We start from the raw sequence: 71,046 nt of genomic DNA on the forward strand, positions 1-71,046 counted from the left end.
ATTTTTGAAAAAATAATTAAATTCTAACCATGATTCATTAATTAATAAACATCAAACCTTTATCTTGAATACAAATACTTTTTACCATAATTTATTATTCACTTACTACACACTCCACCCTTAAATGCAACAATTATACAGACATACAAACCTAGTTGCAAAAAACTTTATAAACTACATTACAGACTTTAAACATTTTTTAATGTTTTAAATATAATTCCCAGAAATCAGATATCTAATATTTCCTACACAAATATAGTAAATAGTTATCATTGCTTTGTTTCAACACATATTCCACACAATGCAACAAATTTAACAAAATTTCTACTATTCTAGAGAGCATTTGTTGTCGTCAGGCAATATTGCAACATATTACACCAACAACAACAAGAATATAACAGCAAGACCAAGGACAGACAAAACAGTACCCAGTAGAGTAACAAACTGAGGTGTGGGGTGGTACATATAGGAAAAAATTAACAAACTGAAAAAGAAAATCGGGGCGGAGATGAAAATCAAGAAAAAGTAATTAATATTGAAGAGAAATTTAAAAAAAGCTATAGGGGATTTATGGCCAGCTTACCTTTAATGTTAAATAGATTTATAAAGTTCTTATAACTTTTAAGTAACTCAATTACTTTTAATTTCAATTCAATTATATGTTTTATATGTGAAAAACTAATTTAATTTTATATTTATTGTAATAATTTATAAAAAAGAAATGAAAACTACACAAGCAAAAAAATCTATTTTTTCTGCTGCTGGAAAAACACTTTACAAAAACAAATTGTCAAATAAAACGCAATTGGCAAAAAAGCAATAACAAAGAAACAACAACAAATTGACAATTCATAACACAGCTGTTGTTTGATTGTATTTAAAACAGGGTTGTATTAATTAAAACAGAGGATAACATTTAAAATAGAACGATTTTTACACCAATATAAAAGTTGCCATACTTTTAAGGAGTTTTAAAGTTAACGTTAAAAATTTAGATTCTTCTGAATAAAAATCATAAAAGATATGATTCGAAAAATGTATTTCGGTACAAATTTTTTATTTTAATACAAAATAGTTTAAAAAATCCTATTTTTATACAAAATTTCTGCTTTTTTATAGAAAATTTTCTAAAATATCTCCTTTTTAGAGAAGTTTTTTGATAAACTCTTTTTTTATATAAAATCACTTTTGAAATTTCTCTTCTTTTATATAAAAATTTTCGAAAACTTATATTCTATAAAAAATGTATATTTTTTTAAAGAAAGTTTTAGAAAATATATATTTTTATAAATATTTTTAAAAAATATCTATTTTTTAGAAAATATATGTATTTGAAAATATCTCCTTTATAGAAAATTTTTGTAAATTTTTATTATTAATAGAAAATTTCTAAAATTTCAAAATTTTATTTTTTAGAAAATTTTCAAAATTTCCTATTTTTATAGAAAATTTTCAAAATTTCCTATTTTTATAGAAAATTTTCAAAATTTCCTATTTTTATAGAAAATTTTCAAAATTTCCTATTTTATAGAATAGAAAATTTTCAAAATTTCCTATTTTTATAGAAAATTTTCGAAATTTCCTATTTTTATAAAAAATTTTCGAAATTTCCTATTTTTATAGAAAATTTTCGAAATTTCCTATTTTTATAGAAAATTTTCGAAATTTCCTATTTTTATAGAAAATTTTCGAAATTTCCTATTTTTATAGAAAATTTTCGAAATTTCCTATTTTTATAGAAAATTTTCGAAATTTCCTATTTTTATAGAAAATTTTCGAAATTTCCTATTTTTATAGAAAATTTTCGAAATTTCCTATTTTTATAGAAAATTTTCGAAATTTCCTATTTTTATAGAAAATTTTCGAAATTTCCTATTTTTATAGAAAATTTTCGAAATTTCCTATTTTTATAGAAAATTTTCGAAATTTCCTATTTTATAGAAAATTTTCGAAATTTCCTATTTTTATAGAAAATTTTCGAAATTTCCTATTTTTATAGAAAATTTTCGAAATTTCCTATTTTTATAGAAAATTTTCGAAATTTCCTATTTTTATAGAAAATTTTCGAAATTTCCTATTTTTATAGAAAATTTTCGAAATTTCCTATTTTTATAGAAAATTTTCGAAATTTCCTATTTTTATAGAAAATTTTCGAAATTTCCTATTTTTGTAGAAAATTTTCGAAATTTCCTATTTTTATAGAAAATTTTCGAAATTTCCTATTTTTATAGAAAATTTTCGAAATTTCCTATTTTTATAGCATATTTTCGAAATTTCCTATTTTTATAGCATATTTTCGAAATTTCCTATTTTTATAGCATATTTTCGAAATTTCCTATTTTTATAGCATATTTTCGAAATTTCCTATTTTTATAGCATATTTTCGAAATTTCCTATTTTTATAGCATATTTTCGAAATTTCCTATTTTTATAACATATTTTCGAAATTTCCTATTTTTATAGCATATTTTCGAAATTTCCTATTTTCATAGAAAATTTTCGAAATTTCCTATTTTTATAGAAAATTTTCGAAATTTCCTATTTTTATAGAAAATTTTCGAAATTTCCTATTTTTATAGAAAATTTTCGAAATTTCCTATTTTTATAGAAAATTTTCGAAATTTCCTATTTTTATAGAAAATTTTCGAAATTTCCTATTTTTATAGAAAATTTTCGAAATTTCCTATTTTTATAGAAAATTTTCGAAATTTCCTATTTTTATAGAAAATTTTCGAAATTTCCTATTTTTATAGAAAATTTTCGAAATTTCCTATTTTTATAGAAAATTTTCGAAATTTCCTATTTTATAGAAAATTTTCGAAATTTCCTATTTTTATAGAAAATTTTCGAAATTTCCTATTTTTATAGCATATTTTCGAAATTTCCTATTTTTATAGCATATTTTCGAAATTTCCTATTTTTATAACATATTTTCGAAATTTCCTATTTTTATAGCATATTTTCGAAATTTCCTATTTTCATAGAAAATTTTCGAAATTTCCTATTTTTATAGAAAATTTTCGAAATTTCCTATTTTTATAGAAAATTTTCGAAATTTCCTATTTTTATAGAAAATTTTCGAAATTTCCTATTTTTATAGAAAATTTTCGAAATTTCCTATTTTTATAGAAAATTTTCGAAATTTCCTATTTTTATAGAAAATTTTCGAAATTTCCTATTTTTATAGAAAATTTTCGAAATTTCCTATTTTTATAGAAAATTTTCGAAATTTCCTATTTTTATAGAAAATTTTCGAAATTTCCTATTTTTATAGAAAATTTTCGAAATTTCCTATTTTTATAGAAAATTTTCGAAATTTCCTATTTTTATAGCAAATTTTCGAAATTTCCTATTTTTATAGAAAATTTTCGAAATATCCTATTTTTATAGAAAATTTTCGAAATTTCCTATTTTTATAGCATATTTTCGAAATTTCCTATTTTATAGAAAATTTTCGAAATTTCCTGTTTTATAGAAAATTTCGAAATTTCCTATTTTTATAGAAAATTTTCGAAATTTCCTATTTTTATAGAAAATTTTCGAAATTTCCTATTTTTATAGAAAATTTTCGAAATTTCCTATTTTTATAGAAAATTTTCGAAATTTCCTATTTTTATAGAAAATTTTCGAAATTTCCTATTTTTATAGAAAATTTTCGAAATTTCCTATTTTTGTAGAAAATTTTCGAAATTTCCTATTTTTATAGAAAATTTTCGAAATTTCCTATTTTTATAGAAAATTTTCGAAATTTCCTATTTTTATAGAAAATTTTCGAAATTTCCTATTTTTATAGCATATTTTCGAAATTTCCTATTTTTATAGCATATTTTCGAAATTTCCTATTTTTATAGCATATTTTCGAAATTTCCTATTTTTATAGCATATTTTCGAAATTTCCTATTTTTATAGCATATTTTCGAAATTTCCTATTTTTATAGCATATTTTCGAAATTTCCTATTTTTATAACATATTTTCGAAATTTCCTATTTTTATAGCATATTTTCGAAATTTCCTATTTTCATAGAAAATTTTCGAAATTTCCTATTTTTATAGAAAATTTTCGAAATTTCCTATTTTTATAGAAAATTTTCGAAATTTCCTATTTTTATAGAAAATTTTCGAAATTTCCTATTTTTATAGAAAATTTTCGAAATTTCCTATTTTTATAGAAAATTTTCGAAATTTCCTATTTTTATAGAAAATTTTCGAAATTTCCTATTTTTATAGAAAATTTTCGAAATTTCCTATTTTTATAGAAAATTTTCGAAATTTCCTATTTTTATAGAAAATTTTCGAAATTTCCTATTTTTATAGAAAATTTTCGAAATTTCCTATTTTTATAGAAAATTTTCGAAATTTCCTATTTTTATAGAAAATTTTCGAAATTTCCTATTTTTATAGCATATTTTCGAAATTTCCTATTTTTATAGCATATTTTCGAAATTTCCTATTTTTATAACATATTTTCGAAATTTCCTATTTTTATAGCATATTTTCGAAATTTCCTATTTTCATAGAAAATTTTCGAAATTTCCTATTTTTATAGAAAATTTTCGAAATTTCCTATTTTTATAGAAAATTTTCGAAATTTCCTATTTTTATAGAAAATTTTCGAAATTTCCTATTTTTATAGAAAATTTTCGAAATTTCCTATTTTTATAGAAAATTTTCGAAATTTCCTATTTTTATAGAAAATTTTCGAAATTTCCTATTTTTATAGAAAATTTTCGAAATTTCCTATTTTTATAGAAAATTTTCGAAATTTCCTATTTTTATAGAAAATTTTCGAAATTTCCTATTTTTATAGAAAATTTTCGAAATTTCCTATTTTTATAGAAAATTTTCGAAATTTCCTATTTTTATAGAAAATTTTCGAAATTTCCTATTTTTATAGCAAATTTTCGAAATTTCCTATTTTTATAGCAAATTTTCGAAATTTCCTATTTTTATAGAAAATTTTCGAAATATCCTATTTTTATAGAAAATTTTCGAAATTTCCTATTTTTATAGCATATTTTCGAAATTTCCTATTTTATAGAAAATTTTCGAAATTTCCTGTTTTATAGAAAATTTTCGAAATTTCCTATTTTTATAGCATATTTTCGAAATTTCCTATTTTTATAGCATATTTTCGAAATTTCCTATTTTTATAGCATATTTTCGAAATTTCCTATTTTTATAGCACATTTTCGAAATTTCCTATTTTTATAGCACATTTTCGAAATTTCCTATTTTTATAGCATATTTTCGAAATTTCTTATTTTTATAGCATATTTTCGAAATTTCCTATTTTTATAGCATATTTTCGAAATTTCCTATTTTTATAGCACATTTTCGAAATTTCCTATTTTTATAGCACATTTTCGAAATTTCCTATTTTTATAGCATATTTTCGAAATTTCTTATTTTTATAGCATATTTTCGAAATTTCCTATTTTTATAGCATATTTTCGAAATTTCCTATTTTTATAGCATATTTTTGAAATTTCCTATTTTTATAGCATATTTTCGAAATTTCTTATTTTTTTAGCATATTTTCGAAATTTCCTATTTTTATAGCATATTTTCGAAATTTCCTATTTTTGTAGCATATTTTCAAAATTTCCTATTTTCATAGCATATTTTCGAAATTTCCTATTTTTATAGCATATTTTCGAAATTTCCTGTTTTTATAGCATATTTTCGAAATTTCCTATTTTTATAGCATATTTTCGAAATTTCCTATTTTTATAGCATATTTTCGAAATTTCCTATTTTTATAGCATGTTTTCAAAATTTCCTATTTTTATAAAATATTTTCGAAATTTCCTATTTTAATAGCATATATTCGAAATTTGCCATTTTTAGGCATAATTTCGATATTGCCCGACTTTTATAACATTTTCAAAATTTCCAATTTTTATAGCATATTTTCGAAATTTCCTATTTTTATAGCATATTTTGGAAATAGCCTATTTTTATAGAATGTTTTCGAAAATTCTTATTTTTAACAAAATTTCGTCAAATAACTACAAATCAATATATATTCGTCGTCGGCGTATTCGGAAAAACCGAGCTTATTTATTTTAATTTGTTTATATAGAGTTTGACAGTATGACTACACTTAAAAGTGCCAGCACGTTGTCAAACTACATGTAAAAAAGTCTGAAGTGTTTACAGAGTAAAGTATTAACAGAAAACAATCAGCTGTTCTGTTAACACTACCTTATAATGAATATACCTTGATTAATATTATCTTGTCAAAAAGTACGCGTGTTTTTGTAAGTTTGCTGTGACTTTTAACTAAAAATCATTTTATTTATAGTTTTTTGTTAATTTATTTGTGCTAAACATATATTTGATGGCTTTTCCTACACTAGGAGCACAACAAGGTAAAAAATTATTAAAATAAAATTGTTTATAACAAAATTTCACTGAAATATGTATTCTACCCTAGAAACAAATCGTAAAATTCTGGAAGATTTACAATTAAAACGACAACTTTTACAAAAAGGCGTTAATCCAGTGGCGGATATTAATCTAGGTACCGGTCTCTCTACACCTCTCAACCAGGTAAGATTATTTTGCTAATGCTGCCCCATTGAGAAATCAATAACAGACTCTACATATACTAGATGCCCACTACACAGTTGTTGGGTCAACCAACGGATTTTCCGCAGACCAGCAGTGCCATAACAGTGCCACGCTCAGTCTTTAATCCTACAAGTGCCACCACATTGGGCTATTTTATTAGCCAGGACTCGCATTACGGCAACTCCTTCATACCGGTCTTACCCCGTTTGGATCCCGTACCTGCCAATCATACCGCTAAATAGGGTTAACTGCAAAAAACATCTTTACAATTTTCTTCTAATTATTCTAAAGTAGTGTGTAAATTTTCAAAAATGGCTCGTATGAGGATGAAAAAATTGGAGGAATATTTGTCGGGAGTAGATGGTTTTGAGAAGCCCAAAATAAAATTGGAACAATATCCTACACCGCCACATATAGCTAGCTGTGTTTTATATAATATACAAGTAAGTTTTCTTGTTTTTAATTTAAGTATGGAAAAAATAAATTTGTATGTATTGCAGGCTCAATTTGAGGACTTGGAAGGTAAATTAGTGGGAGATCTTGGTGCTGGCTGTGGCATGTTAAGCATAGGTTCATTTCTTTTGGGTGCTCAACTGACGGTAGGCTTTGAATTGGATCCGGATGCTATAGATGTAAGTAGACCTTTTGATTTGTTTAATATCCATTCTATTTAAGTAATATTTCTTTAGGTTTTTCGTTATAATGTTTCGGAAATGGAACTGCCCGCTATAGATTGTGTACAGGCAAATGTTTTACAATTGCCCGGCACTAAATGGGAAAATTGTTTTGATACTGTTGTGACTAATCCACCATTTGGTACGAAAAATAATGTTGGCATGGATATGCGTTTCATAGAAACTGGCATGCATTTGGCCACTACGGCTGTATACTCATTACATAAAACTTCAACTAGGTAAGCTAAATGTTAAGAAGTCATCATTAGGAAAACTTGTAGGAAGATAACTGAGAGAAATGTTGTCCTAGAAAAGTAGGAACGATTTATGAAGATCAAAACTGTATGACGTAGCAAACAAACTTATAATAACCCCGTAAATATTGATCGGAATGATCCAAGGATGAAACTGTTCTAAGTGTTTTAATATTGTTTATTGTGGTAATAAAAGTCCCTTTGAATTTGTAAAAAATACTATGTGCCTGCGTAAGGACTATAGATATTACAAGCCTCTGTACTATCACTTCTAAAAACTCCTTAAGTATCGATCAGATTGCTTTTGATTGGAAGATCATTGCTGTTCAGCTCCAACAAGATTCCCAAGATTTTATATAAAAATAAAACAAATGTATATTTCAAATTTATTAGAGATGAAGATCTCTTTTTATTTAAACCAAAATATTACCTCGTAGAAGTAGATGGTTTTGTAAATGTAATTGCACGTAGTGCTTGTGTCGTAGACAAATCAAAAGTGTTTTATAATGTCAAACGAAACAAGCATAAATTTGGTGGCAAACAATATTTAAGCACCGTTAGCGGTTACTCGTTAGAATATTCCAACAAAGTTGCAAAAAAAGGGAAGCTTTATAGGATTCTAACGTTGTTATAAATAGTATTTCAAAAAGGTAGTTAAATCAATTTTAACTTAAACATTGCCGGCCACCTTGCAATACCTTAGGAATTGCAAACGATTTTAAAACAATGTAGATTTTTAAGAAGTCTCTCGACTTTCCCCACAGAACCTAAGTCCCGAAGGTGGATTTTTAAGAAGTCTCTCGACTTTCCCCACAGAACCGAAGTCCCGCAGGTGGATTTTTAAGAAGTCTCTCGACTTTCCCCACAGAACCGTAGTCCCGCAGGTGGATTTTTAAGAAGTCTCTCGACTTTCCCCACAGAACCGAAGTCCCGCAGGTGGATTTTTGGAAAGTCTCTCGACTTTTCCCACAGCACCGAAGTCCTGCAGGTGGATTATTATTTAATATAAGTAATATAATATATATAAAGATAATAAATAATAAGATAAAAACATAAATAAGGTAGTAGGAACATAAATATATTTCTGTGAGCATTTTAAAGTGATAATAAATTAAAGGTTAACAAGCGTTAGACCACGTAGAATACGTTAAATTGTCGATATATGTTTCAAAATGCCTAGGATTAGCTGGACCTGTCAGTATCCAGCCAAATATAGTTTTCTGTGCCAATAATGACCCTAATACGTTTTGTTGTATTTCCGGTAAAATAATGCGCGGATATAAATCTGCTCCGATAAGAATATCTACAGGCCTACTGGTAAAAAGATTCGAATCAGCCAAACAAAGATTTGGCAATAATTTTCCAATATCGACATTTACAGAAGTCGAAGGCAAATTTCCTGTTATTTCTGGTAAAACAAATGCGTTAGTTGATAGTTTTATTGAAGAATCTAAATCTGAACTAATTTCCAAAGGACAAAACTTTGAAACTCCAAAAACCACATTATTAACGCCAGAAACGTTAGAATTCGAAGAATGAGTGGGAAGTTTTAATCTTTTTCGTAAACGTTCAGAAATGAAAGAACATTCTGAACCCGAATCTATTAAAGCGCGGACCTGATACTTATGGCTGTTATGAATTATGTTTACCATTGCAGTCCCTAACAAAACGGACTGATTCTGTCTAGTATGAAATACTTGTGGATTAGAAGTAACATTATTGGACGTATGCGATTGTCGAGTGTGAGAGTTAGTGGGTCGTAGAACCTCACTGGAATTCTGTTCAGTAGAAACAGTAGGTCCTTCAACTATAGAATTATCTGTATGCTGCAGATGAAGCATAGAATGATGTCGATTATTGCAAATAAAACAGTTATTGTTGATTGTACAACTTCTGACTTTATGTGTCCTCGAAAGGCAATTAGTACAGCAGTTATAATCATTCACAGTAGAAATTCTGTCAGATACTGAAAGATTTTTAAATCGACGACAATTTCGCAAATAGTGTGACTGATTAGGGCATAAGATACATGAAGGTTTAGTAATAGTAGAACTATTTGAATGCACTGAAGAGTCGACGTCAGTCGAGTTCGTACCTTTAAGATCTTGAAGACATTGCAATGTCTGAATTCTTTCTGTCAGAAAGTTATCGAAATCTTTCCATGTAGACAAAACAGTTTTGTTTTTAACACCCTGTTCCCACAAAATAACTGTAGATCTAGGCAGACGTTGAATACACATAAAAATTATAATTGGATCCCAATTATCCGTAGGCACTTTATAAATAGAAAGAGCCGAAAGGCAACTATTAATTCCGCGTTGTAGTGTTTTGAGTGCTGTTATCGATTCCTTGTCAAGGAAAGGAAGGCCAAAAATAACTTTTAGTTGGTTATGTACCAACATACGAGGATTCTCATATGCTTCCTTCAAATCGCGCCAGGCTACTTCAAAACTTGCGTTAACAAGTGGATATTTAGAAACGATTTCTTTTGCTTCACCCTCGGTTTTTCTTATTAAATGGCAAAGCCGTTCTATATTGCTAAGCCGCGAGCTATTAATAAAAATTGCGGTAAATAAATCCCTAAAAGCGGGCCAAGAAACATAATCACCTCTGAATGAATCAATATCACAAGGAGGTAGTGCTAGATTATGATCTGTATTACCGGAGTTCGAATTTACCGTTGGAGATTCATTGCTTTTCAAAGCAGATTTGAATTCATCTATTTTTTCATGGATAGATCCTCCGCATTGGATATACGCTGTGTAGGTAGCTTTATATTTAGCCGCTGCCACATCAAATTCTTCGGCCTCTAAAGAGTTAAGACATTCATTATACGTCGTCTTAACTTTACCCCAAAGTGTTTTTAACTCTTGACTCTGAATCTCCAAAGTATAAACCGTATGAATTTCTTCGTCAAAATTACTAAACATAGCCCCGAATGCAATAAGAGCATCCGATGCTCTAATAAACGAGTTTAGTGGCGAAACCGACATTTTTTAATATTTGAAAAGTCGTTTAAAATAAATAAATTAATAATACTACTTGACTACAAAATGTATATAAACAAATGTGATAATAGTCAAACTGGCCGAGCGTAGGGTGACTAATATAAAGGTAGAAGAAGAATCAACCGTTTATGTATTTTATTGTTTTAATTTACAGATCTAAATCTGTAAACAAATAACGCACAAAAGAAAATGTAAAAACCACTGATTTTTGTAATAAAATTTTAATAAAATTTACTTTAATTTAATATATTGTCCGTAGGATCAAAAATAAATTAAAAAATTTTTAATATAAATTAGAGTTCGAATTAGTGAGATGTATCCACAAATTAAAAAAAAAATAAAACAAAAATTCACAAAAGAAATGTGTGTATATGTTCGCGAAACAAAACAAACGAATTTTATCACTTGCTCACAAATGAAATATATTTACGTACCTTATTTCGTAGAAATAAATAAATGATAAATATATCTCCGGTGGACTGTATTATAGGAATGGAGTTGAAGGTGCCAAAGAAGATCCGGTACTGATATAAAGATCCAAAAAATCCGATAAATGATCTAAGAAATCCGGTTCGCTAGGACCAAATGTTCAGCTCCAACAAGATTCCCAAGATTTTATATAAAAATAAAACAAATGTATATTTCAAATTTATTAGAGATGAAGATCTCTTTTTATTTAAACCAAAATATTACCTCGTAGAAGTAGATGGTTTTGTAAATGTAATTGCACGTAGTGCTTGTGTCGTAGACAAATCAAAAGTGTTTTATAATGTCAAACGAAACAAGCATAAATTTGGTGGCAAACAATATTTAAGCACCGTTAGCGGTTACTCGTTAGAATATTCCAACAAAGTTGCAAAAAAAGGGAAGCTTTATAGGATTCTAACGTTGTTATAAATAGTATTTCAAAAAGGTAGTTAAATCAATTTTAACTTAAACAATTGCAAAAGACAAACTTCGATTTCTCAGTACTGGCACTCTTGCAATCCTTACTTACTTCCACTGCAAATCTAGATAGGCAATGAACAGGAAAATTGCAGACAATGAATTGATAGACAATGAATTGAAAATTGAACTTAGAGGTTTCCAATACTTTAAAGGGATTTTAGAACAAAATGGAATTTAAGCTCCTAGAATAGGACTCTGGTATTTAGTATTAATAAAATACCAATTAACATTTGATGTGTATGATCTTAAGCTGCAAATTTTCTTTCATTCTCTCTCTCTTCCAGGGACTACATACTTAAAAAATCCAAAGAATGGAATGTCAAGGGACAAGTCGTTGCCGAACTTAAATATAACATTGAAGCCAGCTATAAATTTCATAAAAACAAATCTGTAGATATTGAAGTTGATTTTTGGCGTTTCGATGTAACCGATAAGGAAATCTAGCTGTAATTTTGTTATATAGAAAAAGTCTCTACAACTAAATATAATTCCAGAAAAAGAAAATTTATTTTAAAAATTTACAAAAAACATAAAAATTAAAAACCTATAAAGAATGCATTTAAAACAAAGCTAAATAAAATCTGTTTAAAACTTAAAACAAGAAAACCTTAAACTTATGAATTACTCTACATTGAAGACAACACCTTGGGCACAAGCCAATTCGCCGGAATGATTGACAGTGATGGTGGCTCTCTTGCAGTATTGTTTCCAGGCATCAGAGCCAGATTCGCGGCCACCGCCGGTATGTTTTTCACCGCCGAAAGCACCACCAATTTCAGCACCATTAGTAGTGGTATTAATGTTGACAATACCGCAGTCGGAACCCTGAGCACCAATCCATTTAAAGGCCTTGGACATGTTTTCGGTGAAAATGGCAGAGGAAAGACCCTGTTCAACTTCATTGTTCCATTGTATAGCCTCTTCAACTGACTTAGTTTTCAAGACATAAACAATAGGAGCGAAAGTTTCACGGTGTACAACGGGAGCATCATGAGCCAAACCAGTGATAATGGTGGGTTCTACAAAGAAACCTTCACGAGGTAAAACTTTACCACCAAAAGCCACCTTGCCACCCAATTTAACAGCCTCCTCAATGGTGTTTTTATAACCATCAATATTCTGTTGAGAATGTACTGGGCCCACCAAAGTGTTGGCATCCAATTGATGACCAATGCGGGATAAAACTTGTTGATATTTGCCGGTAAGTTCTTTAACAAAAGTATCATAAAGTTTCTCGTGCACAATAATACGTCTAGTGGTGGTGCAACGTTGACCCGAGGTACCAATGCAACCGAATAAAGCAGCATCTAAGGCCATTTTAAGGTTAGCATCTTCATTGATAACCAAGGCATTGTTGCCGCCCAATTCCAAAATAACTTTGCCGAAACGTTTTTGCACTTCAACACCCACATCACGGCCAGTTTGGCAACTTCCGGTAAAGGAAACCAATTTAACACGGTTGTCGGAGACTAATTTTTTGCCTACATCAGTGCCGCCCTGGCACAAAGTGGTAATGGGTGGCAAATTGTTGCGTTTCAAGACATCGGCTACAATTTTGGTGGTGGCCACAGATACCAAAGCAGTGCTGGGGGCTCCCTTCCATAAAACGCTGTTACCGCAGGTCTTTAAAGAAAAATAAAAATAAATATTTGCGGTAAATTTTATTATAAATACAAACTCACCAAAGCAATAGCTGCATTCCAGCCGAATACAGCATTGGGGAAGTTATAGGCAGAGATAACACCCACCAAACCCAAAGGACGCCAGGCCTCCAAAATAGTATGCTGAGCTCTTTCCGAATTGATCATTTGTCCAGCATAGATACGCGACAAACCCACAGCATAATCACAGATATCAATGAACTCTTGCACTTCACCTTGACCCTCACTGTAGATTTTACCCACTTCCAAACTTACTAATTTACCCAAAGGTTCCTTATATTTACGCAATTCATCACCTATCTGTCTGACGATTTCACCTCTAACTGGGGCGGGTACTTGACACCATTCCTTGTAGGCCTCAACACCAGCCTTAATGGATTCTTCCATTTCTTGGACGGTACCAGTGCGTACTGCGGCAATAGGTTTACCGGTACCGGGATCCACAGAGGTGACTACATCTCCTGAACCCTTCCAGGAACCAGTGAATACACCAGGATTTTCACGTTCCAAACCAATATCCTTTAAGAACGAATACTCGGGTGTATCAATCAAATAGTTGCTGGCTCTTACGGCGGAGCTAAGATGTAAGGCAGCAATTTTTTGAGTTTGTTGGAGGGGAAGATTCTTAAGAATACCAACAGCACGACAGAGTTGAGCCATTCTGTAAGTAATGGGAGCGAGAAGAGGATTGTTAGACAAATAAGGCAACTGTATTGAATCTATTTTTAGTGTAGACTATTATCGAAACTTGACTATAGACTAGACTATAGACTAGACGATAGACTAGACTATAGACTGGTCTATAGTCTACAGACTAGCCTATAGACTAGACTATAGACTAGCCTATAGACTAGACTATAGTCTATAGACTAGACTATATACTAGATTATAGACTAGATTATAGACTAGACTATAGACTAGACTAGACTAGACTACTATAGACTAGACTATAGACTAGACTATAGACTAGACTATAGACTAGACTATAGACTAGACTATAGACTAGACTGTAGACTAGACTATAGACTAGACTATAGACTAGACTATAGACTAGACTATTGACTAGACTATTGACTAGACTATAGACTAGACTATTGACTAGACTATAGACTAGACTATAGACTAGACTATAGACTTGACTATAAACTAGACTATAGACTAGACTATAGACTAAACTATAGACTAGACTATAGACTAGACTATAGACTAGACTATAGACTAGACTATAGACTAGTCTATAGACTAGACTATTGACTAGACTATTGACTAGACTATAGACTAGACTATAGACTAGACTATAGACTAGACTATAGACTAGACTATTGACTAAACTATAGACTAGACTATAGACTAGACTATTGACTAGACTATTGACTAGACTATTGACTAGACTATTGACTAGACTATAGACTAGACTATAGCCTAGACTACAGTAGACTAGACTAGACTATAGACTAGACTATAGACTAGACTATAGACTAGACTATAGACTAGACTATAGACTAGACTATAGACTAGACTATAGACTAGACTATAGACTAGACTATAGACTAGACTATAGACTAGACTATAGACTAGACTATAGACTAGACTATAGACTAGACTATAGACTAGACTATAGACTAGACTATAGACTAGACTATAGACTAGACTATTGACTAGACTATTGACTAGACTATAGACTAGACTATAGACTAGACTATAGACTAGACTATAGACTAGACTATAGACTAGACTATAGACTAGACTATAGACTATAGACTAGACTATGGACTAGACTATAGACTAAACTATAGACTAGACTATAGACTAGACTATAGACTAGACTATAGACTAGACTATAGACTAGACTATAGACTAAACTATAGACTAAACTATAGACTAGACTATAGACTAGACTATAGACTAGACTATAGACTAGACTATAGACTAGACTATAGACTAGACTATAGACTAGACTATAGACTAGACTATAGACTAGACTATAGACTAGACTATAGACTAGACTATAGACTAGACTATAGACTAGACTATAGACTAGACTATAGACTAGACTATAGACTAGACTATAGACTAGACTATAGACTAGACTATAGACTAGACTATAGACTAGACTATAGACTAGACTATAGACTAGACTATAGACTAGACTATAGACTAGACTATAGACTAGACTATAGACTAGACTATAGACTAGACTATAGACTAGACTATAGACTAGACTATAGACTAGACTATAGACTAGACTATAGACTAGACTATAGACTAGACTATAGACTAGACTATAGACTAGACTATAGACTAGACTATAGACTAGACTATAGACTAGACTATAGACTAGACTATAGACTAGACTATAGACTAGACTATAGACTAGACTATAGACTAGACTATAGACTAGACTATAGACTATAGACTAGACTAGACTAGACTAGACTAGACTGTAGACTAGACTATAGACTAGACTATAGACTAGACTATAGACTAGACTATAGACTAGACTATAGACTAGACTATAGATTAGACTATAGACTAGACTGTAGGTTAGCCTATAGTTAGACTATAGATTAGATTATAGATTCAACTGTAGACTAGACTATAGACTAAGCTATAGACTTAGCTATAGACTAAACTATACACAATAGACTAGACTGCAGCCTAGCTATATAATCTGGACCCAAATTACGGCATACGATATCGATCGAAATCTCAATAGAGTCTAAATGGAGATTTCGATCGATATCGTATGCCATAATTTGGGCCCTGAACTATATTCTAGGCTATACTAGTTCATTCAGAAAGTTATTGGAGAAAGCTAAATGGGTTATCCCATTTTACGACGTCTATAACACACCCATTTCCATAACACATGTTTATACACAAACTGACTCTGATAGTGCAAACATGAATATGATTATGGCAAGCGATAACACACTGAAAACCGATAACACCCCGGCTAACATGTTTACGAACTTATAAAATAAAATCTCTTCCATAGATTAGATGCGTTATTATTTTTTTTTTTTCACTATAAAAAAAAAAAAAAAACAATAACAAAATTTAAACAAATTTGTTTATTTAGCACTCGTATGGTTTCTATGGAATATTTTCGAAAATAGCAAAAATATCTCTTAATTGAAACGATAACAAGGGTATATAAAGCTGGGTAAACAATTTCAGACCATATCTGTGGAAGTGAAAATAATTAGAGATAATTTGGAAAAAAAGTGGCTGATATTAAAAAAATAGATTTGAAAACAATTAATATAGTTTATAGGCAAATATCGTGAAAGTTAAGGTGGGAAAGCAAATGTTTCTTGTGGAACGTGTTGCAGTTAAAAGCGCCCTATTTTAGGGAATTTTATTAATTGATTTTGATTAATTGTTTCTAAATTGCAATGTTTTTAAATAGAAAAGGATTAATATTGGAGAGTGAGCCCAATCCTTCTTTATTTTGGGACATTATCGTTTCAATTCTAATATCGGTCAAAAATATAAATATTTTTGTACAGTTTCTATCAAATTTTGTTAAATATAATCTTGTCACATTTACAGATTTAAAACCGTAATACTAATTGAATCTAAAGTTCTCTATAAATATATATAAACTAATAAAATCTTTTCAAATTTATATATATATATACATATATATATCTATTATTCGCAAAACTCAGAAATGTCATTTAAATTAAATAACAATGGGTACCACCATCACACTTTTAAAAATTATAAACCACTCACTTGTTTGTAATTGATAAGATTTAGTTGTACAAAAAAAAAAAACTTAGTTTCTTTTTCAAAAAATTCTTCCACTCAGCTCGAAGACCCGCTAACAACTAATAATTCAACTTTCGCTTTTCTGTACTAGGGGTATTTTCATGCCCCAACTAATACGAAGCATTCAGTCGTTTATTCTTATCATTTAACCGGCTTTTTCCATATTGTTATTGTTTATTTGAGTTTTTTTAGAAATATAAAAAAAAATCTGTCCATTTTTTTTACTGATAAGAAGTATTGAAATTGTTTGTTTGGTATTATTAGAGTTTTATTTGTGTAGACGTTTAAAATATTGCACTTTACTTATCTTAAGATTACACGAACTTATCAGTTTTCGAATTAGAGACAAGATAAGTAAGATTTTCTTAAAGAACAAAACTGGGATTTCAGGTTATGCGAGGATGGCTGAAAGAATTAAGGAAAAATTTGAAAGTTAATAGCAATTACTCTCTCAAAATCTTTCATAAAAAACTGTACGTTTGAAATTTCTAAAATTCTGATTTCTATCGAAACTCTATATCGGTCTATAACCTATTGCCACTAGATCTATCTAGACCTTTCTTTCTTTTTCCACAGTTTCTTATCAAACTTACACAAGTTTCGACCAAATATCTCCTTTATAAACATTTAAACACAAACGAGTTTTTCAATAATATCAGACATTAAAGTTTTGGGTACCATAACAACCCAACAACCCATTTTTTTTACTGATAAGAAGTATTGAAATTGTTTGTTTGGTATTATTAGAGTTTTATTTGTGTAGACGTTTAAAATATTGCACTTTACATATCTTGAGATTACACAAATTTATCAGTTATAGAATTAGAGACAAGATAAGTAAGATTTTCTTAAAGAACAAATCTGGGATTTCAGGTTATGCGAGGATGGTTGAAAGAATTAAGGAAAAATTTGAAAGTTAATATCAATTATTCTTTCAAAATCTTTCATAAAAAACTGTACGTTTGAAATTTCTAAAATTCTGATTTCTATCGAAACTCTATATCGATCTATAACCGATTACCACTAGATCAATCTAGATCTTTCTTTCTTTCTTTTTCCACAGTTTCTTATCAAAATTACAAAAGTTTCGAGCAGATATCTCCTTTATAAACATTTAAACACCAACGAGTTTTTCAATAATATCAGACAATAAAGTTTTGGCGACCATAACAACCCAACAGTCCTGTTAAATCGATAACTGAAACATTTCAGTTACAACTGCAACTTTAACATTACTCTCAACATAAAACTAACTTCTTTTCAAACTAAATAAAAACCTACAAAAAAAAAAATCTCTCATAATGGAGGTTATGGAAGAGGGTAATCTTATGGACCGTGTGCCCATTTACTGCAACGGGATTTACAATATTATCAGGTTTGTGTATCTTACAAAGTTTTTCTTTAAGGCGAAAGTAATTTAATTCTTACATAACTTAGACACATCAAAGAGTTCTGCAAGAACGTTTGTGTCCCGGCGTGGTGGGTGGAAAATTGGATTTTCCTCGTTATGCTTCTTTTGCGGCCATTAAAATTATTCTCTGGTGGGAGGATGAATACTTTGCTTCGTATAGAAAACATTCGGGTTTATTGCATACGGAACAGGAATTGAGTGAAGGAGATTTTGTGAGTACATATTTTAAGGAAACACTGTTTGGTTAGAATTAATGCTATAGACAAATCCTAGTCCAGACGATATGCTAGAATATTGACTAAACTATAATCCGCTCTTAACACTTCCCTATAGACTAGACTACAGTCTAAACTATAGTCTATTCTATAGTCTAGGCTATAGTCTATTCTATAGTCTACTCTATAGTCTATTCTATAGTCTATTCTATAGTCTAGTCTATAGTCTAGTCTATAGTCTGGTCTATAGTCTGGTCTATAGTCTGGTCTAGTCTAGTCTATAGTATAGACTATAGTATAGACTATGTATAGTCTATAGTCTAGCCAATAGTCTAGTCTATAGTCTAGCCTATAGTCTAGTCTATAGTCTAGTCTATAGTCTAGTCTATAGTCTAGTCTATAGTCTAGTCTATAGTCTAGTCCATAGTCTAGTCTATAGTCTAGTCTATAGTCTAGTCTATAGTCTAGTCTATAGTCTAGTCTATAGTCTAGTCTATAGTCTAGTCTATAGTCTAGTCTATAGTCTAGTCTATAGTCTAGTCTATAGTCTAGTCAACAGTCCTGTTAAATCGATAACTGAAACATTTCAGTTACAACTGCAACTTTAACATTACTCTCAACATAAAACTAACTTCTTTTCAAACTAAATAAAAACCTACAAAAAAAAAAATCTCTCATAATGGAGGTTATGGAAGAGGGTAATCTTATGGACCGTGTGCCCATTTTACTGCAACGGGATTTACAATATTATCAGGTTTGTGTATCTTACAAAGTTTTTCTTTAAGGCGAAAGTAATTTAATTCTTACATAACTTAGACACATCAAAGAGTTCTGCAAGAACGTTTGTGTCCCGGCGTGGTGGGTGGAAAATTGGATTTTCCTCGTTATGCTTCTTTTGCGGCCATTAAAATTATTCTCTGGTGGGAGGATGAATACTTTGCTTCGTATAGAAAACATTCGGGTTTATTGCATACGGAACAGGAATTGAGTGAAGGAGATTTTGTGAGTACATATTTTAAGGAAACACTGTTTGGTTAGAATTAATGCTATAGACAAATCCTAGTCCAGACGATATGCTAGAATATTGACTAAACTATAATCCGCTCTTAACACTTCCCTATAGACTAGACTACAGTCTAAACTATAGTCTATTCTATAGTCTAGGCTATAGTCTATTCTATAGTCTACTCTATAGTCTATTCTATAGTCTATTCTATAGTCTAGTCTATAGTCTAGTCTATAGTCTGGTCTATAGTCTGGTCTATAGTCTGGTCTAGTCTAGTCTATAGTATAGACTATAGTATAGACTATGTATAGTCTATAGTCTAGCCAATAGTCTAGTCTATAGTCTAGCCTATAGTCTAGTCTATAGTCTAGTCTATAGTCTAGTCTATAGTCTAGTCTATAGTCTAGTCTATAGTCTAGTCCATAGTCTAGTCTATAGTCTAGTCTATAGTCTAGTCTATAGTCTAGTCTATAGTCTAGTCTATAGTCTAGTCTATAGTCTAGTCTATAGTCTAGTCTATAGTCTAGTCTATAGTCTAGTCTATAGTCTAGTCTATAGTCTAGTCTATAGTCTAGTCTATAGTCTAGTCTATAGTCTAGTCTATAGTCTAGTCTATAGTCTAGTCTATAGTCTAGTCTATAGTCTAGTCTATAGTCTAGTCTATAGTCTAGTCTATAGTCTAGTCTATAGTCTAGTCTATAGTCTAGTCTATAGTCTAGTCTATAGTCTAGTCTATAGTCTAGTCTATAGTCTAGTCTATAGTCTAGTCTATAGTCTAGTCTATAGTCTAGTCTATAGTCTAGTCTATAGTCTAGTCTATAGTCTAGTCTATAGTCTAGTCTATAGTCTAGTCTATAGTCTAGTCTATAGTCTAGTCTATAGTCTAGTCTATAGTCTAGTCTATAGTCTAGTCTATAGTCTAGTCTATAGTCTAGTCTATAGTCTAGTCTATAGTCTAGTCTATAGTCTAGTCTATAGTCTAGTCTATAGTCTAGTCTATAGTCTAGTCTATAGTCTAGTCTATAGTCTAGTCTATAGTCTAGTCTATAGTCTAGTCTATAGTCTAGTCTATAGTCTAGTCTATAGTCTAGTCTATAGTCTAGTCTATAGTCTAGTCTATAGTCTAGTCTATAGTCTAGTCTATAGTCTAGTCTATAGTCTATAGTCTAGTCTATAGTCTAGTCTATAGTCTAGTCTATAGTCTAGTCTATAGTCTAGTCTATAGTCTAGTCTATAGTCTAGTCTATAGTCTAGTCTATAGTCTAGTCTATAGTCTAGTCTATAGTCTAGTCTATAGTCTAGTCTATAGTCTAGTCTATAGTCTAGTCTATAGTCTAGTCTATAGTCTAGTCTATAGTCTAGTCTATAGTCTAGTCTATAGTCTAGTCTATAGTCTAGTCTATAGTCTAGTCTATAGTCTAGTCTATAGTCTAGTCTATAGTCTAGTCTATAGTCTAGTCTATAGTCTAGTCTATAGTCTTGTCTATAGTCTAGTCTATAGTCTAGTCTATAGTCTAGTCTATAGTCTAGTCTATAGTCTAGTCTATAGTCTAGTCTATAGTCTAGTCTATAGTCTAGTCTATAGTCTAGTCTATAGTCTAGTCTATAGTCTAGTCTATAGTCTAGTCTATAGTCAAGTCTATAGTCTAGTCTATAGTCTAGTCTATAGTCTAGTCTATAGTCTAGTCTATAGTCTAGTCTATAGTCTAGTCTATAGTCTAGTCTATAGTCTAGTCTATAGTCAAGTCTATAGTCTAGTCTATAGTCTAGTCTATAGTCTAGTCTATAGTCTAGTCTATAGTCTAGTCTAGTCTATAGTCTAGTCTATAGTCTAGTCTATAGTCTAGTCTATAGTCTAGTCTAGTCTATAGTCTAGTCTATAGTCTAGTCTATAGTCTAGTCTATAGTCTAGTCTATAGTCTAGTCTATAGTCTAGTCTAGTCTATAGTCTAGTCTATAGTCTAGTCTATAGTATCTAGTATAGTCTAGTCTCTATAGTCTAGTCTATAGTCTAGTCTAGTCTATAGTCTAGTCTATAGTCAAGTCTATAGTCTAGTCTATAGTCTAGTCTATAGTCTAGTCTATAGTCTAGTCTATAGTCTAGTCTATAGTCTAGTCTATAGTCTAGTCTATAGTCTAGTCTATAGTCTAGTCTATAGTCTAGTCTATAGTCTAGTCTATAGTCTAGTCTATAGTCTAGTCTATAGTCTAGTCTAGTCTATAGTCTAGTCTATAGTCTAGTCTATAGTCTAGTCTATAGTCTAGTCTATAGTCTAGTCTAGTCTATAGTCTAGTCTATAGTCTAGTCTATAGTCTAGTCTATAGTCTAGTCTATAGTCTAGTCTATAGTCTAGTCTATAGTCTAGTCTAGTCTATAGTCTAGTCTATAGTCTAGTCTATAGTCTAGTCTATAGTCTAGTCTAGTCTATAGTCTAGTCTATAGTCTAGTCTAGTCTATAGTCTAGTCTATAGTCTAGTCTATAGTCTAGTCTATAGTCTAGTCTATAGTCTAGTCTATAGTCTAGTCTATAGTCTAGTCTAGTCTATAGTCTAGTCTAGTCTATAGTCTAGTCTAGTCTATAGTCTAGTCTATAGTCTAGTCTATAGTCTAGTCTATAGTCTAGTCTATAGTCTAGTCTATAGTCTAGTCTATAGTCTAGTCTATAGTCTAGTCTATAGTCTAGTCTATAGTCTAGTCTATAGTCTAGTCTAGTCTAGTCTATAGTCTAATCTATAGTCTAGTCTATAGTCTAGTCTATAGTCTAGTCTATAGTCTAGTCTATAGTCTAGTCTATAGTCTAGTCTATAGTCTAGTCTATAGTCTAGTCTATAGTCTAGTCTATAGTCTAGTCTATAGTCTAGTCTATAGTCTAGTCTATAGTCTAGTCTATAGTCTAGTCTATAGTCTAGTCTATAGTCTAGTCTATAGTCTAGTCTATAGTCTAGTCTATAGTCTAGTCTATAGTCTAGTCTATAGTCTAGTCTATAGTCTAGTCTATAGTCTAGTCTATAGTCTAGTATAGTCTAGTCTATAGTCTAGTCTATAGTCTAGTCTATAGTCTAGTCTATAGTCTAGTCTATAGTCTAGTCTATAGTCTAGTCTATAGTCTAGTCTATAGTCTAGTCTATAGTCTAGTCTATAGTCTAGTCTATAGTCTAGTCTATAGTCTAGTCTATAGTCTAGTCTATAGTCTAGTCTATAGTCTAGTCTATAGTCTAGTCTATAGTCTATAGTCTATAGTCTAGTCTAGTCTATAGTCTAGTCTATAGTCTAGTCTATAGTCTAGTCTATAGTCTAGTCTATAGTCTAGTCTATAGTCTAGTCTATAGTCTAGTCTATAGTCTAGTCTATAGTCTAGTCTATAGTCTAGTCTATAGTCTAGTCTATAGTCTAGTCTATAGTCTAGTCTATAGTCTAGTCTATAGTCTAGTCTATAGTCTAGTCTATAGTCTAGTCTAGTCTATAGTCTAGTCTATAGTCTAATCTATAGTCTAGTCTATAGTCTAGTCTATAGTCTAGTCTATAGTCTAGTCTATAGTCTAGTCTATAGTCTAGTCTATAGTCTAGTCTATAGTCTAGTCTATAGTCTAGTCTATAGTCTAGTCTATAGTCTAGTCTATAGTCTAGTCTATAGTCTAGTCTATAGTCTAGTCTATAGTCTAGTCTATAGTCTACTCTATAGTCTACTCTATAGTCTAGTCTATAGTCTAGTCTATAGTCTAGTCTATAGTCTAGTCTATAGTCTAGTCTATAGTCTAGTCTATAGTCTAGTCTATAGTCTAGTCTATAGTCTAGTCTATAGTCTAGTCTATAGTCTAGTCTATAGTCTAGTCTATAGTCTAGTCTATAGTCTAGTCTATAGTCTAGTCTATAGTCTAGTCTATAGTCTAGTCTATAGTCTAGTCTATAGTCTAGTCTATAGTCTAGTCTATAGTCTAGTCTATAGTCTAGTCTATAGTCTAGTCTATAGTCTAGTCTATAGTAGTCTATAGTCTCTATAGTCTAGTCTATAGTCTAGTCTATAGTCTAGTCTATAGTCTAGTCTATAGTCTAGTCTATAGTCTAGTCTATAGTCTAGTCTATAGTCTAGTCTATAGTCTAGTCTAGTCTATAGTCTAGTCTATAGTCTAGTCTATAGTCTAGTCTATAGTCTAGTCTATAGTCTAGTCTATAGTCTAGTATAGTCTAGTCTATAGTCTAGTCTATAGTCTAGTCTATAGTCTAGTCTATAGTCTAGTCTATAGTCTAGTCTATAGTCTAGTCTATAGTCTAGTCTATAGTCTAGTCTATAGTCTAGTCTATAGTCTAGTCTATAGTCTAGTCTAGTCTAGTTTATAGTCTAGTCTATAGTCTAGTCTATAGTCTAGTCTATAGTCAAGTCTGGACTACGGTCTTGTCTATTGTATAGTCATAGACTTGAAGAATAGCTTAGTGCATATTAGGGACTATAATTTAGCTTAGAGGCTGAAATCTAGTTTATAGTCTAGACTAAACAATATTACTCAAATGTCATTCCAGTCTTCCGTTGTGGTAAAAAGTTCTGATCCCGATAAATTCGTTAGTTTGGTAACCAAATCGGCCGATTTATTACTAGAACATTTGCATGTGCTCTCTCAAGAATCTCTCGATCATGCTGATCTCTCAGTACTTACAGCCACCATAGGAGCTGCGGCTCTAGTACGGAACTGCCTAAATGTTTATCTACAAGCGGCAACTACCAAAATTTGTCCACCCAAAGGAGATGAAAAGGGAGGAGCTTTGAAGCTATCACTTAAACAATATTCTCAATTATCGGAGGCTCTAGCAGAGCGTCTCTTAGATTTGCACTGTCGCCTACTATTGCTCTATATAGTCCAAGACGCCGATGCTTTACACTGGGAAGATACGGAACCATTTTTTGAATCCGAACGTGGTTCGTATTGCATACAAATGTGGTGGCTTTATATGTATGGTACCAAGGACGATTTATGGAATTCGGTACCACCCAAAATGGCTCAACGCATATTTGGTGGAATGCTGAATGAAACCTTAAGTGTCCTAACTGTACGTTATTCCCAAATTACCACAAGTCTAGCTCGAGCCCAATTACATTTATGTGATATTTGCAATTTATTATTTTGTATTGCCGAATTGTTGCCGCATGTTTGTGAGAGTGGTGAAGCTTATGTGGGTAAGTTTTTAATTAAGGATTTTTTTTACTTATTTTTTTATTTATATTCCCTTGATATACCTACATTTTTTTATTTTGCTGTCTACTCTATACTTAACGGACAACTGAGGCGTATAATGAATTAGGTAGACTGAGCATTTCTCTGTCTTCCAACTGTATACTACTACTAATGATGTTGATGTTTTGCTAATGTTTTTAAATTGCATCTAATTAACATGAATTTATATTTTAATAAATACACATTCCCACACTTTGTTGTTTTTTATATGTACGTTGAAATTTTACAGGATTACAGTTAAATAACCAAAGTGTCATTATACGTGATATACATGCAAAGTGCAGGGAACTTTTTTATTGCCTTCTGTTGCGTGGTGCACCGCTTGGAGTGCTCTTAAAGGTTTGTTTGTTTACACTTTATATTATTTATTATTTAGATTGTGGAAACATTTTTTATATATAATTTATATGATATTAAATGTGCATAGTTGTACACTTGGTATATATATATTTTAAATTAATTTGGATGGAAAATATTTAATGTCCTACTTAGAGGATGTTGCTTAAAAAAAGGCAAAAAGATTCCCATATAATGAATAAATCTTTCAAAGCTTTAAATAGCTTCGACGATGTTCTCCTTTAGCGCCGGAATCTATAGTCCAGATTGTACACCAGCTTATAGTCCAGACTATAGATTAGACTATAGTCCAGACTAGAGATCAGACTATAGTACAGACTATAGATTAGACTATAGTCCAGACTATAGATTAGACTATAGTCCAGACTATAGATTAGACTATAGTCCAGACTATAGATTAGACTATAGTCCAGACTATAGATTAGACAATAGTCCAGACTATAGATTAGACTATAGTCCAGATTATAGATTAGACTATAGTCCAGACTATAGATTAGACTATAGTCCAGACTATAGATTAGACTATAGTCCAGACTATAGGTTAGACTGTAGTCCGGACTATAAACTAGTCCAGACTATAGACCAGCTTATAGTTCAGACTATAGACAAGCTTATTGTTCAGACTATAGATTAGACTATATTCTAGACTATATATTAGACTATAGTCCAGGCAATAGACTACACTATTGCCCAGACTATAGAATACACTATAATCCAGAATAGAATAGGCAATAGCCCAGACTCTTGACTGGACTATAGTTCGGAATACAGTTCAGCCTTTAGATTAGTCTATTGCTCTGAATATAAACTAAAATATGGTGCAGACTAGGTTCAAGACTAGACCATAGTCCATACTATAGACGACTATAATCTAGATTATAGACTATGTTCCAGATTATAAACAAGACTATAGTTCAGACTATAGACTTATATATAGTCTAGACGATAGACTGTAGCCAAGGCTATAGTTCATATTATGAACTAGACTAGGATTAGATTATTGAATAGACTATAGTTCTGATTATAGACTAGACTATTGTTCAGACTGTAGACTACAGACTTAACTATTGTTCAGGTTATAATCCTGATTATAGACGAGACCGCAGTTCAGTTTATAGGATGTAGTCTCAAATAGTCCAGAGTGTAGACTAGACATATAGGCCAGACTATATGTTACACTATTTTCAAGACTATGTAATAAAGTATAGGCCAGACTATAGACAACATTATATGTTTGAATATAGACTAAACTATAGTTAAGTCTATAATCCAAATTGTAGGCTAGACTGCAGTTCTATCTATAGACAATTGTCTAAACTATAGTTCAGACTATGGACTATATCGTGAGATAAGTCCGGACTGTATTCGAGATTGTAGATTAGGTTAAAGTTCAGTCTGTGGACTATAGGCAAAACTATAGCCGAGACTATAGACTAGAGTACAGCACAAACTATATACTGGATTAGAGTTCAGACTATGGACCACACTATAGACTACATTATAGAATAGGCAAGAATCCATATTATATACTTAATTACAGTCCAGATTATAGACAGGACTATAGTCCACACTATAGTCTGGTCTATAAAATAGGCTATAATCCAGATTATAGCCTATAGTTCAGTCTGTTGACTACACTATAGACTAAACTATATTGTACTTAAATCATAATCTCCTTCCTTAAGGTTTTCCGTAAAGGTCTCGAAAATATGGAAATGTTTTCCTCTCGACATGGTTTACCCAGTGCTTGGATATATTCGCTTTACCGCGGTTATTTCCCAAAGATCAGTCATGCCAATGGGTAACCGAATTTGCAGATTTGAATACCAGCACAGCAGTGTCATTAGAGCTAAAGGTGTTATTGTCCTCACCGGAAGCCGATTGGCCATTTTTAGTTAAGGTACCAAGAAATAATGAATCATATTGAACCAAATTGAAAATAAATATCTATTTTTTTTGGATTAGGTCTTGCTAATGAGAGATGCCCACTTAACGGGCATAATATTAAGACATCTTTTGAAACACTTACCCTCTAGTGAAAACTTTAAGAATGTGGCTAAACATTCGTTTATCGAAGATATTAATGAGTCCAAGAAATGTGAAGGTTTCTTATGTCGAGGAGAATGTTTTAATGTGGCCGATTTAATAGCAAATGATTTGGGTAAGATGATTAAGAAATGAGAAGACTTAAGTTATGGAAATTTTTTTTATATGTTACAGATCCTGTGGGTCAAACTAATTGCCAGATAGTTTTATCTTTAACTTATTTATTGGTGGCTTTGGGTAAAGCGGTAGATATAAAATCCTGTTTAATAAAATCCTTAGAAGATGTAGGTTTACCCGGATGGAGTGATTGTTTGGATAAGAGACAGGTGGATAATACAAAGTTATATATTTGGGGGGTTGTTATAAAACTATATATATTTTTTGTGTGTGCTAAAGGTTTGGAATCAAAAACGTCCTCCCTGGTTGGAGGCTATAATGCATTTTGTTTACCCCGTTTTGGATTGCATAGTGGAAATGTTGGTTAATGCTGTGGAAGCTGGGGCCAGCATGTATCAGGCCATGTCTTTGGCTTTAACTTGTGTTTCAGAAATGTGGGATTGTATACCCGAGGGTTTGTATAAAGTAACCTCGTTACTGCAAGATATAACACCGGTATCAACAAGACCTCTAAGTAAGTTTTGGATTGGTTTTAGAAAGAATCGTTTTGAAATATATTTTCTTACTTAATACCAGGTGAATCGGTTTTAATGCAAGTTATGTTTGCCGCCCTCTATACTGAACTTATCAAAACCGCAGAGAAATATGAAAAGTTAAAGGATGAGGCCAAGGCCTCCATTTGTTATACCATATCGGAGGCTATATGTTCTATTGATGAGGATGATAAACATACCGATCAGATAGAGCTGTTTTTAAAGCAGGCTAAGGATAGTATTATATTGGAAAGCTATGGTTCTACGGGTCGTGGTCCGGGTGGCATGAGTGCTGTTAGCACGGTTAAAATCGATGATATAGGTACAGCCGATTCGGATCGTATGAGCCACAGTCCCCCTGCAAATTATGCCATGGAATTGGAAGTTGGCATTACTGACTTTATTGCAGAGGTCTTGACCAGCGATGTTTTGACTACGGATATTGGTAAACAGGCTTTGAAGGTAAGTTTTGAAAATATCGGAGATAGAGCTTTACTAACATCGTAGGGGCTTCGCCTATAACAATTGCAGGTCTGTTATAACTACTTGAAAAACAACAAAGATTGGTTAATGGAACAGTTGGGTACCAGTCAGAATGAACCAAGTCCTTTCCAGGGTGTACAGGGTCAAAATATCAAAGAAAGTAAACCTTCTCTACTTAAAACTATGTTCTTTATAGAAAATACACCATTTGATCAGGTAATATCCCAACTTTACTTAAGAATACTCTTTAAATAATATTTCTACTCCATTTAATCTTCCACTCACTTACATTTGCTCAAATCCCCTTCCCCCTACAGCTATTAACCGGTTCCTTAAAAATAGAGTATGTAACATGGTTGCAAACACCACTATCATTAAATCCAGAACGTGCTTGGTTGCATTTGGCGCGTCGCTGTGACTTTCAAGAAGATGCCAAACTAACAATGCCGGAAGTAGCCATGGTTGCCAGCATACAGAAAATCATGAAGAAACGTAAAACTTATGGAAAGTAAAAATCAGCTAACGTATGTATGATTGCAACTAAAACTAATGTTACAGATTTATCATAAACAATAAAAAAACGAAACAATTTTCAAATTGAAAAATTTGTAAAGATTTGTTAAAAATTTAATGACAAATTAAACCTGTTCTCACAGCACAAACAAAAAAGGATATGAAAGGACAATTGTTTGGGTTTGCAGAAAAGTGAAAATGTAAAAAAAACAAACTGAATATAAATCACACGCACTGTTGCTGCTGAATTTGGAGCAGTTGTTGGGGGTTGTAGGCAGGCGGTGAAATTTTTTTCGACGTTTGTCGTTTTTAGCACTTGACACTATAATTTACAAATATGTTAGAGGCGGAGGGGGTGTAGGTTTTCTTTAGCTGCTGTCGTTTGTGGCATAATTTAACCATCATCTATTTATAAATATAAAGCTTGGGAACCCAGTGGGTAAAGATTTCTATAAAAAAGAGACTTTTTCGAAAATTTTTTCGACTATAGGCTAGACTATAGACTAGACTATAGACTAGACTATAGACTAGACTATAGACTAGACTATAGACTAGACTATAGACTAGACTATAGACTAGACTATAGACTAGACTATAGACTAGACTATAGACTAGACTATAGACTAGACTAGAGACTAGACTAGACTTACAGACTAGACTAGACTAGACTATAGACTAGACTATAGACTAGACTATAGACAGACGATAGACTAGACTATGACTAGACTATAGACTAGACTATAGACTAGACTATAGACTAGACTATAGACTAGACTATAGACTAGACTATAGGACTAGACTATAGACTAGACTATAGACTAGACTAGACTATAGACTAGACTATAGACTAGAACTATAGACTAGACTATAGACTAGACTATAGACTAGACTATAGACTAGACTATAGACTAGACTATAGACTAGACTATAGACTAGACTATAGACTAGACTATAGACTAGACTATAGACTAGACTATAGACTAGACTATAGACTACTATAGACTAACTATATACTAGACTATAGACTAGACTATAGACTAGACTATAGACTAGACTACTAGACTAGACTATAGACTAGACTATAGACTAGACTATAGACTAGACTATAGACTAGACTATAGACTAGACTATAGACTAGACTATAGACTAGACTATAGACTAGACTATAGACTAGACTATAGACTAGACTAGACTAGACTATAGACTAACTATAGACTAGACTATAGACTAGACTATAGACTAGACTATAGACTAGACTATAGACTAGACTAAGACTAGACTATAGACTAGACTATAGACTAGACTATAGACTAGACTATAGACTAGACTATAGACTAGACTTAGACTAGACTATAGACTAGACTATAGACTAGACTATAGACTAGACTATAGACTAGACTATAGACTAGACTATAGACTAGACTATAGACTAGACTATAGACTAGACTATAGACTAGACTATAGACTAGACTATAGACTAGACTATAGACTAGACTATAGACTAGACTATAGACTAGACTATAGACTAGACTATAGACTAGACTATGACTAGACTATAGACTAGACTATAACTAGACTATAGACTAGACTATAGACTAGACTATAGACTAGACTATAGACTAGACTATAGACTAGACTATAGACTAGACTATAGACTAGACTATAGACTAGACTATAGACTAGACTACAGACTAGACTATAGACTAGACTATAGAATAGACTATAGACTAGGACTATAGACTAGACTATAGACTAGACTATAGACTAGACTATAGACTAGACTATAGACTAGACTATAGACTAGACTATAGATAGACTATAGACTAGACTATAGACTAGACTATAGACTAGACTATAGACTAGACTATAGACTAGACTATAGACTAGACTATAGACTAGACTATAGACTAGACTATAGACTAGACTATAGACTGGACTATAGACTAGACTATACTAGACTATAGACTAGACTAGACTAGACTATAACTAGACTATAGACTAGACTATAACTAGACTATAGACTAGACTATAGACTAGACTAAGACTAGACTATAGACTAGACTATAGACTAGACTATAGACTAGACTATAGACTAGACTATAGACTAGACTATAGAATAGACTATAGACTAGACTATAGACTAGACTATAGACTAGACTATAGACTAGACTATAGACTAGACTAGACTAGACTATAGACTAGACTATAGACTAGGACTATAGACTAGACTATAGACTAGACTATAGACTAGACTATAGACTAGACTATAGACTAGACTATAGACTAGACTATAGACTAGACTATAGACTAGACTATAGACTAGACTATAGACTAGACTAGACTAGGATAGACTAGACTATAGACTAGACTATAGACTAGACTATAGACTAGACTATAGACTAGACTATAGACTAGACTATAGACTAGACTATAGACTAGACTATAGACTAGCTATAGACTAGACTATAGACTAGACTATAGACTAGACTATAGACTAGACTATAGACTAGACTATAGACTAGACTATAGACTAGACTATAGACTAGACTATAGACTAGACTATAGACTAGACTATAGACTAGACTATAGACTAGACTATAGACTAGACTATAGACTAGACTATAGACTAGACTAGACTAGACTATAGACTAGACTATAGACTAGACTATAGACTAGACTATAGACTAGACTATAGACTAGACTATAGACTAGACTATAGACTAGACTAGACTAGACTATAGACTAGACTATAGACTAGACTATAGACTAGACTATAGACTAGACTATAGACTAGACTATAGACTAGACTATAGACTAGACTATAGACTAGACTATAGACTAGACTATAGACTAGACTATAGACTAGATATAGACTAGACTATAGACTAGACTATAGACTAGACTATAGACTAGACTATAGACTAGACTAAGACTAGACTATAGACTAGACTATAGACTAGACTATAGACTAGACTATAGACTAGACTATAGACTAGACTAAGACTAGATATAGACTAGACTATAGACTAGACTATAGACTAGACTATAGACTAGACTATAGACTAGACTATGACTAGACTATAGACTAGACTATAGACTAGACTTAGACTAGACTATACTAGACTATAGACTGACTATAGACTAGACTATAGACTAGACTATAGACTAGACTATAGACTAGACTATAGACTTAAGACTAGACTATAGACTAGACTATAGACTAGACTATAGACTAGACTATAGACTAGACTATAGACTAACTATAGATAGACTAGACTAGATATAGACTAGACTATAGACTAGACTATAGACTAGACTATAGACTAGACTAGACTAGACTATAGACTAGACTATAGACTAGACTATAGACTAGACTATAGACTAGGACTATAGACTAGACTATAGACTAGACTATAGACTAGACTATAGACTAGACTATAGACTAGACTATAGACTAGACTAGACTAGACTATAGACTAGACTATAGACTAGATATAGACTAGACTATAGACTAGACTATAGACTAGACTATAGACTAGACTATAGACTAGACTATAGACTAGACTATAGACTAGACTATAGACGACTATAGACTAGACTATAGATAGACTATAGACTAGACTAGAGACTATAGACTAGACTATAGACTAGACTATAGACTAGACTATAGACTAGACTATAGACTAGACTATAGACTAGACTATAGACTAGACTATGACTAGACTATAGACTAGACTATAGACTAGACTATAGACTAGACTATAGACTAGACTATAGACTAGACTATTAGACTAGACTATAGACTAGACTATAGACTAGACTATAGACTAGACTATAGACTAGACTATAGACTAGACTATAGACTAGACTATAGACTAGACTATAGACTAGACTATAGACTGACTATAGACTAGACTATAGACTAGACTATAGACTAGACTATAGACTAGACTATAGACTAGATATAGACTAGACTATAGACTAGACTATAGACTAGACTATAGACTAGACTATAGACTAGACTATAGACTAGACTAGACTAGACTATAGACTAGACTATAGACTAGACTATAGACTAGACTATAGACTAGACTATAGACTAGACTATAGACAGACTATAGACTAGACTATAGACTAGACTATAGACTAGACTATAGACTAGACTATAGACTAGACTATAGACTAGACTAGACGACTATGACTAGACTATAGACTAGACTATAGACTAGACTATAGACTAGACTATAGACTAGACTATAGACTAGACTATAGACTAGACTATAGACTAGACTATAGACTAGACTAAGACTAGACTATATAGATAGACTATAGACTAGACTATAGACTAGACTATAGACTAGACTATAGATAGACTATAGACTAGACTATAGACTAGACTATAGACTAGACTATAGACTAGACTATAGACTAGACTATAGACTAGACTATAGACTAGACTATAGACTAGACTAGACTAGACTAAGTAGACTATAGACTAGACTAAGACTTGACTATAGACTAGACTATAAAACTATAGTCTGGTATAACTTTGTCTATAGTCTAGTATATAGTTAGTCTTAGTCTAGTGTATAGTCTAGTTTGGGCTTAGTCTATAGTCTAGTCAATAGTCTAGTCTATAGTATAGTTTATAGTTTAGTCTATAGTCTAGTCCATAGTCTAGTCTATAGTCTGGTCCTTAGTCTAGTCTAGTCTATAGTCTGGTCCTTAGTCTAGTCTAGACTATACTCTAATCTACAATCTAATATTTAGTCCTGTCAAATGCCCAGTTGATAGTTTGGTTTGGAAAAATACTTCCTTAAGAACTGCAGGGTTTCCATAAAATATAAAAGCCGTGTCATGCAAAAGCCTGAAATGATTATAAAGGAATACTAAGTTTTTGTATCTTTGAAGAACTGTTACTTTTACGCCATTTTTTTTTTATTTTTTTCTGTTACAACCAATTTTAGTTTAAGCACAATTATGTGTTAAGTACGGTTAGTTCGTATACTTATGCCTTGATAATGTATAAGTATTATTACTTTATTGCAGCTACATACATAGTTACAATATCTTTTTGAGTTTTTAGTAAACAATTTTTGTTTTAGTACTTTTTTCTTGAAATAAAGGACTAAAAAAAAGGTTTGTTGTGTTGGCGCTTAAAAAGATAATGTAACATGGGAAATTGTGAAAATAACTTATACAAATTTATTCTTATCTCTAAGAATATAAATCTATTATTAGTTGAAACTTGAATATGTGTTCTTTTAAACAAATCTTTTTTGCCAAGAAGAGGGAATAAGTGTAAGAGAGATACGAGGTCTCAAAACTTAAGTTCAAAGTTCATAATGGTTTTAGAGAGGGAGAGTGAGACAGACAATAAAATAAAACTTTGAGCAATAATTATAGTTTATTATTTATATTGTTTTATAATAGACCTTTATGACTTTTGTAGTTATTTTTTTATTATAGAAATATTTCTTTAAAATGGATAATTAAAACAGTAGCAGTAAATCGGCAGCAACGAATCTGTAGCACCAAAAACAAATATCAAAATTTGCTCTCAAATTAACTTTTGTTCATCTGCACCTTCTAATTTCTACCTAATTTGCTCTATATTAAATATTTTGTGCCCATTTGCTTCTTTCAAATTCAGTCATTTATAAATGAAACATATTTCTTTGCTAATATTATAAATATTAAAATAATTTGTATTATTTACGTTTTATTCATTTTTTTTTTCTAAAAAAGAACGAGACCCTGCATCTAAAGGCTGAGATGATGAGGATGATTACAATGTTGACAATGATGATGAGAAAATATCATATAAAACTAAAGCTATACTATAAGTATGTCGTTAAAGCAAAACAGCATTAATTTCCTTAATTGTCTGCACAAAAATTTCCGAGTCCTTTAAGAATATTAAATTAAAAATTATAGCACATACATATATATACCCACAAGTCTAACAATAAAAATAATAAGAAAAAAATATGAAAACGAGTATAATTAAAAGCTTATTGTCTCAAAAATTTGCATTTGTTAAAGAAAAAAAAAAACATAATTCTAAAAAATATCACAAAAAAACACACAACAACAACATTATTATTTATGGTATAATGTAAAATTTCTATAAAATAAAACAACCGGTAGGAATTTTCGAAATTTGTGTCTAGTCTAGTCTTAGTCTAGCTTATAGTATAGTCTATAGTATAGTCTAGTCTATATTCTAGTCTATAGTCTAGTCTATAGTCTAGTCTAGTCTAGTCTATAGTCTAGTCTATAGTCTAGTCTATAGTCTAGTCTATAGTCAGTCTATAGTATAGTCTATAGTCTAGTCTATAGTCTAGTCTATAGTCTCGTATAGTCTAGTCTATAGTCTAGTCTATAGTCTATCTATAGTCTAGTCTCTAGTCTAGTCTATGTCTAGTCTATAGTCTAGTCTATAGTCTAGTCTATAGTATAGTCTATAGTCTAGTCTAGTCTAGTCTGTAGTCTAGCTTATAGTATAGTCTATAGTATAGTCTATAGTCTAGTCTATAGTCTAGTCTATAGTCTAGTCTATAGTCTAGTCTAGTCTATAGTCTAGTCTATAGTCTAGTCTAGTCTAGTCTAGTCTATAGTCTAGTCTATAGTCTAGTCTATAGTCTAGTCTATAGTCTAGTCTATAGTCTAGTCTATAGTCTAGTCTATAGTCTAGTCTATAGTCTAGTCTATATAGTCTATATAGTCTATAGTCTAGTCTATAGTCTAGTCTATAGTCTAGTCTATAGTCTAGTCTAAAGTATAGTCTATAGTCTAGTCTATAGTCTAGTCTATAGTCTAGTCTACAGTCTAGTCTATAGTCTAGTCTATAGTCTAGTCTATAGGTAATAGTCTAGTCTATAGTCTAGTCTATAGTCTAGTCTATAGTGTAGTCTATAGTCTAGTCTATAGTCTAGTCTATAGTCTAGTCTATAGTCTAGTCTATAGTCTAGTCTATAGTCTAGTCTATAGTCTAGTCTATAGTCTAGTCTATAGTCTAGTCTATAGTCTAGTCTATAGTCTAGTCTATAGTCTAGTCTATAGTCTAGTCTATAGTCTAGTCTATAGTCTAGTCTATAGTCTAGTCTATAGTCTAGTCTATAGTCTAGTCTATAGTCTAGTCTATAGTCTAGTCTATAGTCTAGTCTATAGTCTAGTCTATAGTCTGTCTATAGTCTAGTCTAGTAGTCTATAGTCTAGTCTATAGTCTAGTCTATAGTCTAGTCTATAGTCTAGTCTATAGTCTAGTCTATAGTCTAGTCTATAGTCTAGTCTATAGTCTAGTCTATAGTCTAGTCTATAGTCTAGTCTATAGTCTAGTCTATAGTCTAGTCTATAGTCTAGTCTATAGTCTAGTCTATAGTCTAGTCTATAGTCTAGTCTATAGTCTAGTCTATAGTCTAGTCTATAGTCTAGTCTATAGTCTAGTCTATAGTCTAGTCTATAGTCTATATACTATATCTATATACTAGTCTATAGACTAGTCTATAGTCTAGTCTATAGTCTAGTCTATAGTCTAGTCTATAGTCTAGTCTATAGTCTACTCTATAGTCTAGTCTATAGTCTAGTCTATAGTCTAGTCTATAGTCTAGTCTATAGTCTACTCTATAGTCTAGTCTATAGTCTAGTCTATAGTCTAGTCTATAGTCTAGTCTATAGTCTAGTCTATAGTCTAGTCTATAGTCTAGTCTATAGTCTAGTCTATAGTCTAGTCTATAGTCTAGTCTATAGTCTAGTCTATAGTCTACTCTATAGTCTAGTCTATAGTCTAGTCTATAGTCTAGTCTATAGTCTAGTCTATAGTCTAGTCTATAGTCTAGTCTATAGTCTAGTCTATAGTCTAGTCTATAGTCTAGTCTATAGTCTAGTCTATAGTCTAGTCTATAGTCTAGTATATAGTCTAGTCTATAGTCTAGTCTATAGTCTAGTCTATAGTCTAGTCTATAGTCTAGTCTATAGTCTAGTCTATAGTCTAGTCTATAGTCTAGTCTATAGTCTAGTCTATAGTCTAGTCTATAGTCTAGTCTATAGTCTAGTCTATAGTCTAGTCTATAGTCTAGTCTATAGTCTAGTCTATAGTCTAGTCTATAGTCTAGTCTATAGTCTAGTCTATAGTCTAGTCTATAGTCTAGTCTATAGTCTAGTCTATAGTCTAGTCTATAGTCTAGTCTGTAGTCTAGTCTATAGTCTAGTCTATAGTCTAGTCTGTAGTCTAGTCTATAGTCTAGTCTATAGTCTAGTCTATAGTCTAGTCTATAGTCTAGTCTGTAGTCTAGTCTATAGTCTAGTCTATAGTCTAGTCTATAGTCTAGTCTATAGTCTAGTCTATAGTCTATATATATCTATATACTAGTCTATAGACTAGTCTATAGTCTAGTCTATAGTCTAGTCTATAGTCTAGTCTATAGTCTAGTCTATAGTCTAGTCTATAGTCTAGTCTATAGTCTAGTCTATAGTCTAGTCTATAGTCTAGTCTATAGTCTAGTCTATAGTCTAGTCTATAGTCTAGTCTATAGTCTAGTCTATAGTCTAGTCTATAGTCTAGTCTATAGTCTAGTCTATAGTCTAGTCTATAGTCTAGTCTATAGTCTAGTCTATAGTCTAGTCTATAGTCTAGTCTATAGTCTAGTCTATAGTCTAGTCTATAGTCTAGTCTATAGTCTAGTCTATAGTCTAGTCTATAGTCTAGTCTATAGTCTAGTCTATAGTCTAGTCTATAGTCTAGTCTATAGTCTAGTCTATAGTCTAGTCTATAGTCTAGTCTATAGTCTAGTCTATAGTCTAGTCTATAGTCTAGTCTATAGTCTAGTCTATAGTCTAGTCTATAGTCTAGTCTATAGTCTAGTCTATAGTCTAGTCTATAGTCTAGTCTATAGTCTTGTCTAGTCTAGTCTATAGTCTAGTCTATAGTCTAGTCTATAGTCTAGTCTATAGTCTAGTCTATAGTCTAGTCTATTAGTCTAGTCTCTATAGTCTAGTCTATAGTCTAGTCTATAGTCTAGTCTATAGTCTAGTCTATAGTCTAGTCTATAGTCTAGTCTATAGTCTAGTCTAGTCTAGTCTATAGTCTAGTCTATAGTCTAGTCTATAGTCTAGTCTATAGTCTAGTCTATAGTCTAGTCTATAGTCTAGTCTATAGTCTAGTCTATAGTCTAGTCTATAGTCTAGTCTATAGTCTAGTCTATAGTCTAGTCTATAGTCTAGTCTATAGTCTAGTCTATAGTCTAGTCTATAGTCTAGTCTATAGTCTAGTCTATAGTCTAGTCTATAGTCTAGTCCAGTGTTGCTCAAACACATACTACCATAGAGTACCATAGTTTTATTTGTGTTGGTAAAGCAGCAGAGAACAGAATTCAATTCAAAATAAAAGTATACTATAAAATGACTATAAACTATAAAGTATATGCTAACTGTCAAATGTTTATTATGGATTTTGACAGCCAGCGATATCAAAGTCTATATAAAAAAACTAACAACTGTTCTCTCATGTTCTCCTACATTAATTCGGCTTTCTCAAAATTTTGTTGTTGTATTTCTGTGTGTATTTTAAAAACGTCGCGTACAGACCTTGCTTCGACAAGTGCTGATCAGCAACTGATTTGATTTTGTTTTTCAAGTGAGAGCAAACCCACTGATATTGCTCATTATAAAAAGAAGAAGAATTAAACCTATAGTGTATGTGTATCAACTTAGCGTCAGCAGAATTTTCTTACCCTATCACGCGTGCTATGTAATGGCAATCTTGCGCTCCTCTGGTCTAGTCTATAGTCTAGTCTATAGTCTAGTCTATAGTCTAGTCTATAGTCTAGTCTGTAGTCTAGTCTATAGTCTAGTCTATAGTCTAGTCTATAGTCTAGTCTGTAGTCTAGTCTATAGTCTAGTCTATAGTCTAGTCTATAGTCTAGTCTATAGTCTAGTCTATAGTCTAGTCTATAGTCTAGTCTGTAGTCTAGTCTATAGTCTAGTCTATAGTCTAGTCTATAGTCTAGTCTATAGTCTAGTCTGTAGTCTAGTCTATAGCTAGTCTATAGTCTAGTCTATAGTCTAGTCTATAGTCTAGTCTATAGTCTAGTCTATAGTCTAGTCTATAGTCTAGTCTATAGTCTAGTCTATAGTCTAGTCTATAGTCTAGTCTATAGTCTAGTCTATAGTCTAGTCTATAGTCTAGTCTATAGTCTAGTCTATAGTCTAGTCTATAGTCTAGTCTATAGTCTAGTCTATAGTCTAGTCTATAGTCTAGTCTATAGTCTAGTCTATAGTCTAGTCTATAGTCTAGTATGTATAGTCTAGTCTATAGTCTAGTCTATAGTCTAGTCTATAGTCTAGTCTGTAGTCTAGTCTGTAGTCTAGTCTATAGTCTAGTCTATAGTCTAGTCTATAGTCTAGTCTATAGTCTAGTCTATAGTCTAGTCTAGTCATAGTCTAGTCTATAGTCTAGTCTATATCTAGTCTATAGTCTAGTCTCTAGTCTATAGTCTATAGTAGTCTATAGTCTAGTTTATAGTATATAGACTATAGAATGTTTAGTCCATGGTCTAGTCTATTCTATAGCCTAGTCAATAGTCTATTCTATAGTCTTATCTAAGTCTAGTCTATAGTCTAGTTTATAGTCTATTCTACAGTCTATTCTATAGCCTTGCCTATAGCCTATTCCATAGCTCATTAAATGTCAATTAAGACACATAGCAATGGTGTAAGCAGTCTAAGTGGGAGTAAGAATCGGATGTATGTTTGAGACTATCCGAACTACCGGGATTGGTGTGTATTATTTATGCTATTTCAGAAATGTAAAGAAAATTTGTATTTGTGCTTGTTAGACAATTCCATGTGATCATATTTTTACACACATTCTAATACATTCTTACACACAATACGGTTGTTGCAAAACAAAATATTAGTTTGAAGGAAAAATTTACATTGTAGAAAAGGTTTTAGTAAACCGAAACACTTGGTGACCTACTTTTTATTTTCTTAAACCAATTTTTTTTTTGAATTTTTTTACAAAACTGAGAGATTTTCTATAGTAAGAAAAATTTTCGAAATTTTTATGGAAAGTTTTATTATTTTTTATTTTATTTCAAGATGTTCTATAGAAAAAAAAAAAACATTTTTTAAATTTCCTTTTGTAATTGTTCTTTCTTTTGCAAATTGTCTAAAGAACATGTAACAATTTTTGGTAAAATTTTATAGAAAAATATTTTTTCGAAAATTTGCTAATGAGAGCTATAGGGATACATTATTCTCTAAAAAGAGAGAGAAGCAAATCCGTTAAGCGTTACATTTTGGTCGCATAATTATTTTACGATTTAAAATTAATAAATCGTTTATTGCCAAAATTATTGTTTGTTTTGCTAATGAAATATAATTTTATATATATTTAGTATATAACCATAATTCCATAAAAACAAAGGAGATTTTAAACGTGATGTCTATTTATATTTTCTTTTGCAATTATACTATAGCTACAATACTCAATTATAGGCAAATTCTTAATTTTTTGTATAAAAAACATTTTGGACTGTGATACGAATATTATATTTAAAAACATAAATCTTTTAAATTGCCTAAATGTATTTCTGTTCTGTTCAATTATGTTCAAGTTCTGTTCAAGTTCTGTTCTAGTTCTGTTCTAGTTCTGTTCTAGTTCTGTTCTAGTTCTGTTCTAGTTCTGTTCTAGTTCTGTTCTAGTTCTGTTCTAGTTCTGTTCTAGTTCTGTTCTAGTTCTGTTCTAGTTCTGTTCTAGTTCTGTTCTAGTTCTGTTCTAGTTCTGTTCTAGTTCTGTTCTAGTTCTGTTCTAGTTCTGTTCTAGTTCTGTTCTAGTTCTGTTCTAGTTCTGTTCTAGTTCTGTTCTAGTTCTGTTCTAGTTCTGTTCTAGTTCTGTTCTAGTTCTGTTCTAGTTCTGTTCTAGTTCTGTTCTAGTTCTGTTCTAGTTCTGTTCTAGTTCTGTTCTAGTTCTGTTCTAGTTCTGTTCTAGTTCTGTTCTAGTTCTGTTCTAGTTCTGTTCTAGTTCTGTTTCTAGTTCTGTTCTAGTTCTGTTCTAGTTCTGTTCTAGTTCTGTTCTAGTTCTGTTCTAGTTCTGTTCTAGTTCTGTTCTAGTTCTGTTCTAGTTCTGTTCTAGTTCTGTTCTAGTTCTGTTCTAGTTCTGTTCTAGTTCTGTTCTAGTTCTGTTCTAGTTCTGTTCTAGTTCTGTTCTAGTTCTGTTCTAGTTCTGTTCTAGTTCTGTTCTAGTTCTGTTCTAGTTCTGTTCTAGTTCTGTTCTAGTTCTGTTCTAGTTCTGTTCTAGTTCTGTTCTAGTTCTGTTCTAGTTCTGTTCTAGTTCTGTTCTAGTTCTGTTCTAGTTCTGTTCTAGTTCTGTTCTAGTTCTGTTCTAGTTCTGTTCTAGTTCTGTTCTAGTTCTGTTCTAGTTCTGTTCTAGTTCTGTTCTAGTTCTGTTCTAGTTCTCTTCTAGTTCTGTTCTAGTTCTGTTCTAGTTCTGTTCTAGTTCTGTTCTAGTTCTCTTCTAGTTCTGTTCTAGTTCTGTTCTAGTTCTGTCCTAGTTCTGTTTTAGTTCTGTTCTAGTTCTGTTCTAGTTCTGTTTTAGTTCTGTTCTAGTTCTGTTTTAGTTCTGTTCTAGTTCTGTTTTAGTTCTGTTCTAGTTCCGTTCTAGTTCCGTTCTAGTTCCGTTCTAGTTCTATTCTATTTCTGTTCTAGTTCTGTTCTAGTTCTGTTCTAGTTCTGTTCTAGTTCTGTTCTAGTTCTGTTCTAGTTCTGTTCTAGTTCTGTTCTAGTTCTGTTCTAGTTCTGTTCTAGTTCTGTTCTAGTTCTGTTCTAGTTCTGTTCTAGTTCTGTTCTAGTTCTGTTCTAGTTCTGTTCTAGTTCTGTTCTAGTTCTGTTCTAGTTCTGTTCTAGTTCTGTTCTAGTTCTGTTCTAGTTCTGTTCTAGTTCAGTTCTAGTTCTCTTCTAGTTCTCTTCTAGTTCTGTTCTAGTTCTGTCCTAGTTCTGTTTTAGTTCTGTTCTAGTTCTGTTCTAGTTCTGTTTTAGTTCTGTTCTAGTTCTGTTTTAGTTCTGTTCTAGTTCTGTTTTTTCTTCGTTCTAGTTCCGTTCTAGTTCCGTTCTAGTTCTATTCTATTTCTGTTCTAGTTCTGTTCTAGTTCTGTTCTAGTTCTGTTCTAGTTCTGTTCTAGTTCTGTTCTAGTTCTGTTCTAGTTCTGTTCTAGTTCTATTCTCGCTCTTTTTTTGTTCAGTCCTGAATATGTTATTTATTTTTGCCCAACCCCATTGTGCAGAGCTAATTATTTTAATTATAGTTTGATGGACTCAGAAAGCAAAAGTGATGCTTATTATTTTCTATCATACACTTTTTCCATTTGATGTCTTTAACCGATAAACCTCATTATAGGGCCACTTCAACTCATTATTATCAACATCATAACCAAACTCAGGCATAGGGCGGCAGGCTGAAAACACAAGCTCGAACACGAAAAAAAAAATAATAATCGTAGAAACTTTACTTGACTTTATTACGACAACTGAACTGTTTGCTACATGTCTAGTACGTAGTATGTTGTTACGTATTTTATATGAATGTTGGCGAAATGTTAACAAAAATTCTATGCCACAGTATGAAATAGAAAAACATTTGACTTTTGCCTTTAGACCAATGCGGACGTGTTTACAGCGGTTCTTGAAATCATAATAAAAACAAATAGAAATAAAAAATCTAAAGTGGAAACTGGTGAACAAGTGAAGCAAAATTTACGTGTTTTAAGAAAAAATATTAAAAGAAATTTTAAAAGAATTTTGTGAAGTTCATTAAAAATTAATATCCTAATTAGAAAACAAGTATACGCCAAGATGAACCTACTATCAGCAACGAAACCATAAAGAAAATTTGAAATTTTTGTGCAAAAAGTTTTAAGGATTAAATATTTTGAGGAAAAAGAAACTTTTTGTAAGGATTACGCGAAAGCCAAGCAAGAAACAACAAAAAAAAAATATAAAGAAATGTTAAAGTGAATTATGATTATGATATAATTTTAAACATTTTATCCCTTGGATTTAGGATTTAAATACCAAACAAGTAAAGAAAACAAAAAAGTTATATTTTTTATCTACAAATGTATTTTGTCCAAAAACAAGAAAACAAGAAACTTTATTTCGTATTACATGGATTTTAAAGGATATTTTTGTTTGTTTGGCCAAGGATATAAGGCCAACACAACAACAACAACAATAACAAACTTTGAATAGTTGCCAACACAGTGTAAGACAATTTTTGTTCTAAGACTTGACTCCTTAGAACCCAAAAAACGAAAAAAAAAAAAAACATAATAATACAAAATATATGAAAACATAAAATAATAATAATTTTTTGAAATCTACTACAAAATTATCATGATTTATATGCAATACACGCATGTTGTTGCTTCTCTTTTATTATTATGATTATTATTTGTTTGTTTAGCTGTACATTGGTTGTCCCTAAATCATCAACAACATTATTGTTAGTATCAGTTGTAAAGTGATATTCCTTCTTTATTCTATGGCGCTGGGTAATAAAAAAGAAAAGTTTCAAAATCTATCTCTATCTCTCCTCATCTATGGTGTTGTTTACTCTGTGTAGTAGTAACAATGATTACATGTTGTTGTCATTGTCATGATATATGTTGCCGCAGGATTATTTACACTTTGGGAATATATAGGAGACGTCTCTCAGCGCCGGCAACAATAACAGTTAGAGTAGCAGCAGCAAAAGCATCCTCATCAACAACATTGTTTGTCTCATAGGGATCTTTCATTGTTGTTGTTATACTAACTATCAACATAATAAAAAGTATATTAGGATTCGTTGGTACGTTTGTAACAGACACCAGTTCAGTTCTAGTTCTGTTCTAATTCTGCTATAGTTCTTTTCTAGTTTTGTTCTAGTCCTGTTCTAGTTCTGTTCTAGTAATGTTCTAGTTCTGTTCTAGTTCTGTTCTAGTTCTGTTCTAGTTCTGTTCTAGTTCTGTTCTAGTTCTGTTCTAGTTTTGTTCTAGTTCTGTTCTAGTTCTGTTCTAGTTCTGTTCTAGTTCTGTTCTAGTTCTGTTCTAGTTCTGTTCTAGTTCTGTTCTAGTTCTGTTCTAATTCTGCTAGAGTTCTTTTCTAATTCTGCTATAGTTCTAATTCTAATTCTAGTTCTGTTCTAGTTCCGTTCTAGTTCTGTTCTAGTTCTGTTCTAGTTCTGTTCTAGTTCTGTTCTAGTTCTGTTCTAGTTCTGTTCTAGTTCTGTTCTAGTTCTGTTCTAGTTCTGTTCTAGTTCTGTTCTAGTTCTGTTCTAGTTCTGTTCTTGTTCTGTTCTAGTTCTGTTCTAGTTCTGTTCTAGTTCTGTTCTAGTTTCTGTTCTAGTTCTGTTCTAGTTTCTGTTCTAGTTCTGTTCTAGTTCTGTTCTAGTTCTGTTCTAGTTCTGTTCTAGTTCTGTTCTAGTTCTGTTCTAGTTCTGTTCTAGTTCTGTTCTAGTTCTGTTCTAGTTCTGTTCTAGTTCTGTTCTAGTTCTGTTCTAGTTCTGTTCTAGTTCTGTTCTAGTTCTGTTCTAGTTCTGTTCTAGTTCTGTTCTAGTTCTGTTCTAGTTCTGTTCTAGTTCTGTTCTAGTTCTGTTCTAGTTCTGTTCTAGTTCTGTTCTAGTTCTGTTTCTAGTTCTGTTCTAGTTCTGTTCTAGTTCTGTTCTAGTTCTGTTCTAGTTTCTGTTCTAGTTTCTGTTCTAGTTCTGTTTAGTTCTGTTCTAGTTCTGTTCTAGTTCTGTTCTAGTTCTGTTCTAGTTCTGTTCTAGTTCTGTTCTAGTTCTGTTCTAGTTCTGTTCTAGTTCTGTTCTAGTTCTGTTCTAGTTCTGTTCTAGTTCTGTTCTAGTTCTGTTCTAGTTCTGTTCTAGTTCTGTTCTAGTTCTGTTCTAGTTCTGTTCTAGTTCTGTTCTAGTTCTGTTCTAGTTCTGTTCTAGTTCTGTTCTGTTCTGTTCTAGTTCTGTTCTAGTTCTGTTCTAGTTCTATTCTAGTTCTGTTCTAGTTCTGTTCTAGTTCTGTTCTAGTTCTGTTCTAGTTCTGTTCTAGTTCTGTTCTAGTTCTGTTCTAGTTCTGTTCTAGTTCTGTTCTAGTTCTGTTCTAGTTCTGTTCTAGTTCTGTTAGTTCTGTTCTAGTTCTCTTCTAGTTCTGTTCTAGTTCTGTTCTAGCTCTGTTCTAGTTCTGTTCTAGTTCTGTTCTAGTTCTGTTCTAGTTCTGTTCTAGTTCTGTTCTAGTTCAGTTCTAGTTCTGTTCTAGTTCTGTTCTAGTTCTGTTCTAGTTCTGTTCTAGTTCTGTTCTAGTTCTGTTCTAGTTCTGTTCTAGTTCTGTTCTAGTTCTGTTCTAGTTCTGTTCTAGTTCTGTTCTAGTTCTGTTTCTAGTTCTGTTCTAGTTCTGTTCTAGTTCTGTTCTAGTTCTGTTCTAGTTCTGTTCTAGTTCTGTTCTAGTTCTGTTCTAGTTCTGCTAGTTCTGTTCTAGTTCTGTTCTAGTTCTGTTCTAGTTCTGCTCTAGTTCTGTTGTAGTTCTGTTCTAGTTCTGTTCTAGTTCTGTTCTAGTTCTATTCTAGTTCTGTTCTAGTTCTGTTCCAGTTATGTTCCAGTTCTGTTCTAGTTCCGCTCTAGTTCTGTTCTAGTTCTGTTCTAGTACTGTTCTAGTTCTGTTCTAGTTCTGTTCTAGTTCTTTCTAGTTCTGTTCTAGTTATGTTCTAGTTCTGTTCTAGTTCTAGTTCTGTTCTAGTTCTGTTCTAGTTCTGTTCTAGTTCTGTTCTAGTTCTGTTCTAGTTCTGTTCTAGTTCTAGTTCTGTTCTAGTTCTGTTCTAGTTCTGTTCTAGTTCTGTTCTAGTTCTGTTCTAGTTCTGTTCTAGTTCTGTTCTAGTTCTGTTCTAGTTCTGTTCTAGTTCTGTTCTAGTTCTGTTCTAGTTCTGTTCTAGTTCTGTTCTAGTTCTATTCTAGTTCTGTTCTAGTTCTGTTCTAGTTCTGTTCTAGTTCTGTTCTAGTTCTGTTCAAGTTCTGTTCTAGTTCTGTTCTAGTTCTGTTCTAGTTCTGCTGCAGCTTTGCATCAGCTCTGTTTTAGTTCTGTTATAGTTTTGTTCTTTTCCGGTTCTAGTTTTGTTCCAGTTGTAGTTCTGTAAAGAATGTCCCAGTTCTGTTTTAGTTCTCTTACAGTTCTGTTCTAGTTCTGTTTTAGTTCTGTTCCGGTTCTAGTTCTGTTCGAGTTCTGTTAATGTTCTGTACTAATTCAGTTCTAGTTCAGTCATAGTTACGTCTTAGTTAAATTAAATTTGTTGAGTATTAAAGGAGTTGTTGAGTATGTATGTGTTTTCGTCGTATCCTTTAAAACTAGTCATTTCTTATTTTCAGATAGTGTCATCTATTTCGCCTTTTGTGTGATGTGAGATGTTCAAAAACAATAACAAATATAAATACTTATATTGTCACAAACCAATATCATATTACAAATCTATAGAGACCACCTTTAACTTAAATAAAAATCTAAGAAAACTCTAAAAAAATAAATAAAACTCTAAGAATATATAAAAACAAAACTCTAAAACATTTTAAAACACATACATCTTTAACTTCCTTTTAAATAAAAAATAAATACTAAAATGTTAATGGCCTGTTTTTATAAAGGGTCAAATGTCTATGTGTATTTAAGTGTATGTGTGTTTAAAATTTATCCAACACATCCTTTAACGCTTTTAAAACCATTTGCAACACAATATATCCTTGAAAACTTGGCATTATGTCGCATTTTCAAAGGCGTCGTCGACAGTTTGGTGAACCTTGTGATTGTCTAAAGCCGCTTATAAGGATATTTGGTATTATAACAGCTTTTGGTAAGTAAATGAAATTTAAATTAAATTTAGCTTAAGTATGAAACAATATTATTAAATGTATGTAAATTTGTTAAACTATTATAAATAGATTAAATATTCACTCTTGAATGGATTTACTCGAATGTTATAATAATTGATTATTTTATTTTAAAGTAACTGAAAAAGGTTTTTGAAATATTAACGCATTTGCCGAACCGGTTTTGATATTAATTGTAGGAATTGAAGTAATTAAGATGTATTCAATTTATTATCAATGGAATAACACAATGTACAGTGGGCTTGCTTACATATAAAATTTATTACAACGAGAACTGAAATAGAAGTGAACTAGAACTGAACTCAAACTGAACTAAAACTGAACTAGAACTGAACTAGAACTGAACTAGAGCTGAACTAGAACTGAACTAGAACTGAACTAGAACTAAACTAGAACTGAACTAGAACTGAAATAGAACTGAACTAGAACTGAACTAGAACTGAACTAGAACTGAACTAGAACTGAACTAGAACTGAACTAGAACTAAACTAGAACTGAACTAGAACTGAACTAGAACTGAACTAGAACTGAACTAGAAACTGAACTAGAACTGAACTAGAACTGAACTAGAACTGAACTAGAAATGAACTAGAACTGAACTAGAACTGAACTAGAACTGAACTAGAACTGAACTAGAACTGAACTAGAACTGAACTAGAACTGAACTAGAACTGAACTAGAACTGAACTAGAACTGAACTAGAACTGAACTAGAACTGAACTAGAACTGAACTAGAACTAACTAATGAACTGAACTAGAACTGAACTAGAACTGAACTAGAACTGAACTAGAACTGAACTAGAACTGAACTAGAACTGAACTAGAACTGAACTAGAACTGAACTGAACTGAACTAGAACTGACTAGAACTGAACTAGAACTGAACTAGAACTGAACTAGAACTGAACTAGAACTGAACTAGAACTGAACTAGAACTGAACTAGAACTGAACTAGAACTGAACTAGAACTCTAGAACTGAACTAGAACTGAACTAGAACTGAACTAGAACTGAACTAGAACTGAACTAGAACTGAACTAGAACTGAACTAGAACTGAACTAGAACTGAACTAGAACTGAACTAGAACTGAACTAAAACTGAACTAAACTGAACTAGAACTGAACTAGAACTGAACTAGAACTGAACTAGAACTGAACTAGAACTGAACTAGAAATGAACTAGAAATGAACTAGAACTGAACTAGAACTGAGCTAGAACTGAATTAGAACTGAACAAGAACTGAACTAGAACTGAACAAGAACTGTACTGGAACTGAACTAGAACTGAACTAGAACTGAACTAGAACTTTTTTTTTTTTTTTTTTTTTTTTTTTTTTAATTATTTATTAATTTTATTAATTTCATTAATTTTTGATTTACAATGATTTCTTAAATCTAACAATTGTTTTATAAATATATGAAATTAAGAACCCGCTAAAACCGTTCGGCTTGTCAGCAGGTGAAAAAAAATATATGTAAAATTTAACAAAAACAATAGATATTTAATTAACGTAATTATTGCGAACTTATAAAATGTTCTTTTAAAAGTTTTTTTCGTTTGTAATTACTAGTGTTGTTTAAAATGTGTATAGGTATTTTGTTCATTATAGTTGGTATGATAACACCAAAAGTATATTTGCCATAATTGTTGTAGTAGCGTTCCACTTTGTATCTTCCCTGAGCTCGACGTCTTGTGTTATAGTCGTGATCTATTACCTTCAAAAATCGATCATCTTTATTAAATTCGGTTATTAATGTCATATAATAGATGCTTTTAATGTTCAATACGTTCATCGTTTTCGCAATATTACTATCGATTGCGAATATATTTCGATTGTTGTTTGCATTATGTTGGTTCGTGAGTTGTTCTGAATTGGGTACTATTTCATTGACCATTGTATTGTTTGCTATGTGACATTGTGCTATATTTATATTCTGTAATATTTGGTTGTTTTCATAAGAGTTATCAGCATTTAATGATGAATTTATGTGAGTTGTGTTTGTGTTAAACAAATTATGGTCTGCTATGTTATTTTGTGTTAAGTTGAGTATGGTGTTATTGTAGCTTGAAGTATTGTTATGAAATGTGTCATTGGACCTGTGAGCGTTTGTGTTTTCTGTTGTGTTGTTTATTGTGGGTGTGTCGGATTGTGTAAGGTTGTTTTCTTCAAGTGATCTGTTGTTTCTGTATGTGTAGTTAGTTGGTCTGTGGATTTGTGATGTGTTGTGAACTGTGAAATTAAAATTTTTACTGAGGATTTTAAGTATTTGATTTTGCGTGTTTTGTATAATTCGACAATGTGTTGAACTTCCCCATGCTGCTATACCATGTCGAATGTAGGATTCTACTATTGAGAAGTAAACTTGTCTTAACACACTATATGTAGAACAGTAGCTTAAATGACATAACATATAAGCAGATTTTCGTAGTTTACTTTGAAGATGTTCAATATGTGCTTTCCATTTAAATTTACTATCGACATATATTCCTAGGTATTTGTACGTATCTACAGTTTCTATTATTGTGGAGCAATCATCGTTATCGTTTGTAGGATCTTTGGCTTTTTCATGTAGACATTTGTTTTCGTGGTATATTATATTGATTGTTGAGTTAGGAATATGTGGTGGTTTAATGTACATTAACTTGGTCTTTGTTGCGTTAATTATTAACCCATTGTCGTGGCACCATTTATTTGCGATATCCAATTGCATTTGCATTTTTTGAGTAACAGAAGTAACATTTTGGCCTGAGACTACTATAGCTGTATCATCCGCATAAGCGAAGGTTGTTTTTCCCTGAAGAGTACTAATCATCTCATTTGCATAGATTATATACAGTATTGGCCCTAGTTTGAACCTTGGGGAACACCACAGTCATATTCTACATCATCACTGTATCCATCTCCTATCTTAACGCGATAAGATCTAAGATCAGGTAGTTTTTAAAACCAGTTTAATGTATTACCTCTTATCCCTATTTTCTCTAACATTTGTAGAAGTTTGCTGTGTGTAAGAGTGTCGAAGGCTTTGCTGAAATCGATGAAAAGAACAAGACAGTGCATACATTTACTTAAGCAGCCATTTATATGGTCTGCAAAGTTTCCCAATAGCTTGTTAATGTTTTTTCCTTTTTGGAATCCGAATTGGTTTTTGTTTATTATTTTAAACTTTTCAAGATAAGCTTTAGTCTTCTGACGACAATTTCCTCCAATATCTTTTCTATTATAGGTAAAATTGAAATAGGCCTATAGTTGTTGTAGTCTGTTTTGCATCCGTTTTTATAAACAGGTCTTATTATAGAAGTCTTAAGTAAAGTTGGTACCATACCGTTTTCTAAACTTAGATTTATTAACTTTGTTATCCCGGCGTTAGATAGTTTGCAAATTATTTTTTTAAATCATATCCCTCTAATATCATCTACACCTGCACTCTTTTGAACTAGAACTGAACTAGAACTGAACTAGAACTGACTAGAACTGAACCTAGAACTGAACTAGAACTGAACTAGAACTGAACTAAGAACTGAAACTAGAACTGAATTAGAACTGAACTAGAACTGAACTAGAACTGAACTAGAACTGAACTAAGAACTTGAACTAGAACTGAAACTTAGACGACTAGCACTGAAAACTAGAACGAACTGAACTAGAACTGAACTAGAACTAACTATAACTGAACTAGAACGGACTAGAACTAGAACTGAACTGAACTAGAACTGAACTAGAACTGAACTAGAACTAGAACTGAACTAGACTGAACTAGAACTGAACTAGAACTGAACTAGAACTGAACTAGACACTGAACTAGAACTGAACTAGAACTGAACTAGAACTGACTAAACTGAACTAGAAACTGAACTAGAACTGAACTAGAACTGAACTAGAACCTGAACTAGAACTGAACTAACTGAACTAGAACTGAACTAGAACTGAACTAGAACTGACTAGACTGAAACTAGAACTGAACTAGAACTGAACTAGAACTGAACTAGAACTGAACTAGAACTGAACTAGAACTGAACTAGAACTGAACTAGAACTGAACTAGAACTGAACTAGAACTGAACTAGAACTGAACTAGAACTGAACTAAACTGAACTAACTGAACTAGAACTGAACTAGAACTGAACTAGAACTGAACTAGAACTGAACTAGAACTGAACTAGAACTGAACTAGAACTGAACTAGAACTGAACTAGAACTGAACTAGAACTGAACTAGAACTGAACTAGAACTGAACTAGAACTGAACTAGAACTAGACTAGATAGAACTAACTGAACTAGAACTGAACTAGAATGAACTAGAACTGAACTAGAACTGAACTAGAACTGAACTAGAACTGAACTAGAACTGAACTAGAACTGAACTAGAACTGAACTAGAACTGAACTAGAACTGAACTAGAACTGAACTAGAACTGAACTAGAACTGAACTAGAACTGAACTAGAACTGAACTAGAACTGAACTAGAACTGAACTAGAACTGAACTAGAACTGAACTAGAACTGAACTATAACTGAACTAGAACTAGAACTGAACTAGAACTGAACTAGAACTGAACTAGAACTGAACTAGAACTGAACTAGAACTGAACTAGAACTGAACTAGAACTGACAGAACTGAACTAAACTGAACTAGAACTGAACTAGAACTGAACTAGAACTGAACTATAACTGAACTAGAACTGAACTAGAACTGAACTAGAACTGAACTAGAACTGAACTAGAACTGAACTAGAACTGAACTAGAACTGAACTAGAACTGAACTAGAACTGAACTAGAACTGAACTAGAACTGAACTAGAACTGAACTAGAACTGAACTAGAACTGAACTAGAACTGAACTAGAACTGAACTAGAACTGAACTAGAACTGAACTGAACTGACTAGAACTGAACTAGAACTGAACTAGAACTGAACTAGAACTGAACTAGAACTGAACTAGAACTGAACTAGAACTGAACTAGAACTGAACTAGAACTGAACTAGAACTGAACTAGAACTGAACTAGAACTGAACTAGAACTGAACTATAACTGAACTAGAACTGAACTAGAACTGACTAGAACTGAACTAGAACTGAACTAGAACTGAACTAGAACTGAACTAGAACTGAACTAAGAACTGAACTAGAACTGAACTAGAACTGAACTAGAACTGAACTAGAACTGAACTAGAACTGAACTAGAACTGAACTAGAACTGAACTAGAACTGAACTAGAACTGAACTAGAACTGAACTAGAACTGAACTAGAACTGAACTAGAACTGAACTAGAACTGAACTAGAACTGAACTAGAACTGAACTAGAACTGAACTAGAACTGAACTAGAACTGAACTAGAACTGAAGTAGAACTGAACTAGAACTGAACTAGATTTGAACTAGAACTGAACTAGAACTGAACTGAACTGAACTAGAACTGAACTAGAACTGAACTAGAACTGAACTGAACTAGAACTGAACTAGAACTGAACTAGAACTGAACTAGAACTGAACTAGAACTGAACTAGAACTGAACTAGAACTGAACTAGAACTGAACTAGAACTGAACTAGAACTGAACTAGAACTGAACTGAACTAGAACTAGAACTAACTGAACTAAACTGAACTAGAACTGAACTAGAACTGAACTAGAACTGAACTAGAACTGAACTAGAACTGAACTAGAAATGAACTAGAAATGAACTAGAACTGAACTAGAACTGAGCTAGAACTGAATTAGAACTGAACAAGACTGAACTAGAACTGAACAAGAACTGTACTGGAACTGAACTAGAACTGAACTAGAACTGAACTAGAACTGAACTAGAACTGAACTAGAACTGAACTAGAACTGAACTAGAACTGAACTAGAACGGGAACTAGAACTGAACTAGAAGCTGAACTAGAACGGAACTTAGAACTGAACTAGAACTAAACATAGAACTGAATTAGAACTTGAACTAGAACTGAACTAGAACTGACTAGAACTGAACTAGAACGGAACTAGAACTGAACTAGCACTGAACTAGAACTGAACTAGAACTAAACTAGAACTGAACTAGAACGAACTAGAAACTGAACTAGAACTGAACTATAAAAAACTAGAACTAGAACTGAACTAGAACTGAAGCTAGAACTGAAACTAGAACTGAACTAGAACTGAACTAGAACTGAACCTAGAAATAAAGAACTGAACTAGATCAGAACTGAACTAGAACTGAACTAGAACTGAACTAGAACTGAACTAGAACTGAACTAGAACTGAACTAGAACTGAACTAGAAACTGAACTAGCACTGAACTAGAACTGAACTAGAAACTAAACTAGAACTGAACTAGAACGAAACTAGAACTGAACGAAACTGAACTAGAACGAACTAGAACTGAACTAGAACTGAACTAGAACTGAACTAGAACTGAACTAGAACTGAACTAGAACTGAACTAGAACTGAACTAGAACTGAACTAGAACTGAACTAGAACTGAACTAGAACTGAACTAGAACTGACTAGAACTGAACTAGAACTGAACTAGAACTGAACTAGAACTGAACTAGAACTGAACTAGAACTGAACTAGAACTGAACTAGAACTGAACTAGAACTGAACTAGAACTGAACTAGAACTGAACTAGAACTGAACTAGAACTGAACTAGAAACTGAACTAGAACTGAACTAGAACTGAACTAGAACTGAACTAGAACTCAACTAGAACTGAACTAGAACTGAACTAGAACTGAACTAGAACTGACTAGAACTGAACTAGAACTGAACTAGAACTGAACAGAACTGAACTAGAACTGAACTAGAACTGAACTAGAAATGAACTAGAACTGAACTAGAACTGAACTAGAACTGAACTAGAACTGAACTAGAACTGAACTAGAACTGAACTAGAACTGAACTAAAATAACGAACTGAAACTAGAAGTGAATATCTCAACTCTAAATAACCTTTAGAATTGGAAAAACCATTTTAACATAATTTCCCAAAGGATTCATGATTGCCAGTGATTACGTATACATATATGTATATGTGCTTATTTAAATAAGTATCAACTTATTTACATACTCTATACTTCTACTAAATTTTTATGTACTTCTTCTAAACCTAATGGTTTTAGGGGAATTTTATTTAATTTGATTAGAACACAAATTTAGAGATTAGCTAAAAAACATTTTCAAATACTGTAGGAAATTTTATTATAATGTACTAATTACCATATAAATATCTGCAGTTGCTCTGAAAATATTTCCTAAAAGGGCCGATCATTGTTACAATTCATTATTTCAATACAATTTAGTATTACTTAGTATTATTTCATATTATTACCAATATTAATTGGAAATGATTGGTTAATTGCATGTAGTTAGAAACAAGTAAGAACGTCAGTGTCAGGGCTGTGATTTTGAAATGAGATTTTAAAAATACCTGAAGTTTTTTTTACCAAATTTATCAAAATTTGTTCAAAGTCAGGAGATGTTAAAAAAATCTTATTTATAATATGATTTCTCAAAAATAAAATTGATAATGTGTTATCAGAAAATCACAGCCCTGGTCTCTACATTTGTACTGTAATTAAAGTATTAGTTTTACTGTACTTCTAACGTGTGTAATTAAGAGAAAAGTAAATATTTTGTTAATAATCGCTTTAATTTAAGTATTGACTAGTTAGGGTTATAACCTTTGAAAAAAACTACAACAAATAGTAATTATTTTATAACAATTAAGTGATATTTTGTGATACTTAATGTCATTATTAACTATTTAAATTTAGAAGACTTTATCTGGTTTTTTAAATAAAATTTAATTCCGCTTTTAATAGAATATGACTTTAGTAAGCTGAAGCTTAATTAATTCAATTTCCGTAAAATATTACTTAATGGCAATTTAAATTCTAAAAAGAAACGTATTAAATGCAAGGGAAATCTTTTTAATAAGTTGAACAGAACTAGTTCTGTACTTGAACAGAACTAGAATAGAACTAAAGACTAGAACGGAACTAGAACAGAACTAGAAAAGAACTAGAACAGAACAAGAACAAAACTAGAACAGAACTAGAACAGAACTAGAACAGAACTAGAACAGAACTAGAACAACTAGAACAGAACTAGAACAGAACTAGAACAGAACTAGAACAGAACTAGAACAGAACTAGAACGAACTAGAACAGAACTAGAACAGAACTAGAACAGAACTAGAACAGAACTAGAAAAGAACTAGAACAGAACTAGAACAGAACTAGAACAGAACTAGAACAGATTTAGAACAGAACTAGAACAGAACTAGAACAGAACTAGAACAGAACTAGAACAGAACTAGAACAGAACTAGAACAGAACTAGAACAGAACTAAACAGAACTAGAACAGAACTAGAACAGAACTAGAACAGAACTAGAACAGAACTAGAACAGAACTAGAACAGAACTAGAACAGAACTAGAACAGAACTAGAACAGAATAGAACAGAACTAGAACAGCACTAGAAACAGAATAGAACAGAACTAGAAAAGACCTAGAACAGAACTAGAACAGAACTAGACAGACTAGGAACAGAAACTAGAACAGAAACTAGAACAGAACTTACAGAATAAACAGAACTAGAACAGACTAGAACAGAACTAGAACAGAACTAGAACAGAACTAGAACAGAACTAGAACAGAACTAGAACATGAACTAGAACGAACTAGAACAGAACTAGAACGACTAGAGACTATACAGACTAGACAGACTAGAACTAGAAACTAGAACAGAACTAGAACAGTATCTAGAACAGAAACTAGAACAGACTAGAACTAGTAACTAGAACAGACTAGAAACATACTTAGAATAGAACTAGAACAGAACTAGAAATAGAACTAGAACAGAACTAAACGAACTAGAACAGAAACTAGGAACTAGAACAGAACTAGAACAGACACAGACTAACAGAAGAACTAACAGAACAGAACTAGAACAGAACTAGAACAGAAGAACAGAACTAGAACAGAACAGAACTAGAACAGAACAGAACAGAACAGAACAGAACAGAACAGAACAGAACAGAACAGAACAGAACAGAACAGAACAGAACAGAACTAGAACAGAACTAGAATAGAACTGGAACAGAACTAGAACAGAACAAGAACAGAACTAGAACAGAACTAGAACAGAACTAGAACAGAAGTAGAACAAAACTAGAAACAGAACTAGAACAGAACTAGAACAGAACTAGAACAGAACTAGAACAGAACTAGAACAGAACTAGAACAGAACTAGAACAGAACTAGAACAGAACTAGAACAGAACTAAAACAGAACTATAACAGACTAGAAACAGAACTAAAACAGAACTAGAACAGAACTGGAACAGAACTGGAACAGAACTAGAACAGAACTAGAACATAACTAGAACAGAACTAGAATAGAACGAGAACAATACTATATTAGAAGTAGAAACTGAACTAGAACTGAAGTAAAACTGTTTTTTCTAAGTATTAAGTATCAAAATCCCATTTGTTTATATGATTTGGATGTTATTTCTCCGTATCCCATTAGCGTTTATTATATTTCAAAATTTCATCCTGTTTCTAATATTCAATATAATTTTATTTTTGTCTGCAAAATATATAAATTTCGTAAGAAAATTGCTTTGTTTTTTTTTGGTTCATCTTTTCAAATAATATGTTTTTTTTTGTACAACCATAAATAAATCGTTGTATTCGCTGATAAGATCTCGATAGAAATCCAATCAAATGTGGAGGTTATGCAAAAAAGATTACCGATTCCTATGAAAATTGTTCCTAAAAATATTTTGTTATAAGAAAAAAATAATAATAGGAACAGCAGTAATAGCATTTAAACATGTCAATATGTTTTTGCTATAACAATGGCGCCAGATATTGTTGAAAATTTATTGTCATGTAAACGGTTTCAGCTGAAAATATACTTGGGAGGATGTGTGAGAGTGTGTGTTTGCTGTGAGTTTCCTTTCAGCGCATACAATCTTATATTTAAATAGAGATTTGTTAAGTTACATATGTTCTTGCATTAGGGGGCTCGCAGTTTTTAGGAAACAAAAAAATTGTGCTGAAAAGTCTCTTTTTATTATAATTAGAGCCTGGAAAGCGAGTGACAAGGAAGTTTCTTCTATTGGTTTGTTATAAAAGCTGAATTTTTGCTACCACCCTACTGTTGAAATTTAGTTTGGAATGCCGTTTTTACATTTTCAATTTTTTTCTTTTATGACTGAAAATTTCTATAAATGCGTTTGCTGGTATAAGTGTATTTTACAAATTTGTTTTTCCAAAGTTTCTTTCTTATATTTTGTGTCTTCTACTAATAACTCCACGCCTGGAACAATAAGAAAAATGCAAACATTAAGAAAAAAAAAAAACTAATTTTTAACATTTCCACGAAAAAAAAAAAAAAACAAAATCTCAGAAATTTCTAATGAAATATTTTAAATTATCAGTCATAAAAGAAATCAGGATATTGAACTTTTTGTTGGTTTTTACATATTTTGCATCAAATATCTAAAAACAAACTTTTTGGCAGAGAATTTTGTTGACAAATCATAAGAAGTTATAGGGAATGAGTTTGAACAGCCACCGAATCAATTTGAATTGAAAAGCGCCTTAAATGAATTTAAGAAAGAAAAATACTTTTTCCTTAAATTCCCTATCCCTTTACAGTTTGAATAGTATTATTTGTTTGGTTTAATTTTTGTTGTTTCTATATAATAGCGTTATTTAGTCGTACTTGTTTTACGTAGATTCACTTAAAGTTTTGTGCATATTTTAGTAGTTTTTCATTCAGTTCAATTGAGTTTTTGTTTTGGCGCTTTTTTCGTTCTTATAGGGTGGTTGGGTGAAAAACTTTCTGGTTTATTAATCCAGTTAATGTAATTGAATAGTGCTAAAAACAAAAAAGAGTACAAACTTGGGATTAACCCTTAATTGGAACGGGGGTTATTGGAGTTTGTTGTAGTTCTGTTAGTTTAGTTACGGATCAGTTCTAGTTCTATTTAGTTCTGTTCTAGTTCTGTTCTAGTTCTGTTTAGTTCTGTTTTAGTTCTGTTCTTATTCTGTTCTAGTTTGTTCTAGTTCTATTCTAGTTCTGTTCTAGTTCTGTTCAAGTTCTGTTCTAGTTCTGTTCTAGTTTCTGTTCTAGTTCTGTTCTAGTTCTGTTCTAGTTCTGTTCTAGTTCTGTTCTAGTTCTGTTCTAGTTCTGTTCTAGTTCTGTTCTAGTTTTGTTCTAGTTCTGTTCTAGTTCTGTTCTAGTTCTGTTCTAGTTCTTTTATAGTTCTGTTCTAGTTCTGTTCTAGTTCTGTTCTAGTTCTGTTCTAGTTCTGTTCTAGTTCTGTTCTAGTTCTGTTCTAGTTCTGTTCTAGTTCTGTTCTAGTTCTGTTCTAGTTCTGTTCTAGTTATGTTCTAGTTCCGTTCTAGTTCTGTTCTAGTACTGTTCTAGTTCTGTTCTAGTTCTGTTCTAGTTCTGCTGTTCTAGTTCTGTTCTAGTTCTGTTCTAGTTCTGTTCTAGTTCTTCTGTTCTAGTTCTGTTCTAGTTCTGTTCTAGTTCTGTTTCTAGTTCTGTTCTAGTTCTGTTCTAGTTCTGTTCTAGTTCTGTTCTAGTTCTGTTTCTAGTTCTGTCTAGTTCCGTTCTAGTTCTGTTCTAGTTCTGTTCTAGTTCTGTTCTAGTTCTCTGTTTCTAGTTCTGTTCTAGTTATGTTCTAGTTCTGTTCTAGTTCTGTTCTAGTTCTGTTCTAGTTCTGTTTCTAGTTCTGTTCTAGTTTCTGTTCTAGTTCTGTTCTAGTTCTGTTCTAGTTCCTTCTAGTTCTGTTTCTAGTTCTGTTCTAGTTCTGTTCTAGTTCTGTCTAGTTCTGTTCTAGTTCTGTTCCTAGTTCTGTTCTAGTTCTGTTCTAGTTCTGTTCTAGTTCTGTTCTACTTCTTCTGTTCTAGTTCTGTTCTAGTTCTGTTCTAGTTCTGTTCTAGTTCTGTTCTAGTTCTGTTCTAGTTCTGTTCTAGTTCTGTTCTAGTTCTGTTCTAGTTCTGTTCTAGTTCTGTTCTAGTTCTGTTCTAGTTCTGTTCTAGTTCTGTTCTAGTTCTGTTCTAATTCTGTTCTAGTTCTGTTCTAGTTCTGTTCTAGTTCTGTTCTAGTTCTGTTCTAGTTCTGTTCTAGTTCTGTTCTAGTTCTGTTCTAGTTCTGTTCTAGTTCTGTTCTAGTTCTGTTCTAGTTCTGTTCTAGTTCTGTTCTAGTTCTGTTCTAGTTCTGTTCTAGTTCTGTTCTAGTTCTGTTCTAGTTCTGTTCTAGTTCTGTTCTAGTTCTGTTCTAGTTTCTGTTCTAGTTCTGTTCTAGTTCTGTTCTAGTTCTGTTCTAGTTATGTTCTAGTTCTGTTCTAGTTCTGTTCTAGTTCTTCTAGTTCTGTTCTAGTTCGTCTGCTGTTCTAGTTCTGTTCTAGTACGTTCTAGTTCTGTTCTAGTTCTGTTCTAGTTTCTGTTCTAATTATGTTCTAGTTCTGTTCTAGTTCTGTTCTAGTTCTGTTCTAGTTCTGTTCTAGTTTCCTGCTCTAGTTCTGTTCTAGTTCTTTCTAGTTCTGTTCTAGTTCTGTTCTAGTTCTGTTCTAGTTCTGTTCTAGTTCTGTTCTAGTTCTGTTCTAGTTCTGTTCTAGTTCTGTTCTAGTTCTGTTCTAGTTCTGTTCTAGTTCTGTTCTAGTTCTGTTCTAGTTCTGTTCTAGTTCTGTTCTAGTTCTGTTCTAGTTTCTGTTCTAGTTCTGTTCTAGTTCTGTTCTAGTTCTGTTTCTAGTTCTGTTCTAGTTCTGTTCTAGTTATGTTCTATTTCCGTTCTAGTTCTGTTCTAGTTCTGTTCTAGTTCTGTTCTAGTTATGTTCTAGTTCTGTTCTAGTTATGTTCTAGTTCCGTTCTAGTTCTGTTTCTAGTTAATGTTCTAGTTCTGTTCTAGTTCTGTTTCTAGTTCTGTTCTAGTTCTGTTCTAGTTCTGTTCTAGTTCTGTTCTAGTTTCTGTTCGAGTTCTGTTCTAGTTTCTGTTCTAGTTCTGTTCTAGTTCTGTTCTAGTTCTGTTCTAGTTCTGTTCTAGTTCTGTTCTAGTTCTGTTTCTAGTTCTGTTCTAGTTCTGTTCTAGTTCGTCTAGTCTCCGTTATAGTTCCGTTCTAGTTGCAGTTCTAGTTCTGTTTTTAGTTTCGTTTAGTTCTGTTCTAGTTCGTGTCTAGTTCTGTTCTATTTCTGTTCTAGTTCTGTTCTAGTTGCTGTTCTAGTTCTGTTCTAGTTCTGTGCTAGTTCTGTTCTAGTTCTGTTCTAGTTCTGTTCTAGTTCTGTTCATAGTTCTTGTTCTAGTTCTGTCTAGTTCTGTTCTAGTTCTGTTCTAGTTCTGTTCTAGTTCTGTTCTAGTTCTGTTCTAGTTCTGTTCTAGTGCTGTTCTAGTTCTGTTCTAGTTCTGTTCTAGTTCTGTTCTAGTCTGTTCTAGTTGTTCTAGTTCTGTTCTAGTTCTGTTCTAGTTCTGTTCTAGTTCTGTTTCTAGTTCTGTTCTAGTTCTGTTCTAGTTCTGTTCTAGTTCTGTTCTAGTTCTGTTCTAGTTTCTGTTCTAGTTCTGTTCTAGTTCTGTTCTAGTTCTGTTCTAGTTCTGTTCTAGTTCTGTTCTAGTTCTGTTCTAGTTCTGTTCTAGTTCTGTTCTGTTCTAGTTCTGTTTCTAGTTCTGTTCTAGTTCTGTTAGTTCTGTTCTAGTCTGTTCTAGTTCTGTTCTAGTTCTGTTCTAGTTCTGTTCTAGTTCTGTTCTAGTTCTGTTCTAGTTTTGTTCTAGTTCTGTTCTAGTTCTGTTCTAGTTCTGTTCTAATTCTTTGTAGTTCTGCTTTAGTTCTAGTTCTGTTTTAGTTCTGTTCTAATTCTTTGTAGTTCTGCATTAGTTCTAGATCTGTTTTAGTTCTGTTCTATTTCTGTTCTAGTTCTGTTGTGGTTCTGTTTTTAGTTCTGTTCTAGTTCTGTTCTAGTTTTGTTCTAGTTCTGTTCTAGTTCTGTTCTAGTTCTAGTTCTGTTCTAGTTCTGTTCTAGTTCTGTTCTAGTTCTGTTCTAGTTCTGTTCTAGTTCTGTTCTAATTTTGTTCTAGTTCTGTTCTAGTTTCTGTTCTAGTTCATGTTCTGTTGTAGTTCTGTTGTAGTTCTGTTCTAGTTCAGTTTCTGTTGTAGTTCTGTTGTAGTTATGTTGTAGTTCTGTTCTAGTTCTGTTCTAGTTCTTTTCTAGTTTGTGTTCTAGTTCTTTTCTAGTTCTGATCTAGTTCTAGTTCTGTTCTGTTCTGTTCTGTTCTGTTCTAGTTGTTGTTCTAGTTCTGTTCTATTCTAGTTCTGTTCTAGTTCTGTTCTAGTTCTGTTCTAGTTCTGTTCTAGTTCTGTTCTAGTTCTGTTCTAGTTCTGTTCTAGTTCTGTTCTAGTTCTGTTCTAGTTCTGTTCTAGTTCTGTTCTAGTCTGTTCTAGTTCTGTTCTAGTTCTGTTCTAGTTCTGTTCTGTTCTAGTTCTGTTCTAGTTCTGTTCTAGTCGTTCTAGTTCTGTTCTAGTTCTGTTCTAGTTCTGTTCTAGTTCTGTCTAGTTCTGTTCTAGTTCTGTTCTAGTTCCTGGTTCTTAGTTCTGTTCTAGTTCTGTTCTAGTTCTGTTTAGTTCTGTTCTAGTTCTGTTCTAGTTCTGTTCTAGTTCTGTTCTAGTTCTGTTCTAGTTCTGTTCTAGTTCTGTTCTAGTTCTGTTCTAGTTCTGTCTAGTTCTGTTCTAGTTCTTTCTAGTTGTGTTCTAGTTCTTTTCTAGTTTCTGATCTAGTTCTAGTTCTGTTCTGTTCTAGTTGTGTTCTAGTTGTGTTCTAGTTCTGTTCTAGTTCTGTTCTGTTCTAGTTCTGTTCTAGTTCAGTTCTGTTCTAGTTCTGTTCTAGTTCTGTTCTAGTTCTGTTATAGTTCTGTTCTAGTTCTGTTCTAGTTATGTTCTAGTTCTGTTCAAGTTCTGTTCTAGTTGTGTTATAGTTCTAGTTCTCTTCTAGTTTCCTTTTGTGTCTCTGCCCGTTTAAGGTTTAATTCATGTCTATTAACTTTGTTTTTTCTTTACACTCATTCCATAATATAATTACATATTGTTAATACGTTTGTTTGTCTATTTGAACATGTACTTAATTAATCTTAAATAAATATAAGATTAATACTCGTATTGAATTCCCACTAAAAGCGAAAACATGTTTTTGATTTAATTTCAGTAATTTGTGGTGTCGGGGTCGATGTCTATTTACATGGCTATGAAGCCGGACTATTTATAGTGTAAGTAACTTGTATTTTGGTTAAAAAAAAACATCCCATTTTACTAGATTATTTATTGAAATTTCATCTTAACTTAAGTTAATAAATAAATTTCTTGGTTTTATGAGGTTTTCATGGTTTCTTGCTTTTTCATCTTTTGTTTTTCAGAATTTCTTCAATAATCATATTGTTGTTTGAAGTCAAATGGGTCATAACTCTTTTCCTGCAATTAATATTTGGCAAGTAAGCATTTGTTTTTTTTTGTCGTTGTATGGAAGAAAACGTCATGTACTATTTCATTTACTCATAATCAGGATGAGGGCTTGGGATTTAACTGTTTAAGTTGTAAGGGGTGTTTCTTGGAAAAGAGGTGTTATTTTCATAACCTTTTAAGATATTGAATATTGAAATTTTTTATTATTTTTAAAACACCTCTTTTCAAACCACCCATTTTCTCATAAAACACTAATATTGTTTTTCTTTTAACCCCTCGCTACACTTTTCTCTTCTTTCTTTTATTCCTTTCCAGCGATAACTATTCAAAATGTTTACAATGTTGGTCGTGCTGTAAATGCTTTGGTAGCTGGCGTCTCGCCTTTCCCTATATTGCTATTGGCACTGCTCTAATGGTGTGGCCCCACAATCTCTGGCTAAGTTATGTGGCTGGTCTTTTGCTGATATTTTTGGCGGTGCTGCGTTTATGTTTAGTCTTTCGTTTCAGTAATAACTCAAAGGATGAGGGTTTATTACCGCAATGTGATTTTGAGAAGTAAGTTTTTTTTTGTTGGTTTTTTCTTTGTGACATTACACGTATATCAAACTAATTTAAGAGTAGATGAAGCAAATATTTCAATGTGTTAGATAATCGAAAATTTAAATTTCTATTTACAATTTCTTTGCAGAGTTGAAAGTGGTCCGGATTTACCGGAAGACGGTTTTATTGAAATCGGTCCCAGTCTGGAAGATGAAGAACCCATTGATGATGTTTGTTAATATTTGAGTTCATTAGGTTTAGTTTTCTAAACTTTAGTTTTAAGTCCTTAAATAATGATTTTATTTTGTTTTTAGTTAATGTATTATATAATATAACATAATTTAATATATGCCGATTTATAATAACTTAATATAAATAATAAAAAGAGCTTTTATATGTTTGATTTTAAGCGTTTCTTTTCAAGGACATAAAATTCTAACTGATGAATCGGTACAATGTATGGAAATCAAAAAATTTTACCTAGAAATATTTATCATTAAATTTTAAATGATTTTAGAACGTTGCTCCTACACATATAGAATAGGATGAATTATGGACTGATACCCTTGAAATTAAGTATGGCCGCTAGTAGAGAAGCAATAGTTTTACCTAATATTAGAGTCTAGTCTATACTTTAGATTATAGTCAAGTCTAGTTTATGGTCTTGTAAATAGTCTATTACATACTCTAGTCTATAATTTAGTTTATAGTCCAGTCTATAGGGTATTCTATATGTAGCCTATTGGCTAGTCTACAATCTATTATCTAGTCTTTAGTCTAGTCTATTATCTAGTCTAGTCCATATTCTAGACTATATTCTAATCTAGCCTATAGCACTGTCTGTAGTTTAAACAATATTCATGTCTGTAGTCTACGGTCCAGTCTATAGTCTAGTCTATGGTCTAATCTATACTCTAGTCTGTAGCGTAGTATATAGTCTAGCCAATAGTCAGGTCTAATATACATATAGTCCAGTTATAGTTTAGTCTGTAGTCCAGTCTAGTCTGTAGCGTAGTATATAGTCTAGTCCATAATCTAGTCTGTAGTCTATTTTATAGACTAGTCAATACTCTAGTCTTTAGTCTAGTATATAGTGTAGTCTTTTGTCTATTCTATAGTTTCTAGTCTAGTCTATGATCTAGTCTATAGTCTAGTTTATAGCTTAGTTTATAGCCTAGTCTATTGTCTACAGCTCAGTCCATACTATAGACTATATAGTCTATAGTCTAGTATACAGTCTAATCTAGTCTATTATCTAGTGTACATTCTAGTCTATAGTTTATATTATATACTTAGGTCCTAGTCTAGTCTGTAATATAGTCTGTAGTCTAACCTATAGTCTAGTATATAGTCTGATCTATAGTCTAGTCTAGTGTTTAGTCTAGACTGTAGTCTAGTCTATAGTCTAGTCTATAGTCTAGTCTATAGTCTAGTCTATAGTCTAGTATATAGTCTAGTTTATTGCTTAGTTTATAGTCTAGTCTATTGTCTACAGCTTAGTCCATACTATAGACTATATAGTCTATAGTCTAGTATATAGTCTAATCTAGTCTATTATCTAGTGTACATTCTAGACTATAGTTTATATTATATAGGTCCTAGTCTAGTCTGTAATATAGTCTGTAGTCTAAACTACAGTCTAGTATATAGTTTGATCTATAGTCTAGTCTAGTGTTTAGTCTAGTCTATAGTCTAGTCTATAGTCTAGTCTATAGTCTAGTCTATAGTCTAGTCTATAGTCTAGTCTATAGTCTAGTCTATAGTCTAGTCTATAGTCTAGTCTATAGTCTAGTCTATAGTCTAGTCTATAGTCTAGTCTATAGTCTAGTCTATAGTCTAGTCTATAGTCTAGTTTATAGTCTAGTCTATAGTCTAGTCTATAGTCTAATCTATAGTCTAGTCTATAGTCTAGTCTATAGTCTACTATATAGTCTAGTTTATTGCTTAGTTTATAGTCCAGTCTATTGTCTACAGCTTATTATCTAGTGTACATTCTAGTCTATAGTTTATATTATATAGGCCCTATAACCATGTATGCAGTCTGCAATCTGTAGTCTAGTCTGTAATATAGTCTGTAGTCTAACCTATAGTCTAGTATATAGTCTGATCTATAGTCTAGTCTAGACTGTAGTCTATACTATAGTCTAGTATATAGTGTAGTCTACAGTCTAGTCTGTAGTCTAGTCTATGGTATATTCTATAGTCTAGTCTATGGTCTGTAGTCTGGTCTATAGTATATAGTCTAGTATATAGTATATTCTATTGTCTTGTCTATATTCTAGTCTATGGTATGTAGTCTAGTCTATAGTGTGGTCTATAGTCTAGTATATAGTATATTCTATTGTCTAGTCTGTAGTCTGGTCTTTAGTCTAGTCTATAGTCTAGGCTATAGTCTAGTCTATAGTCTAGTCTATAGTCTAGTCTATAGTCTAGTCTATAGTCTAGTCTATAGTCTAGTCTTTAGTCTAGTCTATAGTCTAGTCTAGTCTAGTCTAGTCTAGTCTAGTCTAGTCTAGTCTAGTCTAGTCTAGTCTAGTCTAGTCTAGTCTAGTCTAGTCTAGTCTAGTCTAGTCTAGTCTAGTCTAGTCTAGTCTAGTCTAGTCCAGTCTAGTCTATTCTAGTCTAGTCTAGTCCAGTCTAGTCTAGTCTAGTCTAGTCTAGTCTAGTCTAGTCTAGTCTAGTCTAGTCTAGTCTAGTCTAGTCTATAGTCTAGTCTAGTCTATAGTCTAGTCTATAGTCTAGTCTATAGTCTAGTCTATAGTCTAGTCTATAGTCTAGTCTATAGTCTAGTCTATAGTCTAGTCTATAGTCTAGTCTATAGTCTAGTCTATAGTCTAGTCTATAGTCTAGTCTATAGTCTAGTCTATAGTCCAGTCTGTAACCTAGTCTATAGTCTGGTCTATAGTGTAGTCTATAGTCTAGTCTATAGTGTAGTCTATAGTCTAGTCTGCAGTCTAAGGTATAGTCTAGTATATAGTATAGTAGTTAGTTAGTTAGTTAGTTAGTTAGTTAGTAGTTTATTTAGTTAGTTAGTTAGTTAGTTAGTTAGTTAGTTTAAGTTAGTTAGTTTAGTTAGTTAGTTAGTTAGGTTAGTTAGTTAGTTAGTTAGTTAGTTAGTTAGTTAGTTAGTTAGTTCGTTAGTTAGTTAGTTCGTTAGTTAGTTAGTTAGTTAGTTAAGTTAGTTCGTTATAGTTAGTTAGTTAGTTAGTTAGTTAGTTTAGTTAGTTGGTTAGTTAGTTAGTTAGTTAGTTAGGTTAGTTAGTTAGTTAGTTAGTTAGTTAGTTAGTTAGTTAGTTAGTTAGTTAGTTAGTAGTTAGTTAGTTAGTTAGTTAGTTAGGTAGTTAGTTAGTTAGTAGAGTTAGTTAGTTAGTTAGTTAGTTAGTTAGTTACGTTGTTAGGTTAGGTAGTTAGTTAGTTAGTTAGTTATTAGTTAGTTAGTTAGTTAGTTAGTTAGTTAGTTAGTTAGTTAGGTTAGTTAGTTAGTTAGTTAGTTAGTAGTAGTTAGTTAGTTAGTTAGTTAGTAGTAGTTAGTTAGGTTAGTTAGTAGTTAGTTAGTTAGTTAGTTAGTAGTTAGTAGTTAGTTAGTTAGTTAGTTAGTTAGTTAGTTAGTTAGGTTAGTTAGTTAGTTAGTAGTTAGTTAGTTAGTTAGTTAGTTAGTTAGTTAGTAGTAGTTAGTTAGTAGTTAGTTAGTTAGTTATTACTATTAGTTAGTTAGTTAGTTAGTTAGTTAGTTTAGTTAGTACTTAGTTAGTTAGTTAGTTAGTTAGTAGTTAGTTAGTTAGTTAGTAGTTAGTTAGTTTAGTAGTTAGTTAGTTAGTTAGTTATTTAGTAGTTAGTGTTAGTTAGTTAGTAGGTAGTTAGTTAGTAGTTAGTAGTTAGTTAGTTAGTTAGTTAGTTAGTAGTTAGTTAGTTAGTAGTTAGTTAGTTAGTTAGTTAGTTAGTTAGTTAGTTAGTTATTTAGTTCGTTAGTTAGTTAGTTAGTTAGTTAGTTAGTAGTAGTTAGTTAGTTAGTTAGTTAGTAGTTAGTTAGGTTAGTTAGTTAGTTAGTTAGTTAGTTAGTTAGTTAGTTAGTTAGGTAGTTAGTAGTAGTTAGTTAGTTAGTAGTTAGTTAGTTAGTTAGTTAGTTAGTTAGTTAGTTAGTTAGTTAGTTAGTAGTAGTTAGTTAGTTAGTTAGTAGTTAGTTAGTTAGTTAGTTAGTTAGTTAGTTAGTAGTAGTTAGTTAGTTAGTTAGTTAGTTAGTTAGGTTAGTTAGTTAGTTAGTTAGTTAGTTAGTTAGTAGTTAGTTAGTTAGTTAGTTAGTTAGTTAGTTAGTTAGTTAGTTAGTTAGTAGTTAGTTAGTTAGTAGTTAGTTAGTTCGTTAGTTAGTTAGTTAGTTAGTTAGTTAGTTAGTTAGTAGTTAGTTAGTTAGTTAGTTAGTTAGTTAGTTAGTTAGTTAGTTTAGTTAGTTAGTAGTTAGTAGTTAGTTAGTTAGTTAGTTAGTTAGTTAGTTAGTTAGTTAGTTAGTTAGTTAGTAGTAGTAGTTAGTTAGTTACTTACTACTTAGTGTTAGTTAGTTAGTTAGTAGTAGTAGTTAGTATTAGTTAGTTAGTTAGTTAGTTAGTTAGTTAGTTAGTTAGTTAGTTAGTTAGTTAGTTAGTTAGTTAGTAGTAGTTAGTTAGTAGTAGTTAGTTAGTTAGTTAGTTAGTAGTTAGTTAGTTAGTTAGTTAGTTAGTAGTTAGTTAGTTAGTTAGTTAGTAGTTAGTTAGTTAGTTAGTAGTAGTTAGTTAGTTAGTTAGTTAGTAGTTAGTTAGTTAGTTAGTTAGTTAGTTAGTTAGTTAGTTAGTTAGTTAGTAGTAGTTGTTAGTTAGTTAGTTAGTTAGTAGTTAGTTAGTTAGTAGTTAGTTAGTTAGTTAGTTAGTTAGTTAGTTAGTTAGTTAGTTAGTTAGTTAGTTAGTTAGTTAGTTAGTTAGTAGTTAGTAGTTAGTAGTAGTTAGGTAGGTAGGTAGGTAGGTAAGTTTAAGGGTCTTTGTAAGAGATAATTTGGGTTATTCGTATCATTTTGAATCGTCCGTTGACCGCTTTTAGAAAAACAATTAATTTTATTTATTTTATTAATAATTTTATGTTTTATTAATATATTTAATTATTAAACAGTTTGTAATATATAAATGTTAAAAAATACATACACAAACCGATATTATACATCATCCTACTTATAAACAAACTTTTTTTTTAAATTTTTTTTATACATGCTTTTTTAATTTTCAACCATTTTTTTTAATAATTTACTAGAATTTGATAAACTTTCACAGTTAAAAGGTTCAAATCGAGGAGTTATATAACTGAATTTTAAACACACTTTTTGAACCTTTATGAAAAATTAACAATTTTAACAGAATTTGTAAATTCTCCTACATTTTCCTAAATATATAGTTTCTTTACGATAACATTTTTTCAATTTGATTTCAACATACCTTTCCCGTGCTCGACTTCATACTTTAGTGTTAGTAATTTTCCTTTCAAACATATCGGTTTGCTATGTTATAGTATGTGGCATAGAACAGGGTTTAAGTTTTCCCTTTTTTGGGGGATTTTTTTTTTTTTATAATATATATTTTTTTTTAACTTTTTAAGTTGTATGTATTTTTTGTTATAAACGTATTAATAATAATTTTGATTTGCTACGCAAATCATTAATGTATTTTATGATGTCATTGGTTTCGTTTTTTTTAATTATTTGTTTATAATAAAGTATTAGTTATTGTTAATTTATTAGTTTTTAATTATAATTTCTAAAATATTTTATTTAAACTGAGGTAGTTTAAGTTGCTTTTCAGGTAGTTTATATTGGAGGATTTTCAAGTTTTTTTATAATAATTTAAAACATTTATTTAATAAAAAACTTTTAAGTTTAAAAACATTTATATATTTTATAAAAAAAATAAAAAAGTTGAGGTAGTATTGAATTTATAATAAAATTTTTATATTAAAAACTATTGCTTATGAGCTTTAATTTAAATAAACCCAATAAAGCTTTAATAGTAGGTAATAAACCCCAAATCGGTTCAATTGCGGGCCTATACACAGTCCCTGTTTAGACAAGACGACAGTCCAGACTATATACCAGACCATATACCAGCCTATAGACAATACTATGGTCCAAACTATAGTCGATATTATAGTCCAAAAATCAGATAAAAATTGCAAATAATAAACAACATTAAATAAATGTATTTTTTTAAATATATAATTCTTTTTATTGTTTATCTAAAAACTACTAAAAAAAATTGTTAAAAATAAAAATAGGTAAATAATTTGACTTAATGAATAGTGTAAAAAAATCAAATAAAATTGTGTACTTAAAATAATTAAAAAAAAAATAAACAAATAAAATGATAAAACAAAACAAAATAATACAAAATACAATATTTTTTTATAAAAATCAACAATAAAATTATAACAGCATTTTTTTTTAAATAATTACAAAGTCATTATGGTTTTTGTTAAAATTAAAAATAAAAGCGTCAAAATACATTGGACAATTTAACACAGTTTTAAAACTGATGATGAGAATTTAAATTTTATTAAAAATTTATTTAGTTTATTAAAAAATATAATTTTTTTTTTAAATAAATTAAAAGAAAATTTGTTTGAAATTCGTTTGATAGCAGAGTTTTAAGAAAAATATTGAAAAAGGAAAACAGAATCGACTAAGGACTAAAGTCTCGACTAGACAATAGTTTCGATATAGTATAGACTAGTGCCTTGACTACAATAGAAACTATAGTCAATAGTCTGTACTATAATACAGACTATAGTATGAACTATAGCATAGACTATAGTATGAACTATAGTATAGACTATAGTCTGAATTATATTATAGACTATAGTCTGGACTATATTATAGACTATAATCTGGAATATAGTATAGACTACAGTCTGAACTATAGTATAAACTCAGACTACAGTTTATACTATATTATAGACTCTAGTCTGGGCTAGAGTATACACTATAGTCTGGACTACAGTATAGACTATAGTCTGGACTATAGTATAGACTATAGTCTGGACTATAGTATAGACTATAGTCTGGAATATAGTATAGACTATAGTCTGGACTATAGTATAGACTATAGTCTGGACTATAGGATATACTATAGTCTGAACTATAGGATAGACTATAGTCTGGACTACAGTATATACTATAGTCTGTAATATAGTATAGACTATAGTATGAACTATAGTAAAGACTATAGTATAGACTATAGTCTGGACTATAGTATAGACTATAGTCTGGACTATAGTAAAGACTATAGTCTGGACTATAGTATAGACTATAGTCTGGACTATAGTAAAGACTATAGTCTGGACTATAATATAGACTATAGTCTGGACTATAGTATAGACTATAGTCTGGACTATAGTATAGACTACAATATAGACTATAGTATAAACTATAGTATAGACTATAGTCTGGACTATATAATAGACTATAGTCTGGACAATAGTATAGACTATAGTATAAACTATAGTCTGGACAGTAGTATAGACTATAGTCTGGACTATAGTATAGAATAGACTATAGTCTGGACTATAGTATACACTGCAGTCTAAACTATAGTCTGGACTAAAGTATAGACTCTAGTCTGGACTATAGTATAGACTCTAGTCTGGACTATAGTATAGACTCTAGTCTGGACTATAGTATAGACTATAGTCTGGACTATAGTATAGACTATAGTTTGGATTATAGTATAGACTATAGTATAGACTAAAGTCTGGACTATAGTCTGAACTTTAGTGTAGACAATAGTCTGTATTATAGTATGGACTATTCGATAGTCAATAGTCTGGACTATCGTATAGTGTACAGTCTGGACTATAGTATAGACTATTGTCTTGAATATATAGTATAGACTATAGTCTGGACTATAGTATAGACTATAGTGAGTCTGAGTTATAGTATAAACTATAGTATATAGTATAGTCTGGACTATAGTATAGACTATAGGGTGGACTACAGTATAGATTATAGTCTGATTTGTATTACATACTGTTGTCTGAGCTATAGTGTGTAATCTTTTCGAGACTACAGTCTATTTTAAAGACTATAGCCTGGACTAAACCCTGGACTATAGTATAGACTATAGTCAGGACTAAAGTATAGGCAATACTCTGGACTATATCAAAGTCTATATTGTAGACTATGGTTTGAACTATATAGTAGACTATAGTCTACTATATTTTGGACTATATTCTACTATAGTTTTGATTATAGTATAGACTGTAGTCTATAATATGGATTACAGGCTGTACTATAGTATAGACTATAGTCGGAACTATAATTTTGTTTATAGAATAGACTAAATTCTG

General features: G+C 31.5%; 5 protein-coding genes across 8 annotated transcripts; 4 read left to right on the forward strand and 1 right to left on the reverse strand.

Moving 5' to 3' along the window:
- The first annotated feature begins 6,185 nt into the window (after window positions 1-6,185).
- On the forward strand, window positions 6,186-6,893 carry LOC119613329 (SOSS complex subunit C homolog). 2 transcript variants are annotated; one of them, XM_037969340.1, is made up of 4 exons: window positions 6,232-6,247; window positions 6,306-6,372; window positions 6,438-6,553; window positions 6,616-6,893. In XM_037969340.1, the coding sequence occupies exons 2-4, from the start codon at window positions 6,342-6,344 to the stop codon at window positions 6,814-6,816; spliced, it is 348 nt and encodes a 115-aa protein (XP_037825268.1). In that variant the 5' UTR covers window positions 6,232-6,247; window positions 6,306-6,341; the 3' UTR covers window positions 6,817-6,893. The 2 variants fall into 2 exon arrangements, with proteins under 2 accessions (XP_037825267.1, XP_037825268.1); XM_037969339.1 differs by having other exon boundaries at window positions 6,186-6,372.
- On the forward strand, window positions 6,264-12,015 carry LOC119613328 (rRNA N6-adenosine-methyltransferase METTL5). The gene is made up of 6 exons (XM_037969338.1): window positions 6,264-6,372; window positions 6,438-6,553; window positions 6,616-7,017; window positions 7,075-7,206; window positions 7,264-7,487; window positions 11,743-12,015. The coding sequence occupies exons 3-6, from the start codon at window positions 6,886-6,888 to the stop codon at window positions 11,900-11,902; spliced, it is 648 nt and encodes a 215-aa protein (XP_037825266.1). The 5' UTR covers window positions 6,264-6,372; window positions 6,438-6,553; window positions 6,616-6,885; the 3' UTR covers window positions 11,903-12,015.
- On the reverse strand, window positions 11,942-17,029 carry LOC119613327 (putative aldehyde dehydrogenase family 7 member A1 homolog). The gene is made up of 3 exons (XM_037969336.1): window positions 16,861-17,029; window positions 13,141-13,780; window positions 11,942-13,081 (listed from the first exon to the last, which is right to left on the reverse strand). The coding sequence occupies exons 2-3, from the start codon at window positions 13,777-13,779 to the stop codon at window positions 12,080-12,082; spliced, it is 1,641 nt and encodes a 546-aa protein (XP_037825264.1). The 5' UTR covers window position 13,780; window positions 16,861-17,029; the 3' UTR covers window positions 11,942-12,079.
- A 1,242-nt stretch (window positions 17,030-18,271) lies between these two features.
- LOC119613330 lies at window positions 18,272-34,607 on the forward strand. Its single transcript, XM_037969341.1, is given in 14 exon segments — window positions 18,272-18,519; window positions 19,113-19,276; window positions 19,339-19,524; window positions 24,048-24,699; window positions 24,987-25,096; window positions 26,800-26,863; window positions 26,866-27,014; window positions 27,080-27,275; window positions 27,335-27,486; window positions 27,557-27,791; window positions 27,854-28,272; window positions 28,342-28,509; window positions 28,611-28,817; window positions 34,555-34,607. Coding segments are annotated over 12 exon segments (2,601 nt in total). The 5' UTR covers window positions 18,272-18,519; window positions 19,113-19,201; the 3' UTR covers window positions 28,806-28,817; window positions 34,555-34,607.
- Window positions 34,608-42,455: 7,848 nt separating this feature from the next.
- Window positions 42,456-63,057, forward strand: LOC119613331. Of its 3 annotated transcripts, none has more exons than XM_037969343.1 (7): window positions 42,456-42,757; window positions 42,869-43,069; window positions 46,196-46,674; window positions 61,901-61,961; window positions 62,109-62,183; window positions 62,470-62,709; window positions 62,843-63,057. In XM_037969343.1, exons 3-7 carry the CDS (start codon window positions 46,581-46,583, stop codon window positions 62,931-62,933), a joined length of 561 nt encoding a protein of 186 aa, XP_037825271.1. In that variant the 5' UTR covers window positions 42,456-42,757; window positions 42,869-43,069; window positions 46,196-46,580; the 3' UTR covers window positions 62,934-63,057. The 3 variants fall into 3 exon arrangements, with proteins under 3 accessions (XP_037825271.1, XP_037825272.1, XP_037825270.1); XM_037969344.1 differs by having other exon boundaries at window positions 46,200-46,674; XM_037969342.1 differs by having other exon boundaries at window positions 42,456-42,886.
- The last annotated feature ends 7,989 nt before the right edge of the window (window positions 63,058-71,046 follow it).

This window comes from Lucilia sericata, unplaced genomic scaffold (genome assembly GCF_015586225.1).
Source record: "Lucilia sericata isolate MDLA Ls3-8-SP2 unplaced genomic scaffold, ASM1558622v1 Contig002062F_arrow, whole genome shotgun sequence".
NCBI classification, from domain to species: Eukaryota; Metazoa; Arthropoda; class Insecta; order Diptera; family Calliphoridae; genus Lucilia; species Lucilia sericata.

Excerpts from the sequence above, each read along its gene's own strand:
- LOC119613329 (XM_037969339.1), top strand. The coding sequence starts at position 6,342 with ATGGCTTTTCCTACACTAGGAGCACAACAAG. Across the intron at positions 6,373-6,437 it reads TACACTAGGAGCACAACAAG|AAACAAATCGTAAAATTCTG; the intron begins GTAAAAAATTAT and ends ATTCTACCCTAG. Across the intron at positions 6,554-6,615 it reads TCTCTACACCTCTCAACCAG|ATGCCCACTACACAGTTGTT; the intron begins GTAAGATTATTT and ends TACATATACTAG.
- LOC119613328 (XM_037969338.1), top strand. The coding sequence starts at position 6,886 with ATGGCTCGTATGAGGATGAAAAAATTGGAGGAATATTTGTCGGGAGTA. Across the intron at positions 7,018-7,074 it reads GTGTTTTATATAATATACAA|GCTCAATTTGAGGACTTGGA; the intron begins GTAAGTTTTCTT and ends TATGTATTGCAG. Across the intron at positions 7,488-11,742 it reads TTACATAAAACTTCAACTAG|GGACTACATACTTAAAAAAT; the intron begins GTAAGCTAAATG and ends TCTCTCTTCCAG.
- LOC119613331 (XM_037969342.1), top strand. The coding sequence starts at position 46,581 with ATGTCGCATTTTCAAAGGCGTCGTCGACAGTTTGGTGAACCTTGTGAT. Across the intron at positions 61,962-62,108 it reads GAAGCCGGACTATTTATAGT|AATTTCTTCAATAATCATAT; the intron begins GTAAGTAACTTG and ends TTTGTTTTTCAG. Across the intron at positions 62,184-62,469 it reads CTGCAATTAATATTTGGCAA|CGATAACTATTCAAAATGTT; the intron begins GTAAGCATTTGT and ends ATTCCTTTCCAG.
- LOC119613327 (XM_037969336.1), bottom strand. The coding sequence starts at position 13,779 with ATGGCTCAACTCTGTCGTGCTGTTGGTATTCTTAAGAATCTTCCCCTC. Across the intron at positions 13,082-13,140 it reads GGAATGCAGCTATTGCTTTG|ACCTGCGGTAACAGCGTTTT; the intron begins GTGAGTTTGTAT and ends TTTTCTTTAAAG.